The sequence below is a fragment of the Nicotiana attenuata genome, unplaced genomic scaffold, assembly GCF_001879085.1.
Source record: "Nicotiana attenuata strain UT unplaced genomic scaffold, NIATTr2, whole genome shotgun sequence".
NCBI lineage: Eukaryota > Viridiplantae > Streptophyta > Magnoliopsida > Solanales > Solanaceae > Nicotiana > Nicotiana attenuata.
In genome coordinates, this window is record NW_017670633.1 from 242692 (window position 1) to 314479 (window position 71788).

Sequence of the window (71788 nt, forward strand, 5' to 3'; positions counted from 1 at the left end):
AGAAAGGATGCCTCTCATCAATTTAGTCTATTATGGTTTTCTTTACCATTCCGGACTACTAAATTCAGTTCTAGCAGTTGCCATCTCACGAAATTGACCCATTCGCCAACTTGACGTGAAAAATGCCTTCCTCCATGGTCTTTGACTTTAAGAGGTATACATGCAACAACCTCCTGGATTTGTTGATCCTTCTAAGCCTACTCATCTTTGTCGCTTTCATAAGGCCATTGTTGGTCTTCGTCAAGCACAATTGGCATGCTTTCAACGGTTCAGTACCTATCTTCTCCAAAGTGGCCTTCGTCAGAGTGTTGCGGATACCTCCATCTATCTTTCTTCACCATTCCTCTACTGGTTGTATCATCCTTTTGCTTTATGTTGACGACATCATCTTAACTGGTGACAACGGATCTCTTCTCACTTAATTTATTCACCGTCTCAGTAAATATTTTGCCATGAAGGACTTGGGTTATCTCAATGACTTCCTTGGCATTGAAGCTCAGCGTGACTCCTCTGGCCTTCTTCTGTCACAAACCAAATATGCTTTAGATTGATTCTGCCGGACCAACATGCTTGGTTGCAAACCTTGTGCTACACAAATTGCTTCCGGTTCTAAACTTTCAGCTTTGGATGGTACACCTCCCTCTGATCCTCAGGCCTATCGGAGTACTGTTGGTGCTCTCCAATATATCACTCTCACTCGACCGGACCTCCGCTATGCTGTTAATCATGCCTGCCAGTTTATGGCCAATCCCATCACTGTTTATGATCAGTGTCTTAAACGCATTTTAAGGTATTTGAAAGGCACTCTCCATTATATTATGGTCTTAGATTTCCTCATCGCCCTATCTCAACACTTTTTTTTGTTACTCTTATGCGGGGCTGGTTGTCCAACAATTCGTCGCTCAACCACTGGATTCTGCATTTACTTTGGTGACAATCTAATTTCTTGGGGCTCTAAAAAGAAACCAACAGTTGCCCGCGCTAGTGCAGAAGCTGAATACAAAGCGTTAGCTATCACTGCTTCTGAAATTTGATGGCTCTCCTACTTGCTAAAGGATTTACATGTGTCAATTCCTCACCCATTCCTTCTCTTTTGTGACAATTCTTCATACTCTGCTTCCACCTTATTCCTTTCAAGGTTGCACCTTGTCGTAAGTTCTCGTCGTCTCCATTGCGTGCTTCTTCAGTATCTCCTCAGGAAGCAGCAAGAGGACGCGGCAAACTAGAAGATTAAGATGGCACCGCAACTAGCCTAGCGGAATTGGACCCTTTGTTTGAATGGTACTTGATTCATAAAGAATGATTCTTTTGAAGTTATACGAACTTTCTAAAAAAAATGCCACGCGGAGCGTGTCACGAGATATATCGCTCTCGGACTTCTTACGGTAAGGCCAATGCACCAGCCAGCCAGTGTGGTGGCGAACACGCTGTGCTCTAAGCTAAGCTGTTTACCTTGTAGACGGAGGAGATATAGAAAGTGTGCCGTGCTTGATTCATAAGATTCTATAATCAATAGCACCAGTATATTATTTTACTTAGCCTGCCTCTCCCATGACTTTCCGGGCCAACCAACCCGGATCTGCCTTCGCAAGTCTCTCTGCATTTTGGGAGCAGAGCATGCAGCAAAATCGAGCAATGGATCTTAGAAGAATTCCACTTTGAAGCACGACTCTTTCTATTTCTGTGCTGGCATTTGAGTTGTCTCCCTTCCTCTTTCAATCGAAACACTCGACGCAGATAGCTCCGGTGGCCCCCGCTTCTGCCTCTATCAGGCGGCGACAGCCCCCCCCTCCACACCCACAGCATAGAGGAGCTGCTCCAACATCCGCACTACAACCAAGAAAAATGCTCTCCAGAGCGATATATGATGCTAAACCGAGACCGAGATATAGAGAGGGCTGTCCTTTTGTTGTCTCGAAGAGACAAAAGCAGGGATAGCTAATGGCTCACTTCACTACCTTAAGCGGAGCTAACTACAGGCCAAAATATACTGCAATCACCCAGACCTTTCTAATACTGAAAACCTGTATACGAAATTTCTTCAGTTGCTTACTCGGCCTAAGCAAGCCTGACCGAACACCCGAAAGAAGTTCTTTCTCCATCGAACGGGAATGGACGAAGAACGAGGAGGCATTCTTCATAGAGAAGAGCCCTGAGAAATTTCACGATAACTGAAGAGGGAATGCGGCATTACTACTTTTATAAGACTATAGACTTGGAAGGCATTCCCAGTTCGCCATAACACAGTCTTAGGGTCACTACGAGCTGGACTCGTCGTGAAACTCACTTATTCTTAGAGAAATGATGTGTGCTAGCCTTCCCTACCATCGGCCTATCCGCTTCCAGAGCTTATTCTTTATCAACTAAAAATAGTACAAAGGAAAAGACAAGGCTGCTCCCAGATCGACAGGGGGAGAAGAAGAAAGTCTCTTCCCAGCTAAGTCCTATGCTGAGTAGGAAGACTGGCCTCTCTCCTTAGTGGTCTACGATCCCCAATGCCTTACTACTAGCCCTTGGGCTTGCCTTACGCTTTCATTCAAGCTAACTAGACAGGTAGGCAATCCCATCCCCAACGCAGATTCAAGTAAGCCAAGCATGCCTATTCTCTATTACACGCATCGGGGCCATTTCCCTAGAGGAGGTTTTTTTCTGTTAGGTTAGCGCTTGCAGGTTCAATCTCTCTTACTAGTATAGAGAAAAGAAGTCTACCTTTCTCTATACTAGAGCATACGGGGAATCAAATCTAAAAACCAATATATGAACAAGAGAGCAGACGGGGTAATAAAAAGTAAATCAATCGAATAGCTAGTCCTTCCTTTCTTTCTCCTTCCCCATTTCAGGTTTTAGAAGAGTTAGTTTCGCGCAGGGCACCTTTACTAATTTTCCCCTTTCTTTTATGGCTTGCTGGCTGGATTAGCTAGCTTCAAGGCGCTTATTTGAAACAAAGTACAGAGAGAATTTAAGGTTATCACACTTTATTGTGACGATTTATAGACAACCGGGGTATCAGCGTACTTCACGGCTAACTGAAGCCAGTGCAGATAATTCCTTTTCCGAATGAAAGGCGATAGGGGGCGTACCCTAAGGAAGCAAGAAGGGAGGATTTTCTTTACATTACCGCTAGAACTTTCCTTTCACGAGTGAACCCGGGCACGAGCCTACCTTGGTTGAACCAAAAAAGGGGTACCGGCGTACCTACCATTACCATATAGGGAATGAACTGAGTTAGAGGCATATGCTTACCGAATTATCCGAAAGCCCTCTAAAAGGCTCAAGAAGAAGGATTGGATGATCTGCCGGATAAGAAATTGCAACAATTGCCTGACCAAAGTCTTACCCTTTCTTTCCCTTTTGACTGGCATTATCACACCGCCATCACCAGATTCAATAGCTGCTCCTAGCCCGATTCTAAGACCTGACCAGGTTTGAAAGTTCAAGCAGCCTTGATCAACTATAGGAAAGTACCAGTTTTCCACAGTGACAAGGACTTCGCGCAAAAATATTGATTTTCGGTCTCATGGTGGCAAAGAAAAAGAAAGAGGAAGCGGTCTTGTTCTTGTTGAGCGGACCCCACAATAAAGAAAGATGGAAGACAAGAAGCTCAGTAGCAAGGCCGTCTCATAGTCACCACTTATCTACCATGATGCTACGCTGCGCCTGCACTGACATGACTTGCAAACAACGCTGACGCTATATAGCCATATAGGCAAGGCTCGGGACCACCTCCCTTCGCTTCAGAGTCTTAGGCGCAGCTCTTCTAGTTAGAGAAGAGTCCAGTTGCGAACCTGTGCACTCCTATCCTATTGTTGCTTCTATCACGATAGGGAATCGTATAATTCTTTCTATCCCCGTACTTTCTCTCTCTTATAGAGTTGTATTCCCTAGGTTATGCAGTTATCTTCCCTGGCCTGACAGTAGTCAAGGGAAAATCACTTGAGCTTTTTCGCCTTTGCTCCTTCTTTCCGGAGCGCACTAATGGAAAACCTGAGATAATTCTTAGCTGCTGTGGAAGTTAGCGTCTTAAAGAAAGTAAGTGATTGCTGCTCCTGCTCTTATAGTTAGATAAGGCACTAAAAGCATACCTTATCTCAGGGGCACGAGTACACTGCTTTCACACTCGAACTCTCCTACTGTGTGTTGTGTGTGCTTTCAAGCAATAAGACTGCTTGCTAAACGAACCACTGCTGACGAAGTGCCCCATACCCGCACTAAGGGGTAACCTGAGATAAGGTATGGAAGCAGTCTGATTATTTCCACTTGAGTCGACTTAAGTCTTTCTCTCCTCGTACAGTCTTGGCTCAAGTAAAGAGAAAGAATCTCTCCCTACCCTACTGCGGGAAAAAGCACTTTCTATCCCCCCGTGCTACAAAACAAACAAACGTATCTAAGCACTAAAAGCAACAATAAGGAATGGAATGGGAGAAGCTATAGTGCAGATCACTTTTCACTTTCTCGTCAGTGCAGACCTTGTCCTTGGTTCTATCAGCTATGGAGTCTTCTTCTGGTTCTTCCCGTCTCTAGTACAGATCAAATCACAGGATCTCTGTATGTATGCGCTGAGGAGTTATATCTCCCGGACGAAAGACTTCTAAACCCTGATTTCTGGAATGGCAGCAATCGACTTATTTCTGTCTTACAGCTTTCTTGTAGTACTGCTCTCTTTTCAAACGAATCTCTATTTCAACTACATTCCCTATTGCAAAGAAATCAACCTCGGTTCTTTCTGTTGATCAATTAGTTTGATGTAAGGTGTGAGCCTCTTCAGTTGCAGTGAAAGTTCCCGACTCTCTAGTGTTATCCCCCCTTTTTAAGCCTGACATTACAAAGGTAGACTTCATCCACCGGATGCCCTGGCTTTCTTTTTAGTTTTCCAATCTTCTGTCCTTCATTCTTGCAGATGCAAATCATAGATGACCTAGTGGCATTTATGCCAGACCAGAGCATTCTTCTCAAGAAAAGAAAGCGGAGAGGGTGACTGAATTCCACTCTTTATCATTCCTTACTACTAATCAATTCCCATCAAGTGTTGTCTTATTTCCCAAGCCACTGCTCAATCCTCCTTTTCTGATTGATTAAAAGTAGCAAGGAAAGACAAGCAAAAACTTTGTTGGCTCAAGAAGCAATTGAGGAGAGAGAAAGAGTAGTAAAGGAAGTACAAGTAGCAGTCTCAGGTCAAAGGAATCAAGGAAGAATTTCTTCTGATATTGCGGTTACTCTTTCAGAATCTCATCCTGAGGAATCAAAGGAATCAAGCTAAGGTCTTTTTTTTAAAGGGAACTAAGGCAACTTTTAGGTGCAGGGAAAGAAAAAGGCTAGCGAACCTCTTTCCAGGCGGTACAATACAAAGGGTGAAGCTCGAGTAGGTTACTTTGAGTGACCTTCATGGCGGGTGTTCCGGTGTTAACGAGTTCGGAAAGAAGGTCAAGGATGAACAATAGACAAAGACAAAGGAAAGAGGAGATGGAGCTGACCTCGCTGCTGACCTGGGAGCAGTCTTGCTAACCTTCGGCCATGGTGACTAGTGACTAGAGAAATTGCTTAGGGACCTATCCCGTCCTGTGGTCCTGAACAAAGGTTCCATCCTGAAAATAAAACAGAGCCTTCACGGAAAAACTGTTGGAACGAGATCTCTCATACAAAAAGACCTGAACAAACTACTCGCTCAATGCGCATTGAAATTCTAATGAATGCCCTTATTTAGCATCTTTGAGTTGAGCTTAGCCCTCTTCCTATACTAAACCCCTAGAATCATAAGGAACGATTGATGGTTGATCTGGCAATTCTATTTAGTAATTAGTTAGTCTATCAAGCAGAAAACTATGACTGAGGAAGTCTCAGGGAGGGCACCCCCTTTTAAGGTAATTATATGTCGTCGCCCCCCATGTTAGAACTCTCTTTAACCGGGATCTTTATGGCTAAACCTTTTTTTTAACCTATTAAATCATAAGTTGCATCCTCAACTTCTGGACGGGTTTGAGAGTTTGGTTCGACTGAGACGGATGTCTCATCGGGTTCAGAAGGGGATGGGAATGCAAATTTGGATACCTCGTATCGTATGATAAAGAAGAGAGTTTTTACAAAGCCCTAGAGCTAGAGCTTGTTGAGAAAGTAGCTCTGAAGATGGGCTTCTTATGGGAAATAGGGAAGTTTAAAGCCATAACACAGGCCTTAGGGAATAGGATCTCTTTCTGCGTCTACTGATGCTTTTGAAAAAAGCCTTTGGTTTGGCTTGTTTAATTGATTCGTACGTAATCCGAGAGCTTCATACGTGGGATTTATTTGGCAAAGGAAAGTCAAGAGAAAAGGTGGTAGCTATTCTAGCAAGTCTTCTGTGAAGGAGTAGCACTAGGCTAGTAACTTATTACACTAGTCTCGATTCCTCAAGGTTGTACGAGCTGTAATAGTAGTTGAAAAACCTCCCGTCCCGAGTTGGCTTAAGCCATGCCTTTACTAAAGAATTCTCGCCATCTCAGATAAAATCTAGTGCGGAGCCCAGGCCAGCCAACAATGAGAAATGCCTTCCTCTTTTTTGTTGATTTAGGTGACGTAGTCTTATCCGATGAATGGTAGTGAGAAGGCGGAAAAGGTCGTAAAGGGCTAAGCTAAGGGAGATTGGCATTCCGAAGTCAAGTGGGCTTTTCTCACACCGCATGGGGTGGTTTCCTACGCATATGCAACAAGCTCTTATTTGGATCTCCCTAATCTAGAGGGTTCTCACGCCAATGTTCCTTTATTTCGAGCAAGTCCAATTACAAACAAAAGAGAAGGTCGGTCCCGTCCCACGGGTTAGTGAAGGTGGAAGTCCAAAGCTTAATAAGGTGGAAGGCAAAGCCGAGGCAAGAGCAAGGGTTGAAAGACAAGAGAGAAGAATTCAATCTCCTCTATTTGTTCCATTCTCAATGGTTAGTTGGTTGGCCAGGATGCTTTGGTTTATCGGATCGATCGCAGTGGTCAGCGCTGGACGACACGGCATTCTCGTTTAAATAGTACCATCGACTGGAGACCGGATTGCTACTAGAGAGAGGAATGACTATAGGCACGGAACTTACTTTTGACCCTTTCTTTGCCCCTTGGTTCGCTAGCTGACTTGCCAACGCTTGGATTCTCAAACTCTAAGAGCGGATTTTAGGATTTTGTTCACATCCGATTCGATGGTATCTGTCCGCTTTCCACCCTTTGCAAGCGTGCTACTGACTCGATGGACAAACTCAAGGAACTGCTTTGCCTCTAGGTTGACTTGGATCACATCATCCCGAACTTTTGATCGTACGTCGTCCAACTTTGTTGGTGATGTGGGTGTCAGTCTTCTAATGTCAGCTCTCTGGTAGGCCAATCGATCTCTGCTTGATTGACCGTAACTGCATGATCGATCTGACGAAGATTCCCATGTAGATCTATGAAACTACAGCCGAACCAAATAGGAATCCTAGGTATAGGCAAAGGTGGGAGGGATGAGAGAGCAAGCTGGCGTGGGGGCAAGGGCAATAACACCCGAGCAACGCAAGCCCTAGAAATCGGTAGGGTATGAATTTCTTTCCTTCGGTATAGGCTATCCTGGCTCGTTAGGTCCCAAGAATCCAAAGGATACAAGCTTCTCAAGGCCGAGTCGGAAAGCTTTGTTTGTAGAGTCTCTTTCAATTCAGGTCTTAAATCATTTGATTTGGAAAAATTTTGGACGGAGAAAGACTATAGGGCTAAGAGAAGCTCTCTTGTCAAGCCTTTGATTCGACTTTTGGCAATGCCATTTCGAAAGAAAGGGAACCTGTTGGGTTGGGAGAACCTAGATATGTCGATTTAGAAAAAGCCGATGCATATGGGAACGAAAGGTGAATGGAGGGGTGCTCCAGCGAGTTATTCTAGATGTCGGAAGTTTAAAGATTGGATTGAGGAATGCAAAATCATTCGACAAAGAGCCTATGCAGGACTTGTTCGGAACTATTGGAATGATTCAGTTACCATTTGATTCTACCGGGAGATCTTAACAATGAATACTGATATGGAACGGATGCGGAAATAGAGCCCCTACTTTCTCTTCTCAAGGAAGAATCGGGAAGGAAAGGTTGGTTGCACGTTTTCTGGGAGTAATGCCTCCTTTCTCTCTCCCCCAAGGACTCAGTCTCTCGGGTATCTATCAGCATATAGAGATCTTGCCTCTGTCTCTGCATAGAGTGATCTTCTTCAATCTCCGAGTTCGAAGGGTAGAACAAGGGAAGGTCAAGGCTTTCCTCTCATTACTCTTTCCACGGCAAAGTCAGCATCTTAGCCCGAAGAGCAAGGATTTCTTCCTCTGCGTCTGTTGCTATTGATGTGTCTACTCCCATTGACTCTTTTTGAGTAAGATCAGTAGGCGATAAGCTCACATCCGGCTCCATAGAAGGAAAGATCAGAGTCATCTTATCTTGACTACTCCCTAGAAGACAGAACTCTTAACGATGCTTTGAATAGCAATCTTTCATACCCCATTCAATAGACTTGCTGGGAAAGCTTAATAGAGTGACCAAGCTAAGACCTTAGACGAAGAGAGTGTCCAACCAATCACGACAAGCAGCCTTGCACTAAGCAAGTCGTAGTCCCAGCTTTTTTTCTCCTTCGATAGAGTTGGATTGGAAGAGTCAGCCAACGGGGTAAGCCTTTTCACGTGTGCGCATTATTTAAGATTAGTCTGTTTTTTTTTTGAGTAAGAAATCCAATAGGGATTCAAAATCTACCATAACATAAGAAGAAGAGGTAGAGCAATAGCTTGGGTTGACCCTCTTAATGAAGATCGATCTGGCAAAGGAGAAGTAGATCCATTCAAGTCCAAAGCAAGGTGGAAAGTCTCAATTCAATACTGCGGTTGATGACCGTAGCAATAGTCAAAGGCACTGGAGGGAAGCCGCTTGGGAGGTGGCTTATGCTGTTGAAAGCCTAGCTCATCCTAGCATGGCATATCTGTATCCCCTGATAATGATCATTCCTATTCGATATCATGAATAGGTATGCCTGTCAACCATTTCTATATGCGAGATGGAGGGCTGCTTTGGTTTGGAGCTCTTCCCATTAGGCTGCTTTCTCCTTGCCTTGTCGATATAGCGGCATCTTACAAGGCGCCTTTCATCAAGTAAAGGCTCGTGATAAGGCTCTTGTCAACCATTTCTATATGCAAGATGGAGGGCTGCTTTGGTTTGGAGATATTCCCATTAGGCTGCTTTCTCCTCGCCTTGTCGATATAGCGCATCTTACAGGGCGCCTTTCATCAAGTAAAGGCTCGTGATAAGGCTCTTGTGGAACTAGGCTCTCTTAAGATCGTGCGAAAGAGTTCTTCTTTACCGAGAAGATTGGCATGACTATTTCTATAAGTAATAGAATGTATGAAGTCGGCCCGAGAAAAAGAAAAAAATTGACTTTTTGAAGTCAATAAAAGATCATATAATAAAGTGGCCTTGAATGGGGCAATATTAGAAGAGCAACGCGCCAATCAAAAGAAGTCGAAGAACAACATAAAGTGCGAGGTACCCTATTAACAACACTTAAAAGAAAATACATAAATAAATAAATAAATAAAACATAGAGTGTGAAGTGATGATTATTTAAATCAGGTGACCACTTTATGATCTTGTATTTAGAAATCGACCACTTTTAAAAATTAGGCACGTATAATTTTAAATTTTAAAATTCAGTCTAGATGGTCTTTTTCGTATTTTGAGTAGTATACTAATACTGTTACGGAGTTGTTTGGTTGGGAAACAAGTTATTGCAAGATTAATTATTCCAGAAATAGCTAATTCGGGTTTGTTATCCCACCCTCCAATAGGGATAAAAATAATATTACAATCCCAAAATAACTAATCTCGGGATTAGTTATATTATTTATTCAACCAAATATGAGATAAACTCATCTCAAATTTAAAACCTAATATCCCTTATACTTCGTATAAAACGAGCCCTAAATGTGCTATTTGTGCTACTACTAGTAAAAATAACTATCTCCCAAAATAGAGTGAATACCCTGAAACCCCGTAAACTATCACATTTTTTGTCAGTTACCTACTTAAACTATCCGGTGTCCGTAAAATCCCCATTAACTATATATCCATATATATTAAAAATCCCTTGTCGATTTTTTAGTGGTACGTGTGATACATCCTTCTATTTTCTCAGTCTAATCCAAATATCAATTTAATTGAAAATTTTAACTAATAATTAAATAGATAATTATTTGGGTGGTTAAAAAATCAAAGAAAGATGGTGAAAGGATAAACACATGGTCATTTGTAAAAAAAAAAGAAAAAAAACTCTACATCTCCTCCGATAATGGTTACATCATGTCTCAATTGTGATTTTCGCTATTAAACTTTGATTAAATATTGAATTTTTTCAATTAACCTTCGATTTCATTGAGAATTGAGATTTAAAAAATTTAGATTTAGGCAAAAAATTCGGTTAAAATTTGATATAAATTATACTTTTGATGGACTAAATATTTTAAAAAGAAGAAGAACGATAATTTTAGAAGAAACAAGAGAAGAAATTCTTTTCAGATGAAACCTATAAGAAGAAAGCAAGAAGAGAGATTAAAAAATGAAGAAAAAGGCTAGAATATAAAAAAATATTCAAGAAAATAGAAAAATCAAAACTTTTAAAAAGGGTAGCAGTAATTAACCATTAGACACGATTGGGGTCATTTTTATGTATAATTTCATCTCCCAAGCGTCTTTTGGCGAGTTACCTTACAAATTTTATTAATAAATAAACGAGGAGAGTTTTAATATGTGGTAACACGATGTATAGAGTCTGACACCTGCCCGGTCCACGATCCCGAACAACAACTTCTTGAGAGTAGGGGCATCAAAGCTTGCCCTACCTAGTAAAGGGGCTTGGGATAGAGGAATATAATTAACGGGATTTTGGGGATACCGGATAATTTAAGTATGTAACTAATAAAAATGTTATAGTTTAGGGGATTTTAGAGTATTCACTTCAAAAAAATAAATAAAAAGAGATACCTGGTATTGTCGTAATTAAACCCAAAACAAGTGGCATACGTTGTCATCGAAAGTTATATATAATTAAGCTCATGACACTCCAGCGCTGCCTACTGAAACTAGGGTTTCTCATCCGCAGCTCCTCTTTACCATCGCCTCATCATCCCCTTCCCCAATACCCCCAAAGCAGTTCTAACCTTCCCTTCTCAACATGGCTGTCGGGTATTTCTAACGCGCATATCATATTTCTGATTAATTTTTTTTTGTTTAATTCTAATGCTATTTTGTTGTTACGTTGTACAGCAAGAACAAGAGGATTTCCAAGGGAAAGAAGGGAGGAAAGAAGAAGGCGTAAGTAGCATTAACACCTTATTCATTGGTCCGTTTGTTGTGTTATGTGTAATGTGGGTAATGCTTATGTGGGGTGTGTGTGTGTGTTTGTGATTGTGGAATTGCAGGGCGGATCCGTACGCAAAGAAGGATTGGTATGATATTAAGGCACCCTCGGTTTTTGATATCAAGAATGTTGGCAAAACCCTCGTTACCAGGACTCAGGGTACCAAGGTGTCTATCCCCCTCTCCCTTTTTGTCTCTGCTTTGTTTCTTCCTTCACATTTCTTTCTACCTTGCGCTTGTTGATTTTGCTATATCATTTGTTTTAAGTGCGTTTCAGTTATCTGTTTAGTTCTAAATTACAAGGATGACTAATTGATTAAAGTTATACTTAAATGACATTATAGTGAAGAAATGTTTGTTTGACTTGGTGTTGGAGAGAACTGATGGTTATTGGTGGTTAGCGTTTGGCTGTTTGTTAAATTATACATAAATACTCAAATCGAGGGTGTCATGTTGTGTCAGTATTCACACTAAATACTCAAACCGAGGGTGTCATGTTGTGACAGTATTCACACTAATAAATATGTGGATGTGTTATGAGAAATTTGGTTGGAAAATTCTGTTGTGTCAATGCATCCTGAACTTTACTAGTAATTGGTGATTTGGAAGTTAAAATCAATGTTGCTAGTCAAATAGGGTTGATTTCTCCTAGAACTTCTCATAGAGATGCACATTTATCTTGCAATTAAGCAACAATTCAATAAGATTCTATGACTTTTATCTTTAAAATGGTGGGAGAACTGTTTTTGTTGCGACTGTCTGTTTTCTTTTCTTTTCCTGTATGTGTGGATAATTACATATCTAGAGCATTGTTTTCTACTAGCTTTACTCTGTTTCATGTTATTATTTGATCTAACTGCTTTTCTAGGGTCTATTTACTGTGCTCTGCTAAAAAAGATTGAACATTGATTTTTCATCTTTTCTATACTATGAATTTGCAGTTGTAATTGCAATTTCAATGGAATAATTATGTCCTTATTTTCCTCTCAGATTGCTTCAGAGGGCCTAAAGCATAGAGTATTTGAAGTAAGTCTGGCTGATCTTCAAAAGGACGAGGATCAGGCTTTCCGAAAGATCAGGTTGAGAGCAGAGGATGTGCAAGGAAAGAATGTCCTCACAAACTTCTGGGTAGGATGATTCTTTTAGACAATCATATGTTTGCATTTGCTGCTGTAGATTGAGTTCTAACTTCAAAGTAAATACAGGGAATGGATTTCACAACAGACAAGTTGAGGTCACTGGTTCGCAAATGGCAAACTTTGATTGAGGCCCATGTGGATGTCAAGACTACCGACAGCTATACCCTGAGGATGTTCTGCATTGCTTTTACAAAGAAACGTCCAAACCAGCAGAAGCGTACCTGTTATGCTCAGAGCAGCCAGATCCGTCAGGTTGGTAGTATCTTCAACTTGGTGTTGACTTATGAACATATATGCTTATGGTTATCATATTGCGCAAATTCTCACAACCATACCTTTAATATTGTCTTAGATCCGTAGGAAGATGGTTGAGATCATGAGGAACCAAGCAAGTTCATGTGACCTGAAGGAGTTGGTTGCCAAATTCATCCCTGAATCAATTGGCAGAGAGATTGAGAAAGCAACTTCAAGCATCTTCCCCCTACAAAATGTTTATATCCGAAAAGTCAAGATCCTCAAGGCCCCCAAGTTTGATATTGGCAAGCTGATGGAGGTATGTTGTGTGTCTGTTCTTTGTCGTATTGCTTTAAACAGGACGCATGCATAGTTTACTATTGTATTCATATTGTATACCAGCAGCTATTTGGTTATTTGCGAGTTATTCTTGTAGGTTCATGGTGATTATTCAGAAGATGTTGGTGTGAAGTTGGATCGGCCAGCTGATGAGACAGTAGCAGAGGCAGAACCCGAGGTTCCTGGAGCATAGACTCGTTTCATCCTTCTGAATTATATGGTGATAGTCTTTAGAGCTTCACATTGTTTAAGCTGAGTTTTGTTGTGACGATCTCAAAATTTTGCATCTTGTTCTTTGCCCATGTTTGATTTATACATTATCATAGACCAAGATATGATTTTTGCAGCTACTTATCTACTGCTAATTCTGTCCCCTTTGTGCTTTTATCTCACTTTGAAACTTGGTGAGTCGTCCCGTTCTTCGGTAAGAAAGAACAGTTGGAGGAGTTGACAGAATCCAGGCCAAGTCCAAGACGGTTAAGATAAAGGTTGTGGGGTTAGTTTTAATAGATTTTTCGAGTAAAACCGTTAATGTTAGGGGCTTCAGGCTTGGACCAAAAAATTTGACTTTTTGTATACATTTAAGAACTATTTCTCTCTAGTGATATATATATCAAGGACCAAAATACTCCAACCCCCAATATATTAAAGATTATTTTGGCCTTTTTCTCAAAACCATAACGAGATGCGTTCCTAAAGTATGATTGTATCCATTATTCATGGTGTGAAAGATATTTAAAAGTCCATATAACAATTTAGATGATGTTTCTTAACTATTTTTACTTGAGCAATTATGTCCAAAGTATTTATCATATTTTGGATAGATATCGGTATTTGCTTAGCACATAAAGAAAGATTTTTTTTTCCGAGTAAAAGTCGGGTATCACATCACTAAGAAGTTAATGGATATATCACTTTCTGGATTAAGTAACTTTTAAGTGAACTAGTAAAAAGATAAATGACTTTCTAATACAAAATAAAAAGAAATATCATATTTTGAGTGAAATACAGAAGGCAAATGACTTTTCTTATACAAATGAAAATTGATATTTTGAGTGAAATACAAAAGACTAATGACTTTTCTTATACAAATAGTAGAAAAGTGAATTTATTGGGGCATTTGATCTATACAAGTTTTTGGGTCACTATTTAACTTATAGTCGCTTTGTACAAAAAATTATAAGTGTACTTACTTTTCGGGTAACTTTAGATATACAGATCTGTAATAGCAAAATTTTTGTCTGAAATTTGAACTTCAAACTTTTTTGCCTAAAGTGTAGCCTTATCAAAGCAAAACTTCAGATATTTTTACCTTAGGTTTGGTCTGACTTGCTAGGGCAATCATGCAAACTTCAATTATAGCAAGGGCAAACTTCAGTTCACTTGGGAATTTTTTTGTCTGAAGTGTGGCATTATTAAAACAAAACTTCAAAATATTTCACCTGAAATTGGCTTAACTTGCAAAGTTAATCGGGAAAACTTCATTTCATTGTGCAAACTTCAGGACAAAACCAACTTGTTATATTTGAACTTCAGATAGTGCAAATTTCAGACAATTTGTAGTGCAAATTTCCACATCAGTGATGTTTTGAGATTTTCAACTTTTTCCCCAGCAATATATAATATAACCTGGAATTTGGAGAGGGAATTTCTAGAGAACTCCCCTTATACGGCTAGAAACAATAGGTAATGCAAGCAACAAAAATAGAATTCAAGGAATGGTCATCTCAAAATCACTGGCAATCCTTTTACACTATTTATCTCAAAAGCACAGCCTCTTTGAAAAGGGGGAAAAAAATAATGGGTTTGGTCAGATCCTAAAATGAACTACTCTCAGCCTCATAAGGAAAAGAAGAGGAGGAAGAAAGGAGCGCATAGGTAAGGAGGAAGAAGAGGAGTCTGAAGTTGTCAAAATTAAGGTATGTGTTAAATAATTTTAAATATTTGGGTATAGGTTAAATGGGGGTGACCAAATAGGACACCCCGCACAATTTTTACGATTTTATTCACCCATCTTCTATGGTTTTTTGACTTTTTAATTAATGAATGAATATTCTTTTTTTTTATTACTTATTCTATTCTAAATCACTAAAAAAATAGAAAATTTGCATCTCATGATTCTATCTAAAAAAACGAAAGGAATCAGCATCACTCAAGGCCACGTGGTATTTATCCAAGACTCATAAGCCATTATCAGTAATTTGATTTTTTCTTTTAAACAGTTTAGGTTCAGATATTTAATTTAATTCCATCAGAAAAACAAATAAACAAACATCTTTTATGATAGAACAATGACTCCTCTTGTTTTGTAATTAAAAGTTTCTCGTTGTCTCAATTATACATTTAAAACATTGTTTCCGATAAGTACTTATGTCATGAATCAGAATCTAAATGAATTTGAAGTTCTTCACGAGGAATTCGAAGTTTTTCATGAAAAACTTTTATTTAGGTTTTGTTTAGAAAAAGAGAAGTTCAATCCCAATAGAAAGATATTTTGTTTAGTCCTAATACAAAAATTACATTCATACCCATTATTAAGTTGCCAGATGGAGAAAATTTTAATTTAAAAGGGTAAAAAGGTCAATCAATTTTTAGTAGATATTTTGATCGTTCAACGTTTAGTCTTTCAACATTATGCTTTTATAATAAATTAGTTTTAGTATACGTGCCTCGCACTTATTGCCAAGCGATTATTGTAAGATTTATATTTAAAACTAATAAAATCAAAATAAGATTAAATACCATAAAACTGAAATTGGTTTGGATTATTTCTTATACATAAGAGCAGACAACAAGAATATTATCATAATTGCTATTTTAGATTGACTCGAGCTCAACTTTTTATTTGACCTCTAATGTAAAAAAAATCGGAACAATAAAAAACTGATATTTAACTTGTAAATATAGCAATATAATCCCTATAATTGAAAATTTTACTAATACAATTTAGTGTCTAAAAGATATCATTAATGTTGTCCATACATATAAAAAGTTCTTTAGATAAAAAATAAAAAAAAGACTTAGACAACATGTTGAAGGAGTACTTTCCTATTCCTACTATTAATAAGCCACACTTTGAGGAGCTTCAGGTACTTGCTTGCCCACTGAGTAGGAACTTTGAGGAGATTCAGGTACTTGCTTGACCACTGAAGGCCAATTTCGAAATTTTACAGCGCCACTATGAGGATTTTGGACACGTGCTGCCCCTTAGCTCTAGCTTTTGCCGCGTGTTTACACCATCGACTCCAGCTGTTCTTTCTCACGCAAGTCTCATCTTACCATCTTTACCACCGACTACCTCTGCTCTTTGGGGAAAACTTCAAATTCCTCCTGCTTTGGTCCATCTCTTTTCCTTTTCTTTCTCGCTGTTAGGGTTTGTTGTGTCAGTCTGCTGGGCTATCCGGTTAGTTTACTTGTGAGCTTCTCTTCTTTATTTTGATTTTCTCACCTTCTGTTATTTTCAAATTCTTTATTTTATCGTTCGTTCTAATGGATTATAACACATTGATATCATAATCAAAACCAAATTATACAAGTGTCTCTTAAAGACAACCGATTCGATTAATGATCATATATTAACAACCAAATGTGCCAAATATAAGCCGAAAAAACCAGGATTTATATATCTTCAGACCATATGTGACTATGTATCTGTGCCGCCCCAAATTTCTGAATCTTAAATTCACCTCTTTTTTTCAATCTATTTGCACCAGCCATGTGCTCTAGCAACTACTTTACTCAGTTTAAGAAGTACTAATTCAGTTTAATATTAGAGGAGTAAATCGATACACTGATGTAGGAGAAAGACAAATCTCTTATCTAAGTTGTGTTAGGAAAATGTCTATGGATGAGTAATTGAGATTAGATTCATCACTTAACTTTTACACATGTTTAAATATGATGTTTTACTGTTCCGTAAGTTAACCAAAGTTTCCCTCTCTTATATATGCCAGAGGTACATGTAATTGTTAATTTCCAATCATCTTCATTCTTAATGAACTTATGCTTTATCCTGAACTACAGGGATATACAGAACTATTAAAAGAGTATAGCTGAACACTAAGATTTTTATTAAAAAAATAGGTGTTACTTCCCTGCATTAGGCTTTACATTTCTTAGCTAACAATGACTAATTTATTTTGCTTTGTTGCGCTTTGTTCATTTGAGTTATATAAAAAATTTACTGTCTCTGTTTGCTAGGTTAACCAAATGAGTGGACAACTCTCTGAATTTGATGCTCTTTTATATGTTGATGTCTCATTTTAGGCTTTGTTATTGTTTGTATTGCCATATCCTATTTTAGTTTTGTCTGATATGAGTTCCTTTAGAGATATTGGTTGTGTAGATATGCTGTGCTGGCTGTTTCGGAATGGTAATCTCCAAAATCACACATGTGTACAGGGAACAAATAATGTGAAATAATTTTGATGTTTCTGCTTGTTACATTTTATTGTTCCTTCGTCAGTATCTGTTGTTATTTGCTGAAATAATATAATTACAATCTTTGACAATTACGTGTAGGCCGCTAGGAGTACCGACGCTTCAAAAAATTTACATTAATGGATCATCGACAATCAAAAAGTAGTTCTCGCTCAACGAACGAAGCTGATGATAAAAATACCAAACACCGTAAAATAGATGATTGTGTAACAATGACTCAAAAGGAAAAAAGGTTGTTGCAACGCCGCCTCAAATATCGACAAGCAGCAACCAATCGCCTTCTTGCAAATATAAATCATGTCAATCCCATTAAATCAATATTTCAAATCCAGGATGATTTTACGGTCGGAGTCTCTTGTTCTACTTCAGAAACAGGTTGAAGCATCAAATCTGCTATTTCTTCCTTTGTTTTTGCAGTTTATACATACACAATAATTGTAGATGTCTCATCTCAGTGTATATGACCATTAATTCTCACTATGCAGTTACAGAGCGATCAACTATTCCTTCATTGGATGTCTCTGACAAAGGAAAAGATCTGCTTGATCCTTTTCATGTTTTTGAAAAAGGTAGGCACACAAAGATATGTCAATTTATGTTTCTGTGCTTCTTAAGCATATACATATTCAACAACTATGTTGAACCAGGTTCAACTTCGGGTACCGCAAATGAATCACGTACTCCAACCTTTGGAACAATCATAACTAACGGTTGGTATAAACATCACACTTCAATGTCAGTGTTTACCATTTCTTCTGTTTGTGGTGCTTAGAGTTGCTTCCAACATGCAGGTCGTATAGAGAATAAGAAAAGTATGACTAATCTTAATCGACTACGCTCAGAATATGTTCCATTAAAGAAAGTTCCACACTGTACATTCTGCTATGCAAAAAAATTTCAGTATGAATCACCTGGATTTTGTTGTAATAATGGTACAGTCAAGTTTACCACTCACCGAATGCCAGTTAGGTTGAGAAATTTATATCTAGGAAATGACGCAGAAAGCAAGCACTTTCAAACGTACATTAGAACATATAACAATCTATTTGCATTTACTTCACTTGGTGTCAGTTATGATAAAGATTTAGCCAAAAGAAACCGTGGTATCTACACGTTCAGAGTTCAAGGGCAGATGTATCATCTGATAGATGATTTATATCCCAGAGAAAAAAGGCCGAGAAATTTGCAATTGTACTTTTATGATAATGCAAATGAGGTTGGAAATAGAATGGCTTGCTCCGATAAAATAAACGAATCGATAGTCAAGGACTTGATGGACATACTAAAAGATAATCCCTACTCTATATTTCTTCGATCTTTAACAGACATTCCAAATTTGCAAAACTTTCATATAACATTAAAATGTGATGCGGGATTGGATCAACGTGTATACAATCTGCCTACTACGACTGAGATTGCTGCAATATGGGTTGATGAAAATGATAGTCGTGCTACTCATGCACCGCATGTTCAAATTTATACTCAAAGCGACAAAACACACAGAGTAAATTATTATTTTGGATGCTATGATCCTTTACAATATCCATTGTTATTTCCACATGGTCAAGGTGGGTGGCACTGTGGTATTAAGAAGTTTCACGGGGCAAAAAATTTTCCTAGAGATCATACTTTATTTGAATTTGAACACTTGCCGAATGTAAAGAATTTTACCTCCGTTGATGGATATCTCGATATGGAAGCTCAAAATCTACAAAAAGGAAAACGCAAAAGAGATGCAGTTTCGGTTCGTGAATACTATTGTTACAAACTCCAAATGAGAAATGATGATGAAGATGAAATTCTACATACAGGAAGACTATTTCAGCAGTATTCAGTTGATGAATATATAAAATTGGAGACTCAAAGATTGGATTTTGTTACATTCAATCAAGATTTGTTTAGAATGAGTATGTTGCAAGGACTTCTCGACATTTTAAGACTTGGTGAACGAGATGCTTCTAACGTTGGAAAACAAACATTTTTGCCTAATTCCTTTGTAGGAGGCCCTAGAGATATGCGCCAACGATATATGGATGCTATTGCATTAGTACAATCTTTTGGGAAACCTGATTTGTTTATAACTATGACATGCAATCCATCTTGGATGGAAATAGAGGAACATTTATCATCAAGTGATGAGGCGCAAAATAGACCTGATTTGATTAGCCGGGTGTTCAGAGCCAAAATAGAAGAGTCGAAGACGGATATATTAAAGAGAAATATCTTTGGGAAAGTTACCGCTTTTATGTACACTGTTGAGTTTTAGAAACGAGGTTTACCCCATGCTCATTTTCTTATTATATTAAGTAATGAGCATAAATTGTTGACTGCTGAGGCATACGATGATATAATTAAAGCAGAATTACCAGACGATAATGCAGAACCAAATTTGCGTAAACTTGTTCTTAAGCATATGATGCACGATCCTTGTGGTAATTTAGATCTGACAAATTCTTGTATGAACAAAAAGGGTTGTTGTAAGTTCAAATATCCAAAAGATTTTGCTGATCAAACATTAAAAGGAAATGATTCTTATCCAAGTTATAGAAGACGGAATACAGGAGAAGTTGTACAAGTGAGAAAAAAATATTTAGACAACTCTTGGGTTGTTCCGTACAATCCATATTTACTTGGAAAATTTAACTGTCACATAAATATCGAAGTTTGTTCAAACATCAAAGTCATGAAATATCTTTACAAATACATTTGTAAAGGACATGACAAAATAGCATTTTCTGTACAGAATAATGATACAAATATAGAGATAGATGAAGTCAAAGAGTATCAGTCTGCTAGATGGGTATCACCTCCAGAAGCTATATGGCGTCTCTTTGGTTTTCCTATTAGTGAAATGTCGCCGAATGTCTATCGTCTTCAACTACATCTTGAAGGCCAGCAATTTGTTTCTTTTAAAAGCAATATTGATATAAATACGATTGTGAATAATCCAATGATAAAAAAAACAATGTTAACAGAATTCTTCTACATGAACGAAACTGATGAAGATGCTAAAGAGCTCAATTTATTGTACAAAGAATTTTCTGAATACTTTGTGTGGTCCTCTACTGATAAATTTTGGGCACGTCGAAAACAACGTTCTGCTATTGGTCGCATTGTAACGTGTCACAACAGAAGGAGAACGATATTATCTAAGGTTACTACTATTGCATGTGCGAGGACCTACATCTTATAAGGATCTTTTGACAGTAAATGGGGAACCTTGTAGTACTTTTAGAGATTCCGTGGAAAAAAGAGGATTGTTACACTGTGATAACAGTTTGATAGAATGCATGTCTGAAGCTGCAAATTATCAAATGCCATATAGTTTAAGGCGTTTGTTTGCTACTTTATTAGTATATTGTAATCCTACTAATCCAAGAAAATTATGGGAGCAATTTGAAGAGTCAATGATCGAAGACTATAAAGTGTTACAAAATATAGAAAGAAGAGAAATTCGATATCAAGCTCTGAATAATATCAACGATATTTTATATTTTATGGGTCATGATATAAATGAGTATGAACTCATCCCAGAAACTATCAAGCCTTCTACAGCAGCAAATGAAGCAAAAGAGGTTCATTTTGAAAGATCTATTATTGTCCGTGAAGATGACGTGTTGTTGCATACGAGATTAAACAAAGATCAGCTGATAGCATATAACATGATTATTGATAGAGTATTTTCAAATAAAGCCGGCGCATTTTTTATCGATGGTCCTGGAGGAACTGGAAAAACTTTTTTATATCGTGCTTTACTAGCAACTCTACGGTCCATGGGATACATAGCTTTGGCCACAGCTACCTCTGGTGTCGCTGCTTCTACTCTCCCGGGTGGACGCACTGCACATTCTCGCTTTAAAATTCCCATTGATATTGATGAAAATAGTACCTGTAACTTTAGTAAACAAAGTTCACTTGCAAGTCTAATTCGAGATGCAAAGTTGATTGTGTGGGATGAAGTATCTATGGCAAATAAACGAATGTTGGAAGTCTTTGATTTGCTTTTACAAGATCTCACAAATACAAATATTTTATTTGGTGGAAAAGTTGTCGTTTTAGGGGGTGATTTTAGACAAACTCTTCCCGTTGTCAGAAATGGAAAGAAGGAAGATTTCATTAATGAAAGTTTGTTATATTCTAGTATCTGGAATGAACTTGAAAAATTACACCTCTCAGAGAACATGAGAGCTAAAACAGATCCTGCATTTTGTGCTTACTTGATGAGTATTGGAAATGGACAAGAACAAGCTAGCTCAACAAACATGATTAAATTTCCGGATTCTTTAGTCATTCCTTTTACAACCGAACGTGAATCTTTACATAAATTATTCAGAGAGACATATCCAAGTTTGAATTGCTTCAACTCTAATTCATTCTGTACAGATTCCCGTGTAATTTTGACAACAAAAAATGATTTTGTCAATGAAATAAATGACATGCTTATTGATCAATTCCCCGGAGAAGTAAGAACATTTATCGGCATTGATGAGACTACTGAACTAAATAATCAAACACAATTTGAAGATTTATTGCACAGTTTAATCCACCTAGCTTGCCTCCTTATAAATTATCTTTGAAAGAAAATTGCCCGATTATGCTATTACGAAATTTAAATCCTTATGAAGGTTTATGCAATGGCACACGATTAACCTGCTGCGATTTTAAAACACATATTATAAGTGCTAAGATAACTACAGGTGATTTCAAAAATACACATGTATTTATACCAAGAATACCATTATTATCATCACAAGATGAAAAGATGCATGTTCCATTTAAAAGAACACAATTTCCAATTAGATTATGCTTTGCTATGACCATAAATAAAGCACAAGGTCAAACTTTGGATTTCGTTGGAATTTATTTGCGGGAACCTGTATTTTCACATGGTCAACTTTATGTTGCCTTATCAAGAGCAAAAAGTTCAGCCTATTTGAAATTGTTGATTCGACCACCTACACCAACTAGCCATGATGATCATTCTACCTGCAACATAGTTTATGACAAGATTATTCAGAAAGCAACGGGGTAATGCTTCTGCTGTCAGGTGATTTCATAAGTTATTTGTTATTCTTTTACCTTATTATCCTATATTTGGTCATAAGTGCGCATTATGAGCTTTCACTATTTTGTTCTTATGATGAAGTTTTAGTTTCTAACAGATGATCGACTATTGAACTAGGAATAACGACTAATCAAACTTTTTCCTATAACATTTCTCCATATTTCTCTACACTGTCTCCCCTTTTCTTTTGGTGATATCATCTTTCTCATTGTTGCTCTGATATTATTCTTTTTTGCATCATTTGATCTCATTTAACTTTAAGGTCTCCTCTTCACTGACAATTGCAGGATCCAAAGGGAGTAAATATGTGTTGTATTCGAGCAAAGAGGAATATCTTACATGCATATAGGCTTCCAAAGACTTGGTATGTAATGTAATAACTCACTGCTTATAAGTTTCGATATATTTCTATTCAACATCATTTTTCTGCAGTTACAGGTGCTCTGCGGTATACATTGGATGATGTGCCGAAGCACAAACAATAACGTAAAAAGGATACACAACGCAGTGTAATTAAACACTTGATTCAAGGAGCTAAAACCACTATAATCTGCACTTTCTTGTATTTCCATATCTGTCGCAGGTATAATTGTCACTTATGTATATTTCATGTTTTCATCTTTCTCTTCGTCTTTTGTTTCTTTTGCATCACCTGATTAATGAATTCTCTATTATCGATGTCGTTGCATTCTCGTCTCTTTTGATTTGTTCAGTTTTTGAGTACAGCTTTTCTCTTTATATTTCATGGCTCAAGTGATATCAAGTAAAAACTTCTATGTTCATCTGTCGTCACCTAAGTTAGACCTCAGACATGATTTTTTTTTATGAGCACCAAATTACTCATCAGTCTCAACTGGAATGTTATTTCAAAAGTTATCTTCTTGCAATACAGAACCAGCTTGCTCAGGAGAAAAATAGGTACAATATTCATCTAGCTTTTATAGCTGCACAAGGGAATTCCTTGATTGTGTCTGACTATGGCCAGGTATCGAGCCGCTTACCAGTTATAATAGTTTGCATTTACTGAATTGGTAACAAAATGTTAACGTTTTTCTTATAATTAGTTGGAACTTACGATTCTTATACTTCTTGCCAACTGTAAGAACATGCTAAATGCTTCCAAAACTGGTGAAGATTTCCATTTAAGGACTGTTATAAAGATGTATCCTTACATCCATGAAGTTGTTGAAAAGGGTCAGGTACTTCTCGAATGGCATCCTCAACCAGCTGAAGAAAAGCCACCAGTTCCTTTGCTAAAGCTAACTGCAAAACACTTATTGTGGATAGTAAAACTTTTCAGATTAATACCTAGAAGATAGGGTAGCTGTTTGATTTAATAACCATTGTATTTTACACCTTTCTCAGCTACTTCCGAGAGGAAAAATTCCGCTTCTTCAAAAGCACAAGAATTTTAGTGCAGGAAGTTAGATTATTGGGATTTTGATACAGTATAATACAAATTCCTTTTCAGGATGCTTTAGCTCCTGAAAGAAAGAAGGCAAAAATGCTCAATTTTTTAGCTGCGTACGACAGAACTATCAGAACTACTGTTAGACTTGCCGCCAAATAGAAGGTACTTTAGCATTTTGGGACAAAAATATCTATTTAATTCCCTTAATTTCTATAGAATTTGGTGGGTTTGTATGACCTAAATGAATACTATTTCATACTCACGTTAACCTACAGGAAGCTAACGAAACACTTGATCTATAGTATCAAATTTGAAATACGCGAGTTCGGACTTGTTCACACACTTTTAGGACGGGCACGCTGGATCCCATCAATAAAATATGCAGCTGGATGCGTGAAAGGTTACATAGTATGAGCCTCTATAAATACTCCAGCGCAGGTCCATCATAATACATTTTTCCTCTATTCTTTCTGTGTGTTGCCATCGTCGCTCCTTCTGAGAAAAAATTTAGGTTGTCACGTATGCCATGCTAACTTCTGAAGTTTCTGACACAGAAGTGTTGCCGTTGTCACTATGTGCGCCATGTTCGAGATATCAAACAATGCAAAACTAGAGGAGCTTTGATGGAAATTGTATTTACAGGTATATCTTCTGTTACTTTACTAGACTCATCTCATTGTAACAAAACGAAAAACTGAGAAAAAAATAATTAAAAAAAGAAGAAAAAAATAGTACTGCTATCGTATTTGCTGTGTGGATACATCTCTCAATATCTAGACTTCTATCTCTCTTTACCTGCAACTTTGGAGTTCACCTCTTAAGTTTGGTCTCATGCTAAATTTAGTACCAATCAATTATCTGTAAACTCGGGTGATAGGTTTTGCCATTTATTCTGTTTCTTTCAAGTCATAACTTAATAAAAAGTTTGAAAGTTATATGTTCAAGATGAGTTATCCAAAAGTGAAATATTTGTAACTTGTAACAATTAAAACTCAATGTAGTTTTCATAAAATAACTTTTTACTATAACTTAGATCATGAGAACGATAAGTACAAACTCCAAGATTTATATGCATTTTTTTGTACTAATGAAGATGCTCCTCTGCCTATGTAATATACAACTATATAATATTCACTGACATTCATTCATAAGGTTTTCTTAACGATTGATATTTCATTTCACTAGCTATACTTCTATTTAGTCTTTCCCTCTTTAGAACAAAGCCTTTTGGCATCTACGTACAAGTTAATAACTTATTCTTTAATCAAAGTTAACAAAACAGATATTTTTTCCTGGGATTGGATACTTCCTAATTCCTGATTGTATAGACTCTGCTCACTGATAACAAAGTAAAGCTTGATAGTTCTTCAAATGACTAAATATAGCCTTCTTGAGGCTGCTGTCATCTTTTTGGTTGAAATTCATATCATGGCAATGTTGATAATTTATGTATTCCTACATGGAGAGTATTGTCATTTAGGGATGAAGGTGCTTTGTAACAGAAAAAGATCATGTCTGCTTCTACGAGTCAACAATACACTAATATCTTATTCTACTTATTTTACGCTGGTACCCTCTAACACGAACAATCTTAATTAGAGTGCAATCGAACCTTTGACATGGCTAACCGCCTAACAATATTACCTACATCAAACAACAAAACATAAAGGAAGTATAAGGTCAAATTCTTCTTCAATTACTGCTCTTATTAAATTTTGCTTGTTTCACTGTTAAAATGCCGCCTTAAAATTTTTCGCTTTGCTTATTGTTTCTTCTGTTTACATTTAAGATCTAAAGCTTTTTGTAGTAATAATATCAATCCAACATTACCATTCTTCTGCTTCTCAAATCTTGCTTTGTCATTGCCTTGATTCTAAACTTGATATACCCACCCTTATTTCAGTGTTGCTAAAACTTATTTGACATAATACTTTATCATCTTTGTTAATAATTATGCTAATTCTTGCCATCTTACACAGGCTTGTGAAGGTGCTACTGGAAAGCTATAAGTTTTTGTGTTACATATGAATTAGAAATAGAGGGATTAGAAAAAACATCATTTATGTAGTAGCTATCTATGGTCTCCTGTTACTCTCTAACATTTTAGTAACAGATCTGTATCTTCTCTTTCTCTTCTAAACACAAACTCACCTTCTTGCTAACGACAGTACAACTTTGTTCAGGTTGGGCCCCACTAATCTAATATAAGCCCGGGCTACCCCACTAATCTAATATATATTGAAGATAAAGTATTAGTTTAAGCATTGTTATCTCACACTCAAATCTATAAAATGACTTAGAGAAAAATAGTTATTCTTAGAGAAACCGAATACAACATACTATTGGCTTATGCATACAACAAATAGTATTATTTGTTCTTTGCCTGATAATTAATATGGATTAAATCATAGCTTGGAAAGGCACGATAAAATTAAAAAGCATCTTCCTTTCCCAATTGAATATAACTTAAAAATACTATGTTCCTTGAAAATATAAAGCTCCAACCTATTTGATTATGTTCCATCGATAATGGTGATTATTTGCAAACAAAATCTTATAAAAGTGTTTGTATATATAATATAATTCACAAAAACAAAGGATTCATATATAGTATAAGATAAAATGTGTATAGCTCAAATTAAAAGGAAAGGGACTACCGACTTTATTTCTATAGTTTCCTATATATTCTCTTTCAATTAATAAATTTATATTTGGACAAAAGACTTCTAAACCTTATGGAGTTCTAAATGTACGAATTTTTTTTTGACAAAGTTACAAAATAATGCATTCCATAAGTTGATCTTGCACTATTTTAGCCCAGTTACAAGTTTGCAAACGTGTAGCTAAATATTAATAAGATTTTTTTCTTTTCCCATTCCCTCTAACTATGACAACCTCATCTTTTCTTTTTTTTTGTCACCTACCTACCCCTATTGTAGCTCTCTCCTCATTTTTCACCCATAAATATTTAATTAATTAATAAAACAGAATCATATGCCAACAGAATGAAAACGAAAATCAGTTCCCCGTTTTTAGTGTAACCTTTGATCGAGACTCTCAATCAACACTCATTTGTGCCTTCTCCCATAACCAATACTTCTCCGATGTTATAAATAGAATTTTATTTATGGTGAATGTCTATATTTAGAGAGATTCTAGGGTTTATTACTTGGTGGCTAAGTCACCCTCTCCCTATAAATAGAGGGGTCCTATTCCATTGTAAATCATCCCAAATCAATAAGAATTCTCTCCCTCTACTTTTCTCTGTAATACTCTTCTTCTTCTTTTATTATTTCATAACACGTTATCCGCACGAGACTCTAACCAATTGAGTAGAAGCTTTGGGATTGAGCATAATGATGGTCAATTATTCCATGAACTTCCTTCATGATTAAATTCTGGATTTAAGGTAAGTATTTTACTTTATTTTTCTCTTTTAAATTCTTGAAATTCTATAATTTGATTTTATATACAAGCAAAGACAACAAAGTTTGATTATAACTCTAATTGAGTTTGTAAGAAATTATAACCACCTGAAGTGGTAAAATTTCTATGTCTTGCCATGATCAAAGTCATGTATGATCGTGAGCACAAGAAGTGAAAACCCGTCCCATTGAATTTGCTCCATTCTCATTCCCTTAAGAGAATGTGATAGCAATATGTGATAAGTCTGAAAGAAGACAAAATTATTACCGTGAAGGTATCAATGGATGTGGACGTGGCACTAGACGAAATTATAATCGTCATCATTGTGATAATGAGAATAATAAGGATTCTCAAAATAATCCTTCACTCTATGAAAGTAATATTTGTCATCGATTTGAGATGAGATTTTATAAAGCACATATAGATGATTATGGTCCATTCATGATGTGAATGTGACAACATCTGATTTATGGATACATATTCATTCTTCAAAGAATATGAACGTGCTAGTGGTAGTGAATATACCGCACTCACCTCTAAAAGAAGGTTTGAGATGATATAAGAAAATAATGTCATTATTATGGCATGAATGATCATTGGTCACGTACCTATTGTACGCCAAAATATTTTGGCATTGTGATTAACGGTAATGCAAGAAACAGATCTTGCATATAATTTTGACCATAACCATAATGGTATAACTTTCTCTTTAAAAGAGATATTCACCATATGGGTGTTGATGAATATATGGTACTACAAAATTAATTGAGAGCTCTGGAAGAGCCAATTATTACTATTTTGGAGAAACACAATTGATTACCAATAAGATATTGTGTTATAGTAAGTCTCAAAGAAACTTGTTTAGTTTCTAAAGTATTCGCGAAAGCGGTTGGTTATATTGAGACTATAAATAAAGGAAAGATTTAATATCTTCTATTACTACAATTTGTAGCGGAGCAATATGTATGTAAAAGCTACCCGCTTTATTCTCCAGTTTGTACTACACAAATAAAAGAATACCACAATAAAGTGGATGTTTATTGATATAAAAACCCATATCATAATAAACTTGGAGTTTATTGATAATTGCACACGTCATGGTGTAAATCTGAAGTTTATCAATATTGATAATTTATTCAGTTGGCATAATTGGTTTAGCCATGTTAATTCAAGTATCATGTGCAAAAATAAAAGAGAATTCACATGGGTAAATATTAAAGAACTAGAAAGTTCTTTACGAATTCTCTTATGTTGTCTGTTCTCATTAATTAATATACCAACTAATATTGGGATTGAACCCCATGAATCCTGGAAATATCAAAGGTGAATATGGGCCCATTCACCAGCCATGTATACCACATAAGATGCATCTATGAGATGGTTACATGTGCGATTATTAATAACCCGCAACATGGTATTTTGCGAGGTAACTTGCTCAATAATTTAATTTCGAGCATAATTTTCAGATTTCCTATTCAAGATAGTTTATCTTGATAAGTTGGCTTACATCACAGTTGGTTTAGCAAAATGATTTATTGAGTGCCTCCACTTAATAGCTAAACTATTGCTTATGAGAACAAAGTTATCTATATCAGTTTGATATAGGTTATATACGAAAGTATATTACATTCTCCCCTCACAAGTGGTTCAGGGTCAGGAACCAGATAATTCCATCTTATTATAATTGATGTGCGGTGTATATTTTAATTAACACCATAATGCACAGAGATGAGTTCTTAAAGTTGAGGAAACAAGTTAGTTTTTCTAACATGAGGGGGAGACATGATAAACAATTGAGAAAAAGTTACGTGGAATGAATATCATGTGTATATCTTGATCCTCGAATAAAATAATATGAACTTGAAGTTCATAAAAATATAATTTATCTGCAATATATTGCAAAGCATGCTAGACGCATTTGCTGACCCAAAGAAAGTAACTATATTCTCATTGCAAATGCTCCTATTAAGTCCTAGAAGGACAAAGTCTATGGTACGCTTAAAGCGTATAGACATATCGGTTTCAAATAAACTTCTTAATAAAGAAGATGAGCAAATGATCAAAATGATCATAATAATGGAGGCAACTGATCTAGAAGATCACATGACATAACACTTCATAAAATCTCAAGAGAGATTCAGGTACTTGAAAATATGAATGAAGAAATCTCTATGTTATGTCTTTATGAAAAAATATTGAAACTGATATAAAATGTTTGTCGACGACATCTATGATAGCGCTAAATATAGATATGAGGATCTTAAGTCGGAAGAAACAATTTCGAATAGAATTGGTTTCATATGAAAGACATGTAGTTTTGAACATGCATGTAGTTCAAACACTTGAAAGTATAAAGTCAATGGTATATGCAGTCAGTTTTTCGATATCTTATATGTCTAGCATGACATGAAAGCTTGATATGCATCTAAAGTCTATTATATGGCTTATATGACTTAAAAATCCTTGAAGGATTTAAATTGCTTAAAGCATATAGAATTCATGGTCATGAAGTACTACATCCTCAGTGCAATTTGTGCACAAATGTATCTTGCTATAACTATAGGCAGATAATATGATAGCAAGAGTTTTCACCTCTATATGAAGATATTGAACTGACGATTCCAACAAGATCATATGAAGACAATTCATCTCTATCAAGAATGATGATTTCAAGGTGCAATATATTCATTCAAGTTAATATGGATGATTTGTTTATCAAGTCTCTACCAAAGATCTTTTGAAGATGATGCACAAGATTGGAATGCAAATGCTCAAGGATGTGAATTGATGCTCTCATCAGGGGGAGTTAATACGCGTTGTACTCTTTTTTCCTCACAAGGTTTTGTCCCACTGGGTTTTCCTTGCAAGGTTTTTAATGAGGCAACCAAAAGGCGTATTGTTATATATGCGTACTCTTTTTTCTTTACTAGAATTTTTCTCCCATTGGGTTTTATTTTAGCTAAGGTTTTAACGAGGCACATTATCGGTTGAATAGACATTCAAGGGGCAGTGTTATAAATAGAATTTTATTTATGGTGAATGTCTATATTTAGAGAGATTCTAGGGTTTATTACTTGGTGGCTAAGTCACCCTCTCCCTATAAATAGAGGGGTCCTATTCCATTGTAAGTCATCCCAAATCAATAAGAATTCTCTCCCTTTACTTTTCTCTGTAATACTCTTCTTCTTCTTTTATTATTTCATAACATCCGAATTTTTTTCTCGTCTTTTTTAATTTGTATATCTTCAGGCGTGAATATCCGTGAGTTTTTATTATCCTTTTTTCTCAAGTTTATACATACCTATCATAACTACAAAACACAAAAACGAAGGTGAGAAACCTAAAATCTCATCTCGATTAATGCTAATCTTGTTAAATTTTGAATATGATTTTGTAAAAAAATTGGAGTGGGTATTGTTTGAACTTATTGGAAATAGTCTAAGTAGGTTGTGTTCAATGTTTTGAAGTTATTTGATGGAGATTTGGACTAGTTTTATACAAGAATTGCAAGTAAAAATCATACAAAAAGTTCGTAAGAGATGTTTATACACTTTTATACTATGTTAAACACTTTTATATAAAGAGGTATACATTATGTATACAGTTCTATAAAAGTGTATAAAGATATATATTTACAATAGTGAAAATATTCTTGATAAACTATGTATATATGCTTATAAAAAGGATGAGAAGAAGAAGAAGAAGAAGAATATGCGAGAAATTTATCAAATACCTGTAAATAATGGATCAACCTTGTATACAATAGTGTATATAAGGTGTTTATACACTATTATATACTATTTATACAATATTATACATTATTACACAAATGAATCCTATCAATGGAACTTCACGGGTTCTTCTTCTTCTTCTTCTTCTTCTTCTTCCTTTGGCATCATCTGAATTTAACTCAAATCTAACTTAAATCTACTCCAAATCATTTGAAATTTAAGTTTTGAACTTCTCTTGATGATTCCAATATGGAAGATACTGCTGAGGTTATACACCAAGTACACACGTGATTCTGCTCTGGCAGAAGTGCACGCGCAATTCAGCTCTGGAAAAACTCCCTGAGGTCCAGAGAGAGATGAAGTTCATTCCAAATAACTAACAAATCGGAAAACCCAATTTCTGAAATTGAATCTTTGAACCACCTTTAATGGTGACTTTTATTTTTTAAGATTATTAGTTAACCATTGGGATCAAAATTACATGTGGAATGAGGATAAGGCCGAGACAATGCCGACACCTTCTTTCTAATTTGATGTTCCAACAACCTACCAAGTGAACCTCTTTACTGTATGACAATAAACACATTTCTCCCCATTCCAATGGAGGAAGTGATCTTCATATAATTAATTCATATGCCAAACAATTGGAACGTATCGCTTCTCAAATGATATTATTGCTAAGGTACGACCTTCTCATTTTCATTTATGTTTTATACTAACCAATTGAAGGTGTTAAATCGAAGACATCGAAGGATTCTTCATCACAAAATCCTTAGGTCAGAAAGCACGCGTTGCACTCTTTTTCCCTTAGACCGGTTTTTATTTCAAATGGATTTTTCTGGCGAGGTTTTTAATGAGGCAACCATTGTTCGTGCTAACTTAGAGCAATTCAACAGTTTCTGAGGCTTTTTTACAATCAACCCCGAATACTGAGGGGCATCGCCCTCGGATGTCAACTTTGTTACAAGGAAGATACTTTGTGTCAACTGGGTCTCGATAGGTTAAATTTTGTAAGGGCCAAACGGTCAAACGAACCGTGCCCCATGTAGATTACTCGAGCCCTAAAGGCAAACATGTACGCATGTATAATCTATCAAGAGAAGTATTTTTCCTAGCCAAATATTGCATGCCTTAGAGAAATTTTTACTTTACAATTTCATACTTTTGGTCTATTGTGGAAACAGGCTTAAGGGCTTATCACAACTGAAGCTCGAACAACTTACCCTAGGGGACTACCGTCCGAAAAATCGACGTGATCAAATTATTAAAGTCTCGAGATCATAAGACCTTAAGAAGGCAACCCTCATTTTTATAGGCCACGGCCACCCCACTCGGGGACTGACATTTCGAACAAGTTCGGAGTACAACAAGGAAACGAGCCCAAGAGGCAAATACCAAGCTAAAGGCTACATCCAAACTGATACGATTCGAAGACGTCTGAATTCCGTAATAAAATAGGCCTTCGAATATTTTCATAAAATCGGTTTAAAAAAGGCTACCTTCTTCATCAAAATAGTGATTATCAGCTTTGAATCTAGAAGAAGAATTGAAGGAGAATAAAAATGGTAGAGAATTTTTGGGGTGCATAGGCTTGACACGGGAAGAAGAAGAAGAAGAAGAAGAATAAAGAAAAAGGGGTGGGCTAACTGGTGAAAAGTAATTTTCAAGTTATGTACAACCTAGGCTACATTGGGTAAACGCTTTAAACATGGACTATTTTTCTGATGGGTTGTTGGGCCATGTGATAAAGGGGTAATTCTCCCATTTTGTTTCCTTTGATTTTTCAATTTTTATGTTACTTTTTTAATATTATATAATTTTATGTCAAAAAATGAAGATTTCAAAACCTAAAATGAACTCTAGGCGCATGATTTCCAACCTTTATTTTTTTTTTGGTGTTAATTACTTTTTCAAATAAGGAAGAATTTATGAATACCATAAATTTAGTCTGATTTCGAAGTTCTAAATATTGGGAAGGTAACTTAAATTATAATTTTATCCAATGAGAAATATATTTTTATAGGTAAAAAAAAAGCGAACGACATTTCGTTAATAACCTTTGTGCTTTTAATAGAGTAATAGATATAGATAGATAGATAGATAGATAGATAGATAGATAGATAGATAGATAGATAGATAGATGTGATGACCCAAAAAGTCATCACTTGTTTTAGAAACAAATTGAGCATTTCCGAGGCCTAAAAACCTCCTTTTACCTCACCTCGATTTGCGCACGCAGTCCGGGCGCGCATCCGGAAAGCCATTATATGAAAATCTGTGAAAAATAATAAATTTTGACTATAAAATGAATTTAAGTTGACTTCGGTCAATATTTTGGGCAATCGGCCCCGGGCCGCTTGGTCAAAATACGAGGTTCGGACCAAAACCCGATCACCCATTCACCCACGAGCCCGAATATGTAATTAGTTTCGAAATTCGAGTGTGAAGCACGAAGGGTGATGCCGTGCATTGTTTTGGTGAGAGAGTGTTAAAGCACGAAGGGTGATGCCGTGCATTGTTTTGGTGAGAGAGTGTTAAAGCACGAAGGGTGATGCCGTGCACTTGTCTTTGATTTCCTGATTTTTTTTATTGATAACTGATTTATGGTTTCTCTACATTTAATTGTTGGATTTCTGTTGGTACTTGTTGTACCCTGCAGCATGATCCCCCTTCCTATCTTCAATTGAAGTGTGGTGATCTTTATATTTATTCGTTAGCTCTTCTGTTATTATTCGATGTCCCCACAACATGTTTTCCCCTCCCATCCTTAGCTGTACATTTCTGCTTGTATTGTTCCGCTGTATATGATTTAACTGCACATGTTTATTTTGGTAGTCTGGTCCTAGCCTCGCCACTACTTCGCGGAGGTTAGGCTAGGCACTTACCAGCACATGGGGTCGGTTGTGCTGATACTACACTCTGCACTCTTTTGTGCAGATCCCAGTGCTGTAGATTTCAGACCGCAGTGAGATTGCTGCTTCTTGTTCATCAGGCGACACAAGGCAGTCCTGCAGGTGTCCGCAAGCCTTGGCGTCTCCTTCTATCTATTATTCCTGTTTCCTTCTTGTATTTCCAGAGACATTGTTGTATTATTTCTTTCAGACCTTTATTTGTAGTAATCTTAGATAGTCTGTGAAGTTGTGATACCAGTCTTGGGTATATTTGTTATGGAATGGCATTAGCAGTATTATTAAACTTGGAATCCAAATCTTCCGTTTATTAAATTTTGTTGATTATTAACTGTTGGTTTATAACTGTTAACGGATTTAAAAATGGAAACGAGGTAAATAATTCAGTTGATTGGCTTGCCTAGCTTTCACTAGTAGGCGCCATCACGACTCCCGAGGGTGGAAAATCCGGGTCGTGACAAGTTGGTATCAGAGCTCTAGGCTACATAGGTGTCACAACTCACAGACAAGCTTAGTAGAGTCTGGGGGATCGGTACGTAGACGTCTGTATTTATCCCAGAGGCTACAGAGTTAGGAAAAACTTCACATCTATTCTTTCCTGTCGTGCGACTTGATTTCTCAGTGTTAGTTGAACTTCCACTCCTGTTCCTTCGCGAATGGCGAGGTCACGTATCGCTTCTTCAGCGAGCAACAACACAGACCGGTGATAGAGCAACTATGTCTTCGGAGACTTGGTAGAGAGATTATCGTTTGGCTAGACCAGTTGGGTCACCAGCTTTGACTTGGGATCAGATCTCTCAGCTGCTTTTGGAGAAGTTTCTTCCCACTGAGAGAGAGAGAGAGTTAGGAGGTTCATTGAGGAACTCATTCAGGCCGTCAGAGTCAGCAGTCTCAGCAGCCGAGGACTTGTTATACTTGTGGAGATATGGGTCATATTTCTAGATTTTGTCCTCGAACATCGAGCAGCTCTCAGCATCCGGGTTCCCTTGCCATGGTTCAGGCACCGAGTGTTCCACAGCCCGCCCATCCAGCTAGAGGTGGAGGCAGAGGTGCTAGAGGTGGAGGTAGAGGTGTTAGAGGTGGAGCTCAGGCCGCTAGAGGTGGAGGCAAGCCAGCAGTAGACCGTCCCATAGATGTAGTTCAGAGTGGTGGGGCCCAGCCCCGATGTTATGCTCTTCCAGCCAGGCTTGAGGCTGAGGCTTCCGATGCAGTTATCACAGGTACTGTTCTGGTTTGCGGTAGAGATGCTTCAGTGCTATTTGATCCAAGGTCTACACACTCTTATGTGTCGTCTTATATTGCGCCGTATCTGGTCATGCCCAGTGATTCTTTGAGTGCTCCTATTTATGTATCCACCCTGGTGGGTGATTCTATTATGGTAGATCGTGTTCATCATTCTTGCGTGGTTGTGATTGGGGGTCTTGAGACCCGAGTAGACTTATTACTGTTGGACATGGTCGATTTTGATGTCATACTGGGGATGGATTGGTTGTCACCTTACCAAGCCATCTTGGATTGTCATGCCAAGACTGTGACCTTAACCTTATCGGGTCTACCTCTTTTAGAGTGGAGAGGGACTCCTGGTCATTCTACCCGTAGTGTTATCTCATATATGAAGGCTCGGCGAATGGTTGCGAATGGGTGTTTGGCCCATTTGGCATATGTTCATGATTCTAGTGCCGAGGTCCCTTCTATTGATTCTGTGCCCGTTGTCCGTGAGTTTCCTGAGGTATTTCCTTCAGACCTACCGGGTATGCCACCCGACAGGGATATTAATTTCTGCATTGATCTGGCCCCGGGCACTCAGCCCATTTCTATTCCGCCATATCGTATGGCCCCGCCTGAGTTGAAAGAGTTGAAGGAGCAGTTGCAAGACTTGCTTGATAAGGGCTTCATTAGGCCCAGTGTCTCGCCATGGGGTGCGCCGGTGTTGTTTGTCAAGAAGAAGGACGGATCGATGAGAATGTGCATAGATTACCGGCAATTGAACAAGGTCACAATCAAGAATAAGTACCCATTGCCGAGGATTGATGATTTGTTCGACCAGCTTCAGGGTGCCCAAGTGTTTCCTAAGATCGACTTGAGATCTGGCTACCATCAGTTGAGGATTAGGGCGTCTGATGTCCCTAAGACAGCTTTCCGCACTCGATACGGGCATTATGAGTTTTTGGTGATGTCGTTCGGGTTGACGAATGCCACAACAACTTTCATGGATTTGATGAACCGAGTGTTCAGGCCTTACTTGGATTCGTTCGTGATAGTCTTCATTGACGATATTTTGATTTATCCCCGCAGTCAGGAGGAGCATGAGCATCATCTGAGAGTGGTTCTTCAGACTCTGATAGATAGTCAACTGTATGCTAAGTTTTTGAAGTGTGAGTTTTGGTTAAGTTCGGTTGCCTTCTTGGGTCATGTGGTTTCAGCAGAGGGTATTCAGGTAGATCCGAAGAAGATAGAGGCAGTCAAGAATTGGCCTCGACCCACATCAGCTACAGAAATTCGGAGTTTCTTGGGTTTGGCAAGCTATTATCGTCGGTTCATGGAGGGGTTTTCATCTATTGCAGCCCCGATGACCAGGTTGACTCAGAAGGGTGCCCAATTTAGGTGGTTGGATGAGTGTGAGGCGAGCTTCCAGAAACTCAAGACAACTTTGACTACGACGCCAATGTTGGTTTTGCCCACAGGTTCAGGCCCATATACAGTTTATTGTGATGCATCTCGTGTTAGGCTTGGTGTGTTGTTGATGCAGAATGGCAAGGTCATTGCTTATGCTTCGCGTCAGTTGAAGATTCATGAGAAGAACTATCCAGTCCATGATTTGGAGTTAGAAGCCATTGTTCACGCACTAAAAATTTGGAGGCATTATCTGTATGGCGTGTCATGTGAGGTGTTCACGGACCACAAGAGTTTGCAATACTTGTTCAAGCAGAAGGAGCTAAATTTGAGGCAGGGGAGGTGGTTGGAGCTGTTAAAAGACTATGATATCACCATCTTATATCATCCGGGAAAGGCCAATGTAGTGGTCGATGCTTTGAGTAGGAAGTCAGCCAGTATGGGCAGTCTGGCGTATATTCCGATTGGTGAGAGACCGCTTCCTTTGGATGTCCAGGCTTTGGCCAATCAGTTCGTGAGGTTGGATATTTCTGAGCCCAGCCGTATATTAGCTTGCACAGTTGCTCGCTCTTCTTTATTGGAGCGTATCCGAGATTGGCAGTATGATGATCCTCATCTATGTGTCCTCAGAGACACAGTGCAGCACGGAGATGCCAAGCAGGTCACACTAGGAGATGATGGAGTTTTGAGGATGCAGGGTCGTATTTGTGTGCCTAATGTGGATGGACTTCGGGAGTTGATTCTAGAGGAGGCCCATAATTCCCGGTACTCTATGCATCCGGGCGCCGCCAAGATGTATCAGGATTTATGACAACATTATTGGTGGAGGAGAATGAAGAAGGACATTGTTGCATATGTGGCTCGGTGTTTGAATTGTCAGCAGGTTAAGTACGAGCATTAGAGACCGGGTGGTCTGTTCTAGAAGATTGAGATTCCTGAGTGGAAGTGGGAGCGTATCACTATGGATTTCGTTGTTGGGCTCCCACGGACTCAGAGGAAGTTCGATGCAGTGTGAGTTATTGTTGATAGGCTGACCAAGTCAGCAGATTTCATTCCTGTGGCAGTCTCCTATTTTTTCAAGAAGTTAGCTGAGATCTATATCCAGGAGGTTGTCCGTCTTCATGGTGTGCCCGTGTCTATCTCGGACCGAGGTACGCAGTTTACCTCATATTTTTGGAGAGCAGTTCAGCGAGAGTTGGGCACACAGGTTGAGCTGAGCACAACGTTTCATCCTCAGACGGACGGGCAGTCCGAGCGGACTATTCAGATTTTGGAGGATATGCTCCGAGCTTGTGTCATTGACTTTGGAGGCTCGTGGGATCAATTTTTGCCTTTAGCGGAGTTTTCCTACAACAACAGCTACCAGTCGAGCATTCAGATGACACCTTATGAGGCTTTATATGGTAGGCGGTGTCGGTCTCCGGTTGGATGGTTTGAGCCGGGAGAGGCTCGGTTGTTGGGTACGGATCTAGCACATGATGCCTTGGACAAGTTCAAGATCATTCAGGATAGGCTTCGTATAGCTCAGTCCAGGCAAAAGAGTTATGCCGGCCGTAAGGTTCGTGATTTGGCATTCATGGTCGGTGAGCGGGTATTGCTTCGGGTGTCGCCTATGAAGGGCGTGATGAGATTTGGAAAGAAGGGCAAGCTTAGCCCTAGGTTCATCGGCCCGTTTGAGATTCTTGATCGAGTGGGAGAGGTGGCTTACAGACTTGCGTTGCCGCCGAGTTTATCAGTCGTGCACCCAGTGTTTCACGTGTCCATGCTTCGGAAGTATCACGACGATCCATCCCACGTGTTAGACTTCAGCACTGTCCAGTTGGACAAGGACTTGTCCTATGAGGAGGAGCCGGTAGCTATTCTAGACCGGCAGGTTCGTCAGTTGAGATCAAAGAGTTTTCCTTCTGTTCGTGTTCAGTGGAGAGGTCAGCCTGCTGAGGCATCGACCTGGGAGTCTGAGTCCGATATGCGGAGCCGTTATCCCCATCTTTTCCCCGACTCAGGTACTTCCTTCTTATGTCCGTTCGAGGACGAACAGTTGTTTTAGAGGTGGAGGATGTGATGACCCAAAAAGTCATCACTTGTTTGAAAAACAAATTCAGCATTTTCGAGGCCTAAAAACCTCCTTTTACCTCACCTCGATTTGCGTACGCAGTTCGGGCGCGCAGCTGGAAAGCCATTATATGAAAATCTGTGAAAAATAATGAATTTTGACTTTAAAATAAATTTAAGTTGACTTCGGTCAATATTTTAGGTAAACGGACCCGGACCCGCGATTTGACGGTCCCGGAGGGTCCGTAGGAAAATATGGGACTTGGGCGTATGCCCGTAATCGAATTCCGTATTCCCAAGCCCGAGAAATGAATTTTTAATGAAAATTATTTTCTGGAAATTTTATGAGTTTTGAAAAATGAAATGTGTTTAAAATTTGATGGTATCGGGCCCGTATTCTGGTTCCGGAGCCCGGTACAGGTCTTATATGTGGTTTAAGTTGAGCCTGTGAAATTTGGTAAGAAACGGACTTGAAATGATGTGAATCGGACCGTATTTGAGAAAATTGGAAAATTTGAAGTTCTTAAGTGATTTCATGATTTTGATGCTAAATTCATAGTTGTTGATGTTATTTTGGCGATTTGATCGCACGAGTAAGTCCGTAGGGTGTTTTTGAGGTAGTGTACCTGTTTGGTTGGGAGCCCCGAGGGCTCGGGAGAGTTTCGGATAGGCGTCGGAGTGTTTTTGGACTTAGAAAAATCTGGTTTTCTGCTATTTGCTGGTGTCCAGTTCTTTTGTACTATGCGATCGCATAGGAAGGTTCGCGATCGCATAGTGTAATTTCAGGGGGGGGGTATTTTGTGCTATGCGATCGCACAACTTCTTCCGCGATAGCATAGAGTTAATTCTGGGAGTCATCATTTGTTCTATGCGATTGCATAGATAGGTCCGTGATAGCATAGAGTTAATTCTGGGAGTCATCATTTATTCTATGCGATTGCATAGATAGGTCCGCGATAGCATAGAGTTAATTCTGGGAGTCATCATTTTTCCTCTATGCGAACGCAGTCCCTGCTCCGCGATCGCAATGCCCAATCCCCTTTACCCTATGCGAGCGCATACCCTTGCTCGTGATCGCATAGACCAATTTTGCCCAGTCATTTAAACAGTAACAGAACACATACGGGATTTAACTCAAAACTCATAACTTCTTCTTCCAAACTCCAAATTAGGCGATTTCTGAAAGGGAACTTCACCACAAATTCATAGGTATGTAATCTTAGACTCATTTTCTTCAATTTCCATTAACACCCATTAGATTTCTAGGCCTAAATCATGTTTTTAAGGGTAGAAAATTAGGGATTGGGTAGAGTTAGGGCTTTTTGTATAAATGGAATTTAGACCTCGTTTTGGGGTCGGATTTCAAACTAATTACATATTCGGGCTCGTGGGTGAATGGGTGATCGGATTTTGGTCCGAACCTCGTGTTTTGACCAAGTGGGCCCGGGGCCGATTTTTGACTTTTTGGGAAGAATGATAGGAACTCTATAATTAAGCCTTGGAATCGAATTGTTTAGCGTTTATTGATGTTATTAAGTCGATTATGTCTAGATACAGTTGATTTGGAGCCAAATTCAAAAGGAAAATCGGTGTTTGAGGCTTGAGTTGGCCATGGAAGATCGAGGTAAGTGTTTGGTCTAACCTTAGCTTGAGGGATTAGGAGTTGTGTCCTATTTGCTATGTGTTATTTGTTGAGTACGACGTATATGCATGGTGGCGAGTATCTATACGTTGGTGTCAAGCATGCCCGTGAGTCTTATATTATGATTATTATGACTCCGTTTGTATTGTTTATGCCCTTTTGTGATGATTGCTATTGTTGGGCAAAGTTTGTGGAAGAAATGGTAATATTTGAACATTGAGGAGCGCTGGCTCAAGTCGTGAAGTGAATTGTGAAAGAATAATTGGCAATTGAACCTTATAGAGCATTGGCTCAAATTGTGAATCGAGTTGTGAAGTAAATGTGAAAACGAGAAGAGGATTATGGTATTGTTCCCTTGCCGGGATGTTGTTGTTTTAATATTGTTCCCTTGCCGGGATGTTGTTGTTTTGACTTTGTTCCCTTGCCGGGATTTTATTATGATTCATTTATTCCCTTGCCCTTATTGTTTGTGTTTGTTGTTTGGGTGAGGAAGAGTGTAAAGCACGAAGGATGATGTCGTGCATTGTTTTGGTGAGAGAGTGTTAAAGCACGAAGGGTGATGCCGTGTATGATTTTGTGAGGCAGAGTGTAAAGCACGAAGGGTGATGCCGTGCCGCACGATGTACCATTCTCTGCCTTTATATGAGTGATTATGTGAGGTAAAAGCACGAAGGGTGATGCCGTGCCAATTATACTGATTTTCATGGTGAGGACGAGAGTAAAAGCACGAAGGATGATGCCGTGCACTTGTCCTTGATTTTCCTGATTTTACTGGTAATTGAGTTATGGTGTTCTTTACGCTTACTTACTGATTTCCTGTTGTTACTTGATTTTATTGTGATGTTATTGATTCCCTTGCCCAAATTGCTTTGTGGTTGTTGCTTGGGTGAGGAAGAGTGTAAAGCACAAAGGGTGATGCCGTGCATTATTTTGGTGAGAGAGTGTTAAAGCACGAAGGGTGATGCCGTGCACTTGTCTTTGATTTCTTGATTTTTTTTTATTGATAACCGAGTTATGGTATCTCTACATTTAATTGCTGGATTTCTGTTGATACTTGTTGTACCGCGCAGCATGATCCCCCTTCCTATCTTCAATTGAACTGTGGTGATCTTTATATTTATTCGTTGTTCTTCTGTTATTATTCGATGTCCCCGCAACATGTTTCCCCCTCCCATCCTCAGCTGTACATTTCTGCTTGTATTGTTCTGCTGTATATGATTTAACTGCACATGTTTATTTTGGTAGTCTGGTCCTAGCCTCGTTACTACTTCGCCGAGGTTAGGCTAGGCACTTACCAGCACATGGGGTCGGTTGTGCTGATACTACACTCTGCACTCTTTTGTGCAGATCCCAGTGCTGTAGATTTCGGACCGTAGTGAGATTGCTGCTTCTTGTTCATCAGGCGACCCAAGGTAGTCCTGCAGGCGTCCGCAGGCCTTGGCGTCTCCTTCTATCTATTATTCCTATTTCCTTCTTGTATTTCCAGATACAGTGTTGTATTATTTCTTTCAGACCTTTATTTGTAGTAATCTTAGATAGTCTGTGAAGTTGTGACACCAGTCTTGGGTATATTTGTTATGGAATGGCATTAGCAANCGCACATGTTCACTGGTCCGACTTCGGAAGCCTATATCTTTTGATCTAAAAGGAATTTGAGATGATTCAAAAACGAAAGTTGTAGCCCTTCGTTTCTAGTTTCCAGAAAGGTAAAGAAATCACAATTTGGACATCTGTAGAGAATGTTATGGCCAAAATACTAAAGCAAGTCACTGCAGTCAGCATTATGAGCTTCGCGGCCGCACTCCTTTTTGTGCGGTCCGTACAGGGGGTCTGAGAGGGGTATATTTAAATGGGATTTTCAGTTATTTTTCATTTTTCAAAACCCCAAAAACATAAGAGGCGATTTTTCAAACAACCTTTCTTCTCCAAAACATTAGTAAGTGATTTCTAACTCATTTTCTTTACTCCTTAACTTCTTTTTACAAGATTTCATCCTAGAATCTAGGGTTTTCATGGTGGAATTGGAAATTTTGGGAAAAACCTAAGAATATTGAAATTTGGGGATTTAGATAAGAATATTGAAATTTGGGGATTTAGATAAGAATATTGAAATTTGGGGATTTAGACTTCAAATTGAGGTCGGATTCCAAAATTAATTATATATCCGGGCTCGGGGGTGAATGGGTAATCGAGTTTTGGTCCGAATTTCAGGTTTGGACCACGCGGGCCCGGGGTCAATTTTTGACTTTTTGGAAAAAACTTTAGAAAACTTATTTCCATGCATTAGAATTGTTTCATTTTAGCATTTATTGATATAATTAAGTAACTTGTGGCTAGATATGAGCGAGTTGGTGGTGGAATCAAGAGGTAAAGCGATAGTTGAGGCTTGAATTGTGTTCGTGGCATCGAGGTAAGTGTTTGGTCTAACCTTAGCTTGAGGGATTAGGAGTTGTGTCCTATTTGCCATGTGTTATTTGTTGAGTACGACGTATAGGCATGGCGACGAGTATCTATACGTTGGTGTCAAGCATGCCCGTAAGTCTTATATTATGATTATTATGACATCATTTGTATTGTTCATGCCTTTTTGTGATGATTTCTATTTTTGGGCTAAGTTTGTGGGAGTAATGGTGATATTTGAATATTGAGGAGCGTTGGCTCAAGTTGTGAAGTGAATTGTGAAAGAATAATTGGAAATTGAACCTTATAGAGCATTGGCTCAAATTGTGAATCGAGTTGTGAAGTAAATGTGAAAAAAAAGAAGAGGATTATGGTATTGTTCCCTTGCCGGGACGTTGTTGTTTTAAATATTGTTTCCTTGCCGGGACGTTGTTGCTTTTAATATTGTTCCCTTGCCGGGATGTTGTTGTTTTGATGTCGTTCCTTTGCCGGGATTTTATTATGATTCATTTATTTCCTTGCCCTTATTATTTGTGTTTGTTGTTTGGGTGATGAAGAGTGTAAAGCACGAAGGGTGATGCCGTGCATTGTTTTGGTGAGAGAGTGTTAAAGCACGAAGGGTGATGCCGTGTATGATTTTGTGAGGTAGAGTGTAAAGCACGAACGGTTATGCCGTGCCGCACGATGTACCATTCCATACCTTTATATGAGTGATTATGTGAGGTAAAAGCACGAAGGGTGATGCCGTGCCAATTATACTGATTTTCATGGTGAGGACGAGAGTAAAAGCACGAAGGGTGATGCCGTGCACTTGTCCTTGATTTTTCTGATTTTACTGGTAATTAAGTTATGTTGTTATTTATGCTTAATTACTGATTTCCTGTTTTTACTTGATTTTATGGTGATGTTATTGATTCCCTTGCCCAAATTGCTTTGTGATTGTTGCTTGGGTGAGGAAGAGTGTAAAGCACGAATGGCGATGCCGTGCATTATTTTGGTGAGAGAGTGTTAAAGCGCGAAGGGTGATGTCGTGCATTGTTTTGGTGAGAGAGTGTTAAAGCACGAAAGGTGATGCCGTGTATTATTTTGGTGAGAAAGTGTTGAAGCACGAAGGGTGATGTCGTGCACTTGTCTTTGATTTCCTGAATTTTATTGATAACTGAGTTATGGTTTCTCTACATTTAATTGTTGGATTTCTGTTGATACTTGTTGTACCCCGCAGCATGATCCCCCTTCCTATCTTCAATTGAACTTTGGTGATCTTTATATTTATTCGTTGTTCTTATGTTATTATTCGATGTCCCCGCAACATGTGTTCCCCCTCCCATCCTTAGCTGTACATTTCTGCTTGTATTGTTCCGCTGTATATGATTTAACTGCATAGGTTTATTTTGATAGTCTGGTCCTAGCCTCGTCACTACTTCGCCGAGGTTAGGCTAGGGACTTACCAGCACATGGGGTCGGTTGTGTTGATACTACACTCTGCACTCTTTTGTGCAGATCCCAGTGCTGTAGATTTCGGACCACTGTGAGATTGCTGCTCCTTGTTCATCAGGACCCAAGGTAGTCCTGCAGGCGTCCGCAGGCCTTGGCGTCTCCTTCTATCTATTATTCCTATTTCCTTCTTGTATTTCCAGATACAGTGTTGTATTATTTCTTTCAGACCTTTATTTGTAGTAATCTTAGATAGTCTGTGAAGTTGTGACACCAGTCTTGGGTATATTTGTTATGGAATGGCATTAGCAATATTATTAAAACTTGGAATCCAAATCTTCCGCTTATTAAATTTTGTTGATTATTAACTGTTGGTTTATAACTGTTAACGGATTTAAAAATGGAAACGAGGTAATAATTCAGTTGATTGGCTTGCCTAGCTTTCACTAGTAGGCGCTATCACGACTCCCGAGGGTGGGAAATCCGGATCGTGACAATAGATAGATAGATAGATAGATAGATAGTAGATAGATAGATAGATAGATAGATAAGTACGTAACGTGAATATTAGTTTTAAATTTTATATTTCAGACTAGATGGTCATTTTTGAATTAATTGTATAATACTAAGAAGTTGTTTGGTTGAAATTAAGGTTATGCCAAGATTATAATTGTCACGACCCAAAATTCACCAGTCGTGGTGGCACCTAACCCAACCCGCTAGGTAAGCCAATTAACAATTATTAAATTCCATTTAACTTAATAAAACAATTAAACAACAAAATTATCTAAATCTTAAACATTTTCCCAAGGACTGGTAGTACAAATTATGAGCTTCTAAGAATAGAGTTTACAAAGCTGTTATGAAGAAAATACTTCTTCTGTTTGAAAAGTACATAAACATAATTTTATAATCCAGGCTACCGTGAACAAGAGGCAGCACACAGCGGGAATGCAGGTACGCCTTCAAATCCATCAACCATCGACCGCAGCAACATCAGCATCCGGGATCTGCACGCAATGTGCAGGAAGTGCAGTATGAGTACAACCGACTCCATATACTCAAAAAGTAACAAACCTAACCTCAGGTTGAAAGCAGTGACGAGCTAGTACATAGGTCGGGACCAACACAAATAACCAAGTAGTTCATACAGTGTACAACAAATAAATAAATAAATAAATAGAGTGCTCAGCCTTTTCATAGTTTTTCGAAAACAGTTACACTTTCAAGTATACCAATGAAAGCCCAACTCCTCTACCGAAATCGTAAAAGATATGAGTAAGTTTTTGAAAACTATAACTTTTTCCTGAAAATCCTTTCCACAATAGGTAAACATGTTTCATTTTCCTTTTTCAAATAACAAGTGTGAAATACCCCTCTATAACCACATATCAATGTATGTAAAAAGTTATGAATGGCATGATACCGTACGACATGAGGAAAAATGCGTCTATATGCATGTATGCCATATATGCATGTCAATGCCATGTACCTCAGAGATGAATCATGTACTCACACTCTCAGAGTACTCAACCTCACAGCCTCCTACTCAACCACCCGGTACTGTATATGGCCCATACGGCCCAGAAAAATCCATCCCGGAACATATACAACACTGTCTATAATTCGCCCAGTACTGAGGATGAAGGGTAATCCAACCCTGTGGAGAAATCCATCTCCAGGTATCAAGTATTTCGGACAAATCCATGCCCCGAGAAATCCATCCCTCAATAATATATAAATGCTCAACCACCCGGTATCGTATATGGTCCATGCGGCCCAAGGAAATCCATCCCGGAACATACTCAACAATGACTAGACGTCACTTGGTACCGAGAAAAAAGGGAAATCCATCCCTGTGGAGAAATCCATCTCCATATATCAATACTTCGGACAAATCCATGTCCAGGGAAATCCATCTCTCAATAATATCATCTGCGCTCATTGGGGGTGTGTTACAGACTCCGGAGGGGCTCCTACAGTCCAAGCGCTATCATAATCATCAATATAACCGCTGCGGCGTGCAGCTCGATCCCATAATTGTCGCTCATAATCAGGCTCTCGGCCTCACTCAGTCATCACTCTCCAGTCTCACCCATGGGCTTACAATGTCATGAAAACTGATCCGGAACAATGATATGATGTACCAATAAGTAACAATTGAGACTGAGACATGATATGAATGCATGAATGCGACTGAGTACGAAATATGAATGAACTCAATGCGATGACAACAAGAAACAACCACTATGGGTCCCAACAATATTAGCATAAAGCCTAAACATGATATCTAGCATGATGTACAACTCATTTACTTTATCACATGGTGAAACACAGATATCAACAAAAATAGGCCCACTACCGAGTGCCCTGGAAACAACAGAGTCACAATACACAGGGTGCACGCCCACACGCCCGTCACCTAGCATGTGCGTCACCTCAACACCAATCATATAGCACATAATTTAGGGTTTTATACCCTCAGCACTAAATTTAGAAGAGTTACTTATCTTAAACAAGCCAACTCCGACGCCGAGCAAGCCAAGCGATGCTCCAAGAAAGCCGTCACACGCGTAGTGATCTCCGAACGGCTCAACAATAGACAAAAGCAACTCAAATACATCAGATAAAACCCAAGGAAGCAATTACAAACGATACAGATCGAATCCGAAGTCAAATACCAAATCTAGCTAAAAATCACACCCGGGCCCGCGCCTCGAAACTCGACAAAACTCACAAAATCCGACAACTCATTCAATTACGAGTCCAACCATACTAGTTTCACTCAAATCCGACTCCAAATCGGTGTTCAAAACTCAAAAATTCATATTATGAAACTTTAGGCCAAAACCCTCAATTTCCTCTTTCAATTCATCAACCAAAAGCTAAAATCGAAGATAGATTCATGAAATATAACCAAGACCGAGTGTAGAACACTTACCCCAATCCTTGTGATGAAAATTGCTCCAAAATCGCCCCAATCCACACTTGAAAATGTAAAAATGAAGCCAAAATCGCGAACCCTTGTATTTAACATTATGTTCAGCTCCTCCGCATCTGCGGATACATAACCGCATATGCGGTGTCGCTTCTGCGGCATAACCTTCTGCTTCTGTGAGAATAACATTGCCAAAAAACCCTGCACCTGCGGATGCCAAATCCCGCTTTTGCGAAGCCTTACGCACTTGCGGTTCAAAAATCCGCATCTGCGCGCACGCAGGTGCGCTTCAAAATTCGCTCCTGCGGTCTTTCTCACCCAGCCACTTCTCGCTTCTGCGACTCCACGAACGCTCATGCGACAATCGCACCTGCGCAAACCAGCCACAGGTGCGGTCATACCAGAACCAGAAACCTTCAGCTATGCAACATGAAATGAAATTATCCGAAATCAACCCGAAACACGCCCGAGCCCCTCGTGGCCCCGTCCAAACATACCAACAAGTCACATAACATCACACGAACCTACTCGAGGCCTCAAAACGCACATGACCCGGAGGCCTCAATTCGAAATCATTGAACTTTGAAACTTCAACTTCCACAACCGATGACGAAACCTATCAAATCACGTCCGATTGACCTCAAATTTTGCACACAGGTCACATTAGACATTATGGACCTACTCCAACTTTCAGAATCAAAATCCGACACCGATATCAAAAAGTCCACTCCCGGTCAAACTTTCCTTCCAACTTTCGCCATTTCAAGCCAAATTCTACCAAGGGCCTCCAAATTATGATCGACGCGCTCCTAAGTCCAAAATCACCCAACGGAGCTAACGGAACCATAAGAAATCCAATCCGAGGTCAAATACTAAAAAGTCAAAACTTGGTCAAATCTTTTAAATTTAATGCTTCAAGTTGAGAATCATTCTTCCAAATCAATTTTGGATAACCTGAAAAACCAAAATCGACGATTCACATAAGTCATAATACATCACACGGAGCTACTCATGCCCTTAAACAACCGAGCGAAGTGCAATTGCTCAAAACGACCGGTCGGGTTGTTACAATAATATTATATTCTACATGAGATGGATAATATCAAGTATTTGGTATAAAATTTATACCAATATTAGTTAATATTAATAACAAAATGAATTCACTTAACTACTTATTCGTAAATTCAGATTCAGCACCTAAAAAATGAACTACTTAAATTTAGCTAATCCAAATAGTCAATCGTTTGGTTTGAATACAAGTTATGTTGAAATTAATTATCTAATATTTTTTTTTATTAACTGTTTTGAATATTGTAGTAATCTCTCAATTTATTGCTTTATCATGGGATAACTTATTTTGGGATTGCTATTTTTCTTTCTGACAGGTTTAAGTTATCCTAATTGTAATTTTTAATCCTAAAATAATTTATTCTTGATTAGTAATCAAGCCAAAAAAAATAGTATACCAAATTTTCATCCTAAAATTATTTCTGTTTATTCATCGTACGAAGCGACCGTTATGTGCTATTTGTGCTACTACTTATGTGCTACTAAAAAAAAAGATACGGGGATCTAAAGTATTATCGTAATTAAACCCAAAACAAGTGGCAGATGTTGTCATGGCAAGATATATATAACCAAGTTCATGACACTACTGCGCCGCTTACTGAAACTAGGGTTTCTCATGCGCAGCTCCTCTTAAGTATCGCCTCATCATCCCCTTCCCCAATACCCCCAAAGCAGTTCTAACCTCTCCTTCCCAACATGGCCGTCGGGTATCTCTCTTTAACGCTCATAGCATATTTCTGATTCATTTTTTCTTTTCAAATTCTAATCCTCTTTTGTTGTTCCATTGTGCAGCAAGAACAAGAGGATTTCCAAGGGAAAGAAGGGAGGAAAGAAGAAGGCGTAAGTAGCAGCACTAACACCTTATTCATTTGTCCGTTTGTTGTGTATGTGTAATGTGAGTAATACTTATATGGGGTGTATGTGTATGTGAATGTGGGATTGCAGGGCGGATCCGTACGCAAAGAAGGATTGGTATGACATTAAGGCACCATCAGTTTTTGATATCAAAAACGTTGGCAAAACCCTTGTTACTAGGACTCAGGGAACTAAGGTCTTTATCCCTTTTCCTCTCTACTTCGTTTTGTCCTTTACACTTCTTTCTACCTTGCGCTTGTTGATTTTATTATATCATTTGTTTTAAGTGTGTCTCGGTTATCTGTTTAGTTCTGAAGTACAAGGATGCCGAATTTACTAAAGTCAAAATTAAATGACATTATAGTGAAGAAATGTTCGATTGGCTCGGTGTAGGAGAGAACTGTTGGTTATTGGTAGTTAGGGCTTGGCTGTTTATTTAATTATGCAGTAATGCTCGATTTGTGGGTGTCGGGTAGTAACAGTATTCACACTTGTAAATATGTGGATGTCTTATGATAAATTTGGTTGGAAAGTGCTGCTATGCATCCTGAGGACCTGAACTTTACTAGTGATTGGTAATCTTAGAAATTAAAGTTAATGTTGCTAGTCGGTTAGGGTTGATTTCTCCTATAACTTCTCATAGAAACGTACAAGCTAAAATGTAATAAGTAATCTTGCAATTAACAACAGTCCAAAAAGATTCTATGACTATCTTTAAAATGGTGGGAGAACCATTTGTGTTGTGGCTATATGTTTTTTTTCCTTTCCTGTATGTGTGAATGATTATATATCTAGAGCATTGTTTCCTATTAGCTTTACTCTGCTTCTTATTATTTTTGATTTACCTGTTTTTCTTGGGTCTATTTACTGTGCTCCACTAAAAAAGATTAACTTTAAAACATATCTTTGTATCTCATAGAGGGCGTTAAAACCCTAAACCCTTTTCTTATCTTGGTTGTTTTCATTTTCTTTTTTTTCCTTATTTTCTTCAAATAGTTGTTATAAAATTGAAGAAATAAAAGAACAGCAGAGATTGTGTGTATCGGCATTGTGCTGTAATTGATGCACTTTTGTCGAAAGAGTTCTCTGCAATATTGATTTTTGAGGAAAATGGGCAGTTGTGTTTCATCAATTTCACTTGGAAATTTCAACAATCATTTTCCCCACATCTTTGCTATATCAATTGTCATTCTCAAAAAAGATTAAACTTTGATTTTTCATCTTTTGTATACTAAGAAAGCACATTTGTAATTGCAATTTCAATGAAATAATTATGTCCTTATTTTCCTCTCAGATTGCTTCAGAGGGACTTAAGCATAGAGTATTCGAAGTGAGTCTGGCTGATCTTCAAAAGGACGAGGATCAGGCTTTCAGGAAGATCAGGTTGAGAGCAGAGGATGTGCAAGGAAAGAATGTCCTCACAAACTTCTGGGTAAGATGATTCTTTTAGACAATCATATCTTTGCATTTGCTGCTGTAGATGGAGTTCTAACTTTGTTAAGTAATTACAGGGAATGGATTTTACAACTGACAAGTTGAGGTCACTGGTTCGCAAATGGCAGACTTTGATTGAGGCCCATGTGGATGTCAAAACTACCGACAGCTATACTCTGAGGATGTTCTGCATTGCTTTTACAAAGAAGCGTCCAAACCAGCAGAAGCGTACCTGTTATGCTCAGAGCAGCCAGATCCGTCAGGTTAGTAGTATTTTCAACTTGGTGTTGACTTACGGGAAGATATATGCTTATGGTTGTCATCATATCTCGCAAATTCACACAAGCATACCTTCCCTATTGTCTTAGATCCGTAGGAAGATGGTTGAGATCATGAGAAACCAAGCAAGTTCATGTGACCTGAAGGAGTTGGTTGCTAAATTCATCCCTGAATCAATTGGCAGAGAGATTGAGAAAGCAACTTCAAGCATCTTCCCCTTGCAAAATGTTTATATTCGAAAAGTCAAGATCCTCAAGGCCCCTAAGTTTGATATCGGCAAGCTGATGGAGGTATGTTATGTGTCTGTTCTTTGTCGTTTTGATTTAAACAGGGCGCATGGATTGTTTACTATGGCATTCATATTGTATACCAGCAGCTATTTGGTTATTAATTCCGAGTTATTCTCGTAGGTTCATGGTGATTATTCAGAAGATGTTGGTGTGAAGTTGGATCGGCCAGCTGATGAGACAGTAGCAGAGGCAGAACCCGAGGTTCCTGGAGCGTAGACTCGTTTCATCCTTCTGATGTATGTGATCGAATATGGTGATAGTCTTTAGAGCCTCACATTGTTTTAGTTGAGTTTTGTTGTGGCGATCTCAAAATTTTGCTTATTGTTCTTTGCCTATGTTTGTTTTATACATTATCATAGACCAAGATATGGTTTTTGCAATTATTTATCATAAACAAGGATTACATCTACTGCTAATTATCCCCTTTGTGCTTTTATCTCACTTTGAAACTTGGTGAGTCGTGCTATCTTTTTATGGATTTTGACAGCTGCAAATTTTGGAGGACAGTAAATGATGTGCTTGTGGACGAACTTTTTATTTCTTTAGAAAATACTGCTGGTTTTGATAAGTAATATTGAATATAATTCGTGAAATGTAAATTCCAATTTTGATAAAGCTATCACGTTCTGTCAACTAGTACTTGGCCTCCCTAGAAAACTTGGCCTCCCTTTTGTGGAATGCCAGCTTGTACCCGATTGCTCTCTTGGCGTTGTTTGGTTGGAAAACAAGTTAGTAGCAGGGATGCTTCTCGGTGGATTGGGCCGTTATTTATACTTAACGGTTTCGCATATCGGTATAACTATAATAATTCACTAGCTATCCAATAAGACAATCGGATATTGGACGATTATCGAACGGTTTGTCGGCTAAAGCAAATAGTCAATAATAGAGAAGTAGAGAACGAGAGAATTTGTCATATCGTGTGACTTCAGACTTCAAATGAAGCTGCTGCTGTCTAGCTAAGCAAATATGTTTGAAGAATCTTTTTTGAATGTTCTATGCCTTGGCTAATATCTATTCCTATACTATAAGTGGGGATAACCAGGCAGCTCATGGTCAACATGTCTGCCTGGCCATCCGAGGGTAAAAAAGCCCAATTTATTTACTGCTGACTTTTGCTATTTTCGGTCCAACACGTGGAGCCCAATTTTGACAGCTATTAAGTCACCATCTTACCAGACCCAACACTCACTGAAAAGCTCTATCTGCAAGCACCTCTTCTCTTCATACCTCTGTTATTCTTTTTCTCATCTTACGCTTCTTCTATTGATGATTTATTTCAGTCCTTGAGAATATGCTAGGTATTTGTGTTTTCTCCTGATTAGCGAGGGGATTCCTGCAGAGAAGGTGTAACATATTAATAGATTTTGTTCTCTAGGTGTTTGACAAAATTGTTCAACGAATCAGGTTCTGTTAGATTTCTTATGCATGCTCCTGTCTTTTGTATTCTCTGATTTCATTATTTGATTGCATTTTGAGTAAGGGCTTTCGTGTACTTTCTTTGTGCCCAATTTTCAATTGGATAATGATTATGATTCTCCTTTTTACTTAGTCCTTCTTCTGCATTGCCTAAATTAAACTGTCGATTTGTGCTTTTGTATTTTCGTATTTCTTCCTGCATCTTTTTAATTTGTGATGTATGTATTTATTTAGATTGTTCTATGTGAAGAGAAGAGCCAGTGATTAGTAATTTTTTTTTCCTTCAGTGAATAGCTTCACATATGAACTCCGTGCTACAAAACTGTTAGCCAGTTGCTCCTGAATTCAATATTCCTTTAGTAATATTGCTATTATTGAGTAAATTGTGGTTAGATACGAGTAGTTTGGAGGCAGATTCTAGGGGAAAGGCCCCGATAGAGTGAATTGACTGCAGAGTAAGGTAAGTGTTGAGTTTAACCTTGACTTGAGGGAATTATGAACCCTCGGACTATGTGCATTGTGAATTTCCTATGTTGCGGCGTATATGCGAGGTGACGAGTGCTTATACGCCGCCGAATTTCTTATTTTCCCTGATTTTCTGCTTTTCCTTAATTATCTCCTTCCATGTCGTAACTGTTGTGCCCTAAATGCCTTCCATGCTTTAATTGCTACATGTCAATCATTGTTTCTGCTGTTAGAATGTTAAGACCTCCTCATGTTTTTATGACTTACTGCTATTTGCCCTAATTGACGTATTTGCACCTTCTAATTGTCATTTGCTGGACTACCTCGCTATGTAGTATTTCGTATGTAGATTTCCAAGTTGGTGCAAGGTTTACTTTCTGTTTCAGCTTTATATTCATCAGTTATGGTGGTTCTTGTGATTTGAATTATTGAATTGACTGTGCTCATTGAGTATTTGGTACTGATATGGTGGGATCGAGTTGCACGCCGTAACAGGTGAAATAAGGGTGGATTGATATGGCGGAATAAGGGTGAATTTGTACTGATATGGTGGGATCGCATTGCACACCGCAACAGGTGAAATAAGGGTGGATTGATACGGTGAAATAAGGGTGAAATGTGACACTGATATTGTTATATGGTGGGATAGGATTGCCCGCCGCAACATTTATTTATTTTGATTGTTGATAATGTTACGATGGAATAAGGGAGGATTGTATTGAACGGTGGGATCAGGTTGCACGCCGCAACAACCTATGTGTTTCTATTTCCTTGAGCTGTGTTGGTTTTCTGTATTTTCATTGGGAACTCTAAGGATTGGTAATTCTGAACGTCACTAGCTTATTTCTTGAGGCTGTAGCTATTATCTTTAGTTGACTGACTTATTTCGTTCCGTATTTCCTTTTCTGTCTTTATTATATACTGCATACATGTTGTAGTGTGAGTGACCTGCCTTAGCCTCGTCACTACTTCGTCGAGGTTAGGCTCGGCACTTACAGAGTACATGGGGTCGGTTGTACTCATACTACACTCCGCACTTCTTGTGCAGATTTTGGAGCCAGTCCCAGCGGCGGTTATTAGCGTGCTCGGATTGGACAACTTATGGAGACTTGAGGTACAACTCCTCAGCGCCCGCAGCTCCTAGAGTCCCCTTCCCTTTTTATTTATGTTACACCCCATGTTTTCGTACGTAAGAGTACGTCGTAAGTCAATTGATGTAAGCTCAAAAAGGAAATCATCTTTGAAAAGTTTACAAAGTGAGTTAATCATGTTAACATGAAGGTTACAAATATTTAAGATCATGAGTACCAAGTACCAAGAGGGTTTGAATGAGCTAAACGAATTGAAGAAAATAAGTTTCGTCGAAAGTCGACAAGTTGGGAATGTTATAACATGTACTTTTGGGGTGAGACTATGTTGCTTAACATTATAAGGATATTATGTTATGAGCGTATGATAGTCACATGTTATGTTTTGAAGTCAAGCGAGTTGTGGAAAAAAAGTTGGAAAAGGTCATCACAGGTTACATTCATAAATTTGTTGAAACTTAGGTCAAATGTAGATGAGCTTTTCTCCCAATATACTTGGAATTAGGGGATTATCTACCTACCAAATTGAAGATCTACGAGTCTAGTTTCTAGCTCATTTAACCGTTCGTCGATACTACATTGGAGTAGAGAGATATTTGCATTTTCCCGAGATTACACAAAGCGGCTCCCATGGGACCCACAAAGTCGGTGTAAACTCCGGGTTGTATTTAAGTCAATTCTAAATCTTTTTCACTCATTTTTCTCGTCAAAAACAGTTCCTAGACCTCCCTAAATTCTCTCCAATGGTTCCTCCATGATTCTAGGGTGGAAACCTAAGATAAAGACATGAATCCAATGCTAGAAACCACGTGGTGCTTGCTAGATCGTAGTTCTTCATCTTATGGCTGTTTGGAGGGTTCTTCAAAGTGAAGTAACTTTATGTATCATGTGGTTCTTGTTGATTAAGGTAATAATCATTCCCTCCTTCATACATATTAGATTTTCAAGGTGAACTACAAGTGTTTATACTCCAACTTGAACACCAAAAGTTGATTCAAGAAGAGAATACAACACCCATAGTATTGTGGTGTCATTGAGGATAATTGTGGGCCGTGTTAGGCCGAAATTTCAAGTTTTTGCTACTGTATAAGGTGAGTATAACAGCCTACCAGTTGTGCTTAAGCTTGCTTGTATGTTGGTTAAGTTGTTAGGATGATAAACTACTAGATAATACTTGGATTAGCTTGAGATGTTGTTGTTCTTGATGGATTGATTTGAAAGTTGCTCTTATAAACTTTAAGTAGCTGAAAATTATGGAAAGTAAGTTGGCTATGATATTTTTGGTATGATTATGTTGGTTTTCATGTCAATCTTGTTGAGGAAATTGGTAACTAGAAAAGGAAATGGCTATAAAGCACTTGGAAGTTGTCGACAGTGATATTATCTTGTGTTGCACAATTTCAGATAACTTTAAAATTGAGTACAAGGTTGGAAATCCTTTAAAAGATATTGATTATTATACTGAATATATTACTAAGTTCAAGAATGAAGGATAATGCGGTTGAAGGGTGCTAAAGAGATTCAATCTGAACTTGCCACTCGTCGTGATATGTTGATCACTTGTTAACGAAATATTTTGTACCCTATTGTTGATGTTGTTTGTATTGTATTGCTCTGGTTGTTGTTGGTATATGGTATTGGAGGAGGCCCTTGTTACAGGGGAGATGGTGCCCAAATTTATATAAACGAGCTACTAGCTTAAATTACGGACATAGCCTTTACTCAGCACTGATTTTGAATCTCCTTATGATATGGTAGACTGAGTTGAGTTGTTTGAAGAGTTGCTTAGAAGCTATTAAGGTCTCAACGAGGTTAAGGTATGCTAAGGCTAAAACTTTCCTTCATTTTGGCATGATCCAGTAACTACATGTGTTTGATAACGAGACATAAGGAGAAGTTCATATTCTTGAATTTATGTACATTGTCCTAGTCTCATAAGTTACAACATTCTCCCTTATAGAGACTTCATATTCAGTTTAGTTTTGTCTTCTTTCAGCTAAGAGAGCAGAGAGTCTATATATATATAGTATTACATTATTTTCACCACCATCGAGCTATAATCGATGTGCAGGACCCTATTGGGCAACCTCTAATCATATGGTGAGTTATATACCGAGCCTACTGTGGCCGAGCGCCTATGAGAGAGCCCAGAATGGCCGAGATATAGAGCCTAGTATGGCGGAGCACCTCTATGCGAGCCTACTACGGCATAACAGTTACACATACCGAGCCTTATAAGGCCAGATAACTATTTTACTTACTATATTGAGAGAGTTGAGTCAGTATCAGCAGGTAAGCATATCTTCGGATTATCTTTGACTCCCAGTTACTTTCAGTTATTATATTATCAGTTCAATTTCAGCTTTCAGTTATTCTGTTGCCTTACATACTCGGTACATTATTTCGTACTGACGTCCCTTTTGCCGGGGACGCTGCATTTCATGCCTGCAGGTCCTCATTGACAGTTGGACGGACCCTCCCAACAGGCAAGTCAAACATCAGCTTGGTTGGTAAGGTCCACTTCCTCGGAGTTACCCGGTCTAGACCTTGGAGTCCATTTTTTTGTACAGGTTTGATGGGTAGGTCGAGGCCCTGTCCCGACCATGGTACAATTCAGTTATCTCTAGACGATTGTAGACGAGTCCTGTATATTTTGTATATCAGTAGATGTTCACGGCAGCTTCATCGGCCTGCAGAATTATATATATCAGCTTTTGGGTATGTTTACCCCCACAGATGAGAGAGACGTTATTTTTAGACGATTCTGAATATGGCCTCATCGGCCTAAGTTGAGGATTACGCCTCCAGAGTTCACAATTACAGAGTGGTACGCTCGGGCCGAGTATGGCACCGGGTGCCGGCCATGCCTCTTCAAGTTTGGGGCGTGACAAACTTAGTATCAGAGCAGTTCTATCCTAGGGAGTCTACAAGCCGTGTCTAGTAGAGCCTTGTTTATAGATGTGTTGTGCTCCACATTATATAAACAGGAAGCTACAAGACATTTAGGAGTCTGTTACCCTTCTTTCAAATCCAAATTGTGTTATCGAGCTGAGTCATAAGAGTTCGAACCCAGACATCTAGAGATGCTTGCAATTAGAAAAATTACGGCTAGCCAGAGGGCTAATACATCAGCAGGTAAGAGCACTAGTAGAGAGAGAATTCTTGACAACGGGGCCCAGATTGGGCCCCTATCAGATCGTGCATACCAAATGTGCGAATTTCCTACTTAAGACCCTAAGATGGGAATATCTAACATACCTCGCGAATGGTAGGCCATGGGAGTATCAGAAGGTAAAAGTATAAGTTTCAACAAGTAACAGAGGCAAGGTGAAGAAGGGTACGAGGTACCCAGTTAATGAAGATTATCCAAATTTCAAACTCAGGCAGAGAAATATAGGATTCTAAGTTACTTTCAATAGTAACAGAGGTATCTACAATTGGCCATACCCATCTTAGTTATGCCTTATGGGAGCTAAAATATATAGATTAAGAGAAGGATGGGATATTAGGATCCAGCTTGGGTTAGAGTAACCCAAAAAAGTGGATTAATCTAGGGGCAACTAAAAGTAAAAAAATATTTTGTTGAATTTTTCAGAATAATGTGATAGACATAAATATTAGCAGTAGAATAAGAAGAGAGTCAATGAAGAATTATGAGTAAGGTATGATAAATGGGTGATAACTGTAAATCAAAATATGGTAGGATGACAGAGTCTATGGTTAAGTGAAGAAAAAGACAAGAGGTTACATGCCTTGAGACAATAAAAGAGTGTAGCCATGAAGTCATATCCTCATTTCGAGAAAATGAGTTGGCGACACCAACCTAATTACTAGAAGGCGAAGTTAGACCCCCGGAGTAATAGAAATCAACATAGGTTAGTAAGCAAGAAAAAAAATCGAACATGAATTAGGGACCAAAGGATTCGATAATAGTCGGCATCATAAGAATTTCAGAAATTGTGTTTCGGAAATGATAGAATGGACAACGGAAGAATAACCTTTAAAGTCATTCCGGAAGACGCTTCCCTAAAGCAAGCAATGTGAGCAGAGTTATGCCTAAGAGACTAAGTGTGCCATTTAAACTAGGTGTCACCCTTGCGCGTAAGAAATTCAGTTATCCCAAGCATAGAAGGGTTACCGCAAGGCGAGTAAGAGTCAGTGAAGATGTGAAAATATGCCAAAGATGAAGAGGTAACTATGTACTAGTAAAGGAAGAATGCGGTAAAAAGGCGAAAGGGGTGAGATTGAATTTATTCATATCCTACATACATGTTATGACACCAGAACATTATACAAGCGCGATGGTGGGGAGATGCAGTAAAGGTGACCTCCCAGGATGTTATTGATAAATAAGTGCGAATAAACACTTGATATATAAGGAGCCAGTGCGAGAGTTAAGTTAAGAAAAAGAAAACAACCCAAGCGAGATTACGCGTAATATAGATATGAGAATGGACCAATGAGTAGTTAATAGTTGATTTAGGAAGAGCCTAGTTATGGCTAGACAAGAGGATACAAATAAATCAGCAGATCGTGCAAGATAAACCTAGTGAACCCCAGCATAGGGAATTCAGTCTCGCATATACGACAGCGTAATCCTTGAGAAATATTCAGATAGGAGTTGAGGTAGTTATAGTCGCCGTAAAAGTGTTACGAAAATAAAAGAGAGTGCCACAGGGGAGACAAAAAAAATTAAGCTCAAAAGTAACCCTACGAGAACAAGGGAACGGAGGTATGTAACTAAGGATATTTATAGGTGTGTAAGAACATCAAAAATTCCGTCAGGTATAAGATGGGATAAGCTCACATATTTACAAGAGTTAGAGAGTCCTCCCTAAATGCTACAATGAAAGACTAGCTGAGGAAATAAGGAAGAAGACTTCAAACTAAGCATAGTGACCTAAATAAATAATGGTCTTGTAACAAAAGTCTCACTACAACATCGTATACACTATATAAGAAAGTGGTACCTATTGTGACTAAGGAACGGGAAGCAAAATCCAAAGTAATGTTCGAGATCATATGAGTTGCACAAAATTTCAATTTATGTGGGCATTAAGATAAGCCAAGTAGTCATGCAACAAGTGGCAGAACGACTAAGAAAAGTAATTGCTTACGTTATGAAAACACTTAAGATTTCGGTGTATTCTCCATACAGTATATATGTTGACATTCATACAACCATAGAAGATTCCGGTACAAGTTAACAGAAAGAATTGAGTCCACTTCATAGATAAAAACTTGAATTGCTAGAAGAGTAACATCCACAAAGGCTAATGTAATAGCTAATACCTTGAGCCATTGATTGGAAGACATCTTAAGCCTTCACAAAGGTTGAGAGAGAAGCGGATGCTCGAAAGTTACAATAGCTAAGTAAATCAGGGGTCCGATTATTAGACTCGGATGCTTATAGAAATTGTTATTTAGAACATTGCAGAATCACTCTTAATATCCTAGGTACAAAAGAGATAGTACAATAGCCATAGTCTATAACGACTCTACGATAAAGCCAATTAGAAGAGTGCCATCCTCATAAGAAGTCAGTATGAAGCTTCCGTCAGATTGTGTATGCACCTGAGGTGCAAGTATTGTAGTAGAACTTTAAGGTGTGGATGTGAATTCCATCTATATGGAAGGGAGGGTATGAAAGAGATAGAAGATACGATGCAAGATTTAAAGGTAAGTAAGATACAAGTGAAGAAGGTACGAGATGCCCAAGTACAGAAGGTTACGAATAATCTAGAGATCAGATAGAGGGCTGTAAGCATCGTAATTCTGTATCAAGATATGATAGTGGTGTCTTTAGTAGCATATCTTCTAGCCTATGAATTCTAGGTACTGAGAGGTCTAGTTAAGAGATTCAAGAAGGTTAGAGACGACGTGATGTCTCGCTTGAGGTTCCAGAGTAACATAAGGAAATCTGTGGTTCTATCAAGTTAAAGGGAGGTTGCGAGTAGTATTAAATAGATATGTGTATGTCGCAAGATATAGTATGGTATAACGACAATGTTTTAGGTAGACGGGAGTAAGGATAAGAAAAGGTAAGTGAGAAGGTGATGAGAATAGGTAAGCCCTCGGGATTAAACACATCAAAACAAGAGAGCTGATGGTTTCCATACATTATAAAAATCTCAGTATAGCATAAGTGAACTTAGAGGAGTTTAAGGCTAGGAGAATTTAGAAGAGATGGAATGCTGCCATAGTGGTAGAATAAGGGTGTAATTATGATAGATAAGAGAATGACGTTTAGGCCTTTGATTGGTTATGATTCAAAGAAAAGGGATTTCATAAACTGTACAGGATTAAAAACCCCCATAAGGTGAATCGCGTTGGGATGCTATGAAATATGGTTATTGAAGTATAGTATTGTACCTAAGTGGATTAGGCAAATAACTCCAGATGTTCCTCGATGAAATGTGAGCCCTAGTGAAAATATATTACATAAGAGGTTTCAAGTGATCAGTGGTAGATTATAGATCAACATTAAGGTGAATCAACAATAGAAGGATGAATATTCCAAAGTGTGAGATAGGATTAGGCTGTCATTCTTAAGATGAATAGTAATGAGGAAGCAGTAAAGGACTTAAATTTATGCATATAGGATAAGCAGCGAAAGAGTAACCTGGAGTTAGGTAGCAGACCTTGGTCATAATAAATCAAAGTAAGTGTTGTGGTATAGTATAAGCTACCTAGAAATAGTAAATCCATAAGCATAGCTAACCGAGGCTATGAAACAAGATATAGCAATAGTCGTAAGTTCGACAAAGTACCAAGCGAAAAACTTCAGTACACTTATAGATTCCCAGAGGGACAGCTTGTCATAGTTCTGTATATGTTTCTATAATGAGGTCTGGAGATTGGCTAAAAGATGGAGGAAAAAGGACAGAAGAGTCGCATAGGCGCATATACAAGGACAAAGTCGTAGAGGATGCATGACAGAAGGTCGCAATAGTTACGAGATTGGAAGAATTATGACAACAAGTTGTGGTGTGAGAAAGAGGCCTAAAGGGGGGAATGCCCTGGCCTTTGGATTTATTCACAAAATAGTTGCCTAGATGGCAAGGACCGTCTTAAAATATTCGTAACAGCTATGGGTTATGAAACTGATAAGCGCATCATCCAACATTCGAGGACGAATGTTCCAAAGGGGGGAATGATTTTACACCCAATGTTTTCGTACGTAAGAGTACGTCATAAGTCAATTGATGTAAGCTCAGAAAGGAAATCATCTTTGAAAAGTTTACAAAGTTAGTTCATCATGTTAACATGGAGGTTACAAATATTTAAGATCATGAGTATCAAGTACCAAGAGGGTTTGAAGGAGCTAAACGAATTGAAGAAAATAAGTTTCGTCGAAAGTCGACAAGTTGGGAATGTTATAACATGTACTTTTGGGGTGATACTATGGTGCTTAACATTATAAGGAGATTATGTTATGAGTTATTTTAGTCGTATGATAGTCGTGTGTTATGTTTTGAAGTCAAGCGAGTTGTGGAAAAAAAGTTGGAAAAGGTCATCACAAGTTACATTCATAAATTTGTCGAAATTTAGGTCAAATATAGCTGAGTTTTTCTCCCAATATAATTGGAATTAGGGGATGATCTACCTACCAAATTGAAGATCTACGAGTCTAGTTTCTAACTGATTTAACCGTTCGTCGATACTACATTGGAGTAGAGAGATATTTGCGTTTTCTTGAGACTGCACAAAGAGGCTCCCATGGGACCCACAAAGTCGGTGTAAACTCCTTGTTGTATTTAAGTCAATTCTAAATCCTTTTCAATCATTTTTCTCGTTAAAAACAGTTCCTACACCTCCCTAAATTCTCTCCAATGGTTCCTCCATGATTCTAGGGTGGAAACCTAAGATAAAGACATGAATCCAATGCTAGAAATCACGTGGTGCTTGCTAGATCGTAGTTCTTCATCTTGTGGCTGTTTTGGAGGGTTATTCAAAGTGAAGTAACCTTATGTATCGTGTGGTTCTTGTTGATTAAGGTAATAATCATTCCCTCCTTCATACATATTAGATTTTCAAGGTGAACTACAAGTGTTTACACTCCAACTTGAACACCAAAAGTTGATTCAAGAAGAGAATACAACACCCATAGTGTTGTGGTGTCATTGAGGATAATTGTGGGCCGTGTTTGGCCGAAATTTCAAGTTTTTGCTACTGTATAAGGTGAGTATAACAGCCTACCAATTGTGCTTAAGCTTTCTTGTATGTTGGTCAAGTTGTTAGGATGATAAACTACAACATAATACTTGGATTAGCTTGAGATGTTGTTGTTCTTGATGAATTAATTTGAAAGTTGCTCTTCTAAACTTTACATGGCTGAAATTATGGAAAGTAAGTTGGCTATGATATCTTTGGTATGATTATGTTGGTTTACATGTCAATCTCGTTGACGAAATTGGTAACTAGAAAAGGAAATGGCTATAAAGCACTTGGAAGTTGTCGACAGTGATATTATCTGGTATTGCGCTATCTCGGATAACTTTTAACTTGAGTACAAGGTTGGAAATCCTTTAAAAGATGTTGATTATTATACTGAATATATTACTAAGTTCAAGAATGAATGATAATGCGGTTGAAGGGTGCTAAAGAGATTCAATTCGAGCTTGCCGCTCGTCGTGATATGTTGATGACTTGTTAATGAAATATTTTGTACCCTATTGTTGATGTTGTTTGTATTGTATTTCTCTGGTTGTTGTTGGTATATGGTATTGGAAGAGGCCCTTGTTACAGGGGACATGCTGCCCAAATTTACATAAACAAGCTACTAGCTTAAATTACGGACATAGTCTTTACTCAACACTTATTTTGAATCTCCTTATGATATGGTAGACTGAGTTGAGTTGTTTGAAGAGTTGCTTGGAAGCTATTAAGGACTCAATGAGGTTAAGGTATGTTAAGGCTAGACCTTTCCTTCATTTTGGCATGATCCAGTAACTACATGTGTTTGATAACAAAACATAAAGAGAAGTTCATATTCCCGAGTTTATATACACTATCCTAGTCTCATAAGTTACAGTATTCTCCCTTATCGAGACTTCATATTTAATTTAGTTTTGTCTTCTTCTAGCCAAGAGAGCAGAGAGTAGAGTGTGTGTGTGTGTATATATATATATATATGTATATATATATATATATATATATATACAGTATTACAATATTTTCACCACCATCGAGCTATAATCGATGGACATGACCCTATTAGGCAACCTCTGATCAGATGGTGAGTTATATACGGAGCCTACTGTGCCCGAGCGCCTATGAGCGAGTCTAGAATGGCCGAGATACAGAGCTTAGTATGGCCGAGCGCCTCAAAGCGAGCCTACTACAGCGTAGTAGTTACACATACCAAGCCTTATAAGGCCGGAAAACTATTTTACTTACTATAATGAGAGAGTTAAGTCAGTATCAGCAGGTAAGCATATATTCAGATTATCTTTGACTCCCAGTTACTTTCAGTTATTATATTATCAGTTCAGTTTCAGCTTTCAGTTATTCTGTTGCCTTACATACTCGGAACATTATTTCGTACTGATGTCCCTTTTGCCGAGGATGCTGCATTTCATGCCTGCAGGTCCTCATTGACAGTTGGACAGATCCTCCCGGCAGACAGAGTCAAACATCAGCTTGGTTGGTAAGCTCCACTTTCTCGGAGTTACTCGGTTTAGACCTTGGAGTCCATTTTTTTTATACAGGTTTGATGGGTAGGTCGAGGCCCTGTGCCGACCATGGTACAATTCAGTTATCTCTAGGGGCTTGTAGACGAGTCCTGTAAATTTTGTTTATTAGTAGATGTTCACGACGGCTTCATCGGCCTGTACAGTTATATATATCAGCTTTTGGTTATGTTTACCCCACAAATGAGTGAGACGTTATTTTTAGACGATTCTGAATATGGACTCATCGGCCTAAGTTGGGGGTTACCCATTCAGAGTTCACGGTTACAGAGTGGTACGCTCAGGGCTGGTATGGCATCGGGTGCCGGCCACGCCTCTTCCGGTTCGGGGCATGACAATTTAGCTATGTACTTTTCTCTCAGACAGCTTTATGTTATCGGGGTCGGATTCCGATTTCGAAAGTTGGAGTAGGTCCGTAATATCGAATATGACTTGTGTGCAAAATTTGAGGTCAATCGGACGTGATTTGATAGGTTTCAGCATCGAATTAAGAAGTTTGAAGTTCTAAAGTTCATCAAGTTTGAATTGGGGCGTGATTCGTGATTTTAGCGTTGTTTGATGTGATTTGAAGGATCGACTAAGTTCGTAATATGTTTTGGGATGTTTTGGTAAATGGGTTGAGGTCCCGAGGGCCCCAAGTAGATTCCGGGTGGTAAACGTATCGAACTTGGACTTGGAGGAAGGGCTGAGGCGGCTTGTATCTGGTATAATCGCACCTGCGTAGAAAAAGCCGCAGGTATGAGCCCGCAAGTGCGGCTTTGTGGTTGCAGAAGAGCATTTGGGAAGAGCTGGGAGGGGTCACAGATGCGAGGGTATTTCCGCATCTGCAAGCCCGCATGTGCGAGGTAAGCTCCGCAGATGCGAAATGCGTGAGGGGCAGCTGGGTCGCAGGAGCGGAAGGGCACCCGCAGGTGCGAAGGCGCAGATGCGCGTGAGGGACCGCAGAAGCGGATTTCGCCTAGCTTGAAAATGACCGCACCTACGATGAATTTCCACAGGTGCGGCTGGTGCACCGCAAGTGCGAATATGCTGGAGGCAGTGAGGTTTCTTTAAAACGAGGGTTTGGCTCATTTCAACCCCATTTCTTCCATGAGAGCCGATTTCCGAGCAACTTTGAGGTGCCATTTTCACCACCAAGCATGAGGTAAGTGGTTTATACTAGTTTGAGGTAAATACATCGATTAGGTATATGTTTTAACATGGAAATTAGTAGAAATTTGAGATTTTGAGGAAAAACCTAGAAATTGGTATTCTTGGATTTTGACCATGATTTTGGACATGAAATTGAGAGTAAATTATATATTTGAGTTTGTGAGGTTATGCGTAAACTTTATCTTCGAAAAATTTCGGAATCCCGGCACGTGGGCGATTTTGTCAACTTTTCGAGCGGAGTTGGAAATTTATAAATAAATTGATTTGTTATAAGTATTAGGGTGCATTTTCATTGGTTTGCCCGTTATTTGGCTAGTTTTGGAGCGCGGTGCATCGATTTGAGTCGTCGGAAGGGCTTGGAAGCCGGTTACGGAACTTCGGAGCGAGGTGAGTCTCCTTTCTAACCCTGTAAGAGGGAATTAACCCCATAGGTGAAATAATTGAATATGTGCTCCTATTTGTGGGGGCTACGTACGCACGAGGTGACGAGAGTCCGTGCGTAGCTACTATTATGCTTAAGTCCGGGTAGTCTAGGACCCAAAAGCATGCTTTAATTGTAATACTTTAACCTTGTTGTCAATCTAAAATGCTTAAATCATATCGAATTGGTAAAAGAATTTCTAAAGGAATTAAACATCATTTTCTTGACCGTTATAAAGAAGTTGTCATTTCTTTGGGTAATTGTTTCCCTGTTGAATTCTTGATTGACTATTTGGTGTGTTTATTTATATTTGACCGCGACGCATGTATAATTCGCGAGCGGGGTAATATATGCATATATGGTTCGCGTCATTCGACCCTCTGGCAGTGCACAGTTTAAATATTATTGGATCGGATCGTACGACCTCGGCATGATTTGCGCATGCTTGTATTGCTTGACTTGCAATTTTATAAATGATGATATTGCTTCCCTGGCTTGAGGTAAATGTATAAATGATGAAAATGAATTTGGAAATTCCCTATTAATGAAAGAATTGCTTACTTGCTTCATACTATTGAGTTACAACCGTTTTTATAAAAATCCTCGATTTTCTATATTATCGGTACAATTTTTGACCACTAGTAAGTGTCGAAGTCGACCTCTCGTCACTACTTCTTCGAGAGAGGGGATACTTACTGGGTACGCGTTGTTTTCGTACTCATACTACACTTGCTGTACATTTTTGTTGCATAGGCACATGTATGACTAGTGGCCTAGCCAGGCGCAACGACATGTTTGATACGGAGGCTTAGGCGAGCTGCACCTCTCAAGACGACCCGCAGCCAGCAAAGTCTCCCTAGAGTACTGTATTGTATTTTCTTTTCTGTCCACTTGTATTCCGGACAGTTATTTTATTACATCTTATTTTTCCTAGAAATTGGTCATGCACTTGTGACACCGGGTTCTGGGGTAATTATAGGATTATTCAGCAGTTAAATTTTGTAAAGACATTGTTATTTATTCAATGAAATTTATTATTTATTGTTTAATGTTTAAAGGAAATGATTTCAAAGAAATATTGAAACGAGAAATTACTAGTTATTTGGTGTTGGCTTGCCTGACAGTGGTGTCCGGCGCCATCACGACCCTTAGCGGATTTTGGGTCGTGACAACATGGTATCAGATTGGTTGATCTAGGATCAGTGCAATCGGATTATATGAAGTATTTTAAGGAGTAAACACCATTATTTGGTTCAGGATGAGGGGATGGTTCTTGTCAGGAGTATAGACTCGATGATATGTTGACTCGGCAGTTGGTAATGAATTTCTACACATATCTTCCGTCGTGGCGGTATTTATATATGTCACGAGGTGCATTCTGAGCATTAGATTCGGGAAATGTCGGTTATTATGATCAGAGAAGGTTATTATGGTTCGTGAATGGTGTGGTGCATGGTGATAATTCAGCAAAGGTATGCAGTCATGTTCTGGTACATCGTGTAGTGATTGATACGATATTCATAGGTAGGGAACAAGCCTGACAGAGAATTTCGTGTGTTGGAGCTGGGTTCTAAGCTTATTTGTTTGAATAAAAGAGAATATCTTCACATTTTATCGAGTTAATGTGCTCAACTGAGCTGTGGTAGCACGGGTAGGTGCTTAAGGTGTTAAACAGTTATTTCGGACAACTCCAATGCCGTTCTCAGCACGTTCGAGGACGAACGTATGTTTAAGTGGCATAGAATGTAACGACTCGACCGGTCGTTTTGAGCTCTAACATGTTGTTCGACAGTTTGAGGCCATGAGCAGCTTCACTTCAGGTATTATGACCTGTACGCGTGGTCGAAATTGAATTTCGGGAAGTTCGGGGTTGATTTGGAAAGAAAATTCTCATTTCGAAAGCTTTAAGTTGGCAGAATTGACTAAGATCAGATTTTTGAGTAAATGATCTCGGAATTAGGGTTTGAAGGTTCCAGCAGGTTCGTATGATGATTTTGGACTGGGGCTTATGTCCGTATCGGGTTTTGGATGACCCGAGAGTGTTACGACGCCTATTGTGTAAGTTAGCATTTTGGAAGAATTTCATAAGTTTGGGTTGAAGTGCATTTTAGTGTTATCGATATCCGTTTGGGATTCCGAGTCTGGGAATAGCTCCGTATGGTGCTTCTGGTATTGGGAGTGCGATCGGAAGTGGATTTGGAGGTCCGCAGGTCATTTTGGAGTCATTTGGCGAAAGTTAGAAATTTGGAGATTTTGAGAAGTTTGACCGGAAGGGGACTTTTTGACATCGAGGTCGGATTCCGATTCTAGAAGTTGGAGTAGGTCCGTAATGTCGAATATGACTTGTGTGCAAAATGTGAGGTCAATCGGACCTGATTTGATATGTTTCGGCATCGAATGAAGAAGTTTGAAGTTCTAACGTTCATCAAGTTTGAATTGGGGCGTGATTTGTGATTTTAGCATTGTTTGATGTGATTTGAAGGCTCGATTAAGTTTGTAATGTGTTTTGGGATGTGTTGGTATAATGGGTTGAGGTCCCGAGGGTCCCGAGTGGATTTCGGGTGGTAAATGGATCGAACTTGGACTTGGAGGTAGGGCTGAGGCGGCTGGTATCTGGTGTAATCGCACCTGCGTGGAAAAGGCCGCAGGTACGAGCCCGCAAGTAAGGCTTTGTGGTCGCAGAAGCGCACTTGGGAAGAGTTGGGAGAGGCCACAGATGCGAGGGTTTTCCGCATGTGCGAGCCTGCATGTGCGAGGTAAGCTCCATAGATACAGAATGCGTGAGGGGCTAGTCGCAGGAGTGGAAGGGCACCTGCAGGTGCGAAGGCGCAGATGCGCGTGAGGAACCGCAGAAGCGGATTTCGCCTAGCTTGAAGAGGACCGCACCTGCGATGAATTTCTGCAGGTGCGAAAATGCTGGAGGCAGTAAGGTTTCTTTAAAACGGGGGTTTGGCTCATTTCAACCCCATTCTTCCATGGGAGCCGATTTTGGAGCAACTTTGAGGTGCCATTTTCACCCAAAGCATGGGGTAAGTGGTTTATACTAGTTTGAGTTAAATACATCGATGGTATATGTTTTAACATCGAAATTAGTAGAAATTTGGGATTTTGAGGAAAAACCTAGAAATTGGTATTCTTGGATTTTGACCACGATTTTGGACATGAAATTGAGAGTAAATTATATAATTGAGTTCGTGAGGTTATGGGTTAACTTTATCTTCAAAAAATTTCGGAATCCGAGCACGTGGGCCAGAGGGCGATTTTGTCAAATTTTCGAGCGGAGTTGGGAATTTATATAAATTGAATTGATATACGTATTAGGGTGCGTTTTCATTGGTTTGCCCGTTATTTGGCTAGTTTTGGAGCGCGGTGCATCGATTTGAGTCGTCGGAAGGGCTTGGAAGCCGGTTATGGAACTTCAGAGCGAGGTGAGTCTCCTTTCTGACCTTGTAAGAGGGAATTAATCCCATAGGTGAAATTATTGAATATGTGCTCCTATTTGTGGGGGTTACGTACGCACGAGGTGACGAGAGTCCGTGCGTAGCTACTACTATGCTTAAGTCCGGGTAGTCTAGGACCCAAAAGCATGCTTCACTTGTAATACTTTAACCTTTTTGTCAATCTAAAATGCTTAAATCATATCGAATTGGTAAAAGAATTTCTAAAGGAATTAAACATCATTTTCTTGACCGTTACAAAGAAGTTGTCATTTCTTTGGATAGTTATTTCCCTGATGAATTCTTGATTGACTGTTTGGTGTGTTTATTTATATTTGACCGCGTTGCATCTATGATTCGCGAGCGGGTAATAGATGCATCTATGGTTCGCGCCATTCGACCCTCTGGCAGTGCTCAATTTAAATATTGTTGGTTCGGGCTGTACGACCTCGGCATGATTTGCGCATGCTTGTATTGCTTAACTTGTAGTTTTATAAATGATGATATTGCTTCCCTGGCTTGAGGTAAATGTATAAATGATGAAAATAAATTTGGAAATTCCCTATTAATAAAAGAATTGTTTACTTGCTTCATACTATTGAGTTACAACCATTTTAATAAAAATTCTCGATTTTCTATATTATCGGTACATTGTTGGACCACTAGTAAGTGTCAAAGTCGACCTCTCGTCACTACTTCTTCGAGATTAGACGGGATACTTACTGGGTACGCGTTGTTTTCGTACTCATACTACACTTGTTTTGCATTTTTGTTGCACGGGCATATGTATGACTAGTGGCCTAGCCAAGCGCAGCGGCATGTTTGATATGGAGACATAGGTGAGCTGCACCTCTTAAGACGACCCGCAGCCGGCAGAGTCTCCTTCAGAGTACGGTATTGCATTTTCCTTTCTGTCCACTTGTATTCCGGAAAGTTATTGTATTACATCTAGTTTTTCCTAGAAATTGTTCATGCACTTGTGACACCGGGTTCTGGTGTAATTATGGGATTATTCAACAGTTAAATTTTGTAAAGACATCGTTATTTATTCGGCGAAGTTTATTATTTATTGTTTTATGTTTAAAAGAAATAATTTCAAAAAAATATTAAAACGAGAAATTACTAGTTATTTGGTGTTGGCTTGCCTGACAGTGGTGTTCGGCGCCATCACGACCCTTAGCGGATTTTGGGTCGTGACAATTTCGGACCCTTATTTGTACTATTCTAGTAGCTAGTGTACTTGTGATACCGAGTCCAGGGTTGTATCAGACGTTCGGCTGTTTTAGCTTCCGCATTTTACTTTGGATTATTGCAGTTATTTCAGTTCTTTCTCATTAATTAATTTTAGCTGTCAAAAATGGATAAAATATTCTAATGTTGGCTTGCCTAGCAAGTGAAATGTTAGGCGCCATCACGGTTCCGACGGTGGGAATTCCGGGTCGTGACAAGTTAAGCACCAAATTCTCCTTTTTTCTTAAATAAATGTGTGCTGCGAGTACACCCCTCATTGTATTACTTAAATAAAGTTTTAGTATATTCTGATAAGTACAATACGAGAATATAAGTATGGTACTATCTTATTGATATTTCCAGGATCTTATAAAGCAAAAATATACTAGCTTCTTCCTTTCCACACTAACTTTTAGTAGATCATTCAACTCTTCTATAACATAAAAATTAGCTATGAAATTACAAAAGTAATCACTGTTAAATGCATTCAGTAGTAGCCTACAAGATAACCTTTCTGCTTAGTTCTAACACGTAGCAATAAAGTTAACTATAAGAAAACTTAACTTTCAAAGGAAACATCCTATAAGGTTATTCAAAATGTCTAAGAGCTCCTTTATAAATAACATCATATTATACCACCGTCTGTCTAGATAAGTTTAATAAGCTTAACCAAAGACTTAAGAATCTAAAATCGGAAAAACACTAAGAGTAATGATATCATTCAGTTATATTAGGACTGTTTAGTACCTTTTCTTAATTTATTTATTAAAAAAATCTCTAGTAAATGTTAGTTTATTTCCTATGGTTAACTTAACTAGATTTGGTGTATACATCGGGCGTGGGTAAGTTTTTAGCTTCTCTTCCTTATAAGTACTTTTTGAAACCTTGACCAAGCACAAATTGCTGTTCTAATATTGTTTATTTTTTTAAAAAAAATTTGATTATTCAAACACAAATTGTTACTCTAGAAAATTAAATTTTCATAAAATAATTTTGATAAAACTTAGTTTTCAAAATAAACGAATTCTGTAAGCTTGCGCAATTAATGACTAAATATATTTATAACCAGTACATTGCCTTTGCTTTGTTTTACCTGTCACATCATATAATTTTTGCTGTAGAAAAGTTTTTAATGAAAAGATGATAAATCACTATGCTTTGATCTCAGATCAACATTTTACATTACAATAAATAAATAAATAAAAATATAGAGTATTGAAAGTTCTCTGTTCTCTATTTCCTATCGGAATAAGAATTTTTAAAGGTACTAAAGACTCCTAGAAAGCATATGACTAATTTTATACGTATTAATATGATTAAAATAAATTTTTATTTAGATGGTGTCGTCTATATAAATATTTTTCTTCCATACTGTATAATTTTTCGCTAAGCATGCATTAATACCAAGAGACTGTAGTTATTTTGAAGTAAATTTCCATGTGACTTTAGGTCTATATAGTCCTTTTTTTTTTTTTTTTTAACTCTATCACACCTACAAATGATGCATTTGGAAGTCAAGCGACCTGTTTTTATTTTATCCTCAATATTCTACTTGCACCTTTTGGATAATTTGATTTTGTAATCATATCTAATCTTTATAATCTCTCATCTATCTTAGCTTCATATCTCTACAACAATTACCTCGTGGACGTTTTGCATTTTAGCAGTCTAACATTCACTCTCATATAATATTGCTTATCTTGTAAATATTCTACTTCTAACATTCACTCTCATATAATATTGGTTTTCTTGTAAATATTCTACTTTTTACCTTGGTAGCTGTTACATGGTCAAATTTTTTTTGTTTTAACACTGCATGGCAGTC

General features: G+C 38.4%; 4 protein-coding genes across 10 annotated transcripts; all 4 read left to right on the plus strand.

Annotated features, from left to right (window-relative positions):
• Positions 1-11075: 11075 nt before the first annotated feature.
• LOC109241727 (40S ribosomal protein S3a-like) lies at positions 11076-13445 on the plus strand. The gene is made up of 7 exons (XM_019408495.1): positions 11076-11186; positions 11268-11315; positions 11423-11528; positions 12351-12488; positions 12566-12751; positions 12852-13052; positions 13170-13445. The coding sequence occupies exons 1-7, from the start codon at positions 11176-11178 to the stop codon at positions 13263-13265; spliced, it is 786 nt and encodes a 261-aa protein (XP_019264040.1). The 5' UTR covers positions 11076-11175; the 3' UTR covers positions 13266-13445.
• Positions 13446-16171: 2726 nt separating this feature from the next.
• On the plus strand, positions 16172-26170 carry LOC109241725. Of its 7 annotated transcripts, none has more exons than XM_019408489.1 (12): positions 16172-16487; positions 17594-17887; positions 17998-18081; positions 18160-18222; positions 18304-22559; positions 22865-22941; positions 23010-23160; positions 23470-23562; positions 24049-24150; positions 24264-24426; positions 24543-24630; positions 25968-26170. In XM_019408489.1, exons 2-5 carry the CDS (start codon positions 17632-17634, stop codon positions 19776-19778), a joined length of 1878 nt encoding a protein of 625 aa, XP_019264034.1. In that variant the 5' UTR covers positions 16172-16487; positions 17594-17631; the 3' UTR covers positions 19779-22559; positions 22865-22941; positions 23010-23160; positions 23470-23562; positions 24049-24150; positions 24264-24426; positions 24543-24630; positions 25968-26170. The 7 variants fall into 7 exon arrangements, with proteins under 7 accessions (XP_019264034.1, XP_019264037.1, XP_019264035.1 ...); XM_019408492.1 differs by having other exon boundaries at positions 23016-23160; XM_019408490.1 differs by having other exon boundaries at positions 18304-22540.
• On the plus strand, positions 20196-24147 carry LOC109241719. Its single transcript, XM_019408484.1, has 8 exons — positions 20196-20632; positions 20739-21975; positions 22865-22941; positions 23010-23025; positions 23470-23562; positions 23642-23856; positions 23943-24000; positions 24049-24147. The coding sequence occupies exons 1-8, from the start codon at positions 20196-20198 to the stop codon at positions 24145-24147; spliced, it is 2232 nt and encodes a 743-aa protein (XP_019264029.1).
• Positions 26171-48787: 22617 nt separating the features above from the next.
• On the plus strand, positions 48788-51502 carry LOC109241726 (40S ribosomal protein S3a-like). The gene is made up of 7 exons (XM_019408494.1): positions 48788-48908; positions 48994-49041; positions 49147-49252; positions 50351-50488; positions 50568-50753; positions 50859-51059; positions 51180-51502. The coding sequence occupies exons 1-7, from the start codon at positions 48898-48900 to the stop codon at positions 51273-51275; spliced, it is 786 nt and encodes a 261-aa protein (XP_019264039.1). The 5' UTR covers positions 48788-48897; the 3' UTR covers positions 51276-51502.
• Positions 51503-71788: the final 20286 nt, after the last annotated feature.

What these genes read in the sequence shown, in the direction of transcription:
- LOC109241727 (XM_019408495.1), top strand. An exon ending in AAGGGAGGAAAGAAGAAGGC is followed by an intron (nt 11,316 to 11,422) that starts GTAAGTAGCATT and finishes GTGGAATTGCAG; the next exon opens with GGCGGATCCGTACGCAAAGA. An exon ending in ATATTGGCAAGCTGATGGAG is followed by an intron (nt 13,053 to 13,169) that starts GTATGTTGTGTG and finishes TTATTCTTGTAG; the next exon opens with GTTCATGGTGATTATTCAGA.
- LOC109241725 (XM_019408487.1), top strand. Translation starts at nt 17,632, where the DNA reads ATGGATCATCGACAATCAAAAAGTAGTTCTCGCTCAACGAACGAAGCT. An exon ending in TTGTTCTACTTCAGAAACAG is followed by an intron (nt 17,888 to 17,997) that starts GTTGAAGCATCA and finishes CTCACTATGCAG; the next exon opens with TTACAGAGCGATCAACTATT. An exon ending in TTTTCATGTTTTTGAAAAAG is followed by an intron (nt 18,082 to 18,159) that starts GTAGGCACACAA and finishes ATGTTGAACCAG; the next exon opens with GTTCAACTTCGGGTACCGCA.
- LOC109241719 (XM_019408484.1), top strand. Translation starts at nt 20,196, where the DNA reads ATGAAATATCTTTACAAATACATTTGTAAAGGACATGACAAAATAGCA. An exon ending in TTGTGTCTGACTATGGCCAG is followed by an intron (nt 23,563 to 23,641) that starts GTATCGAGCCGC and finishes TCTTATAATTAG; the next exon opens with TTGGAACTTACGATTCTTAT. An exon ending in CAAGAATTTTAGTGCAGGAA is followed by an intron (nt 24,001 to 24,048) that starts GTTAGATTATTG and finishes ATTCCTTTTCAG; the next exon opens with GATGCTTTAGCTCCTGAAAG.
- LOC109241726 (XM_019408494.1), top strand. An exon ending in CTAGGACTCAGGGAACTAAG is followed by an intron (nt 49,253 to 50,350) that starts GTCTTTATCCCT and finishes TTTTCCTCTCAG; the next exon opens with ATTGCTTCAGAGGGACTTAA. An exon ending in ATATCGGCAAGCTGATGGAG is followed by an intron (nt 51,060 to 51,179) that starts GTATGTTATGTG and finishes TTATTCTCGTAG; the next exon opens with GTTCATGGTGATTATTCAGA.